This window comes from Peromyscus californicus, unplaced genomic scaffold (genome assembly GCF_007827085.1).
Source record: "Peromyscus californicus insignis strain IS unplaced genomic scaffold, ASM782708v3 Scaffold_13__1_contigs__length_99412109, whole genome shotgun sequence".
Lineage (NCBI taxonomy): Eukaryota > Metazoa > Chordata > Mammalia > Rodentia > Cricetidae > Peromyscus > Peromyscus californicus.
In genome coordinates this window covers 23,872,432-23,933,379 of record NW_026294424.1, presented here as the reverse complement: position 1 = coordinate 23,933,379, position 60,948 = coordinate 23,872,432, and the positions used below count along the sequence as shown (strand labels likewise).

At 44.1% G+C, this 60,948-nt stretch overlaps 1 protein-coding gene across 1 annotated transcript; it reads left to right on the top strand.

Annotated features, from left to right (window-relative positions):
- The first annotated feature begins 13,559 nt into the window (after positions 1-13,559).
- On the top strand, positions 13,560-42,788 carry LOC128109022 (uncharacterized). Its single transcript, XM_052736026.1, has 3 exons — positions 13,560-13,628; positions 40,121-41,092; positions 42,513-42,788. Exons 1-2 carry the CDS (start codon positions 13,560-13,562, stop codon positions 40,841-40,843), a joined length of 792 nt encoding a protein of 263 aa, XP_052591986.1. The 3' UTR covers positions 40,844-41,092; positions 42,513-42,788.
- The last annotated feature ends 18,160 nt before the right edge of the window (positions 42,789-60,948 follow it).

Here is a 60,948-nt window from a genome sequence, read left to right as displayed (position 1 = left end):
ATGCCATGGTCTGGAAAACAATATGTAAACAGGACTCAACATCACCACAATAACAGCTAACCCCTATAAATGACATAAAATTGCTTTATTTTTCACTTTTGATTTTGAGAAATTTCATACCTACACATTTGAAAGAGCACATTCATGTGCTTCACCCTGAGTTGTTAGTTATTGGCCAGTTATTCAGCATTTTGCCAAGTTTGCACTCTGTACACACACACACACACACACACACACACCCACACACACACCCCAACCATATACTTCTCACCTTGAGTGAGAGCTTTATTTATGCTAGGCAAAAGTTGCTGTACCTCTCAGATGTACATCCCCGGCCCCCACACCCATTCTTTCTTCTCCTGAATCATTTGACAGCAATTTGCTTAATCATAACATTTTTATCCCTAAATATTTCTGTTGTCTTCTATAAACCTAACATACCAAGAATATATATACTCTTTTTTTGGTACTGAAGAGTGGACCCCTATCAGTGAGCTACATCCATGGCCTAAAAAAAAAAAAAATCTAATATTGATGCAATACTTCTCTCTCAAATACAGTCCATCTTCAGTTTACTCAGTTGTCCCAAATAATGTCTTACTTAATTTTCTCCCAGTTCTGGACTCATCTTGGGCGACAATAATGTATTGATAATGTATGCACTTGCGATGACATTTCGTGAGGAGGCACAGATGGTCCGTTTCTACCATTTTTATCGGTACTAAATTTGATCACAGTGTCACTGTCACATATTTGTGCTGTAAAGTCTTCCCTGTCTCTTTATCTGCCCTCCAACAGATTTTTCATCCAGTAATTTTAATATACCTGAGAATATTCCCTGAATGTGTTGGGACACTGGGGCCTGTAAAATGGCCATTTTCTAATTGTTTATCTGTTCTGTTTTGGAAGGCAGTCTCTGAAGGGCTCCCTGCTTCTTTTATGTGAAATGTCACCATGATTGATGAATTCATTTATTCAGTGTGTTATAATTATTACCATCATTAAATTTTTAGAATTATGCTCCAATTGTCCTGAATTTGGCCAGTGTGAAGCCCCATAAGCTGGCTCCCCCTCAATTGGCCCACTTCCTTACCTTCAGGCACAACAGCGGCTTCAAGGACCAACTTATATTTCCCTGCCCAGATCTGGAATCACTCATTTCTTTACAAAGCCTTTTATAGACAATTGCGTTTCTCCATAATGTAATGATACCACTACTGTGCCTGGCTTACAGATAATAATGTGATCAACAGACCTAAAAAGTTCAAGTAGGACACAGATTTTTGAGACTTTAGAGTAAATCCTGTTAAATGTGTACAGTAACTCTTATATTTAAAACCTTTGACATCTATATGCTTAAAAAATAAGCCGGGCGGTGGTGGCGCACGCCTTTAATCCCAGCACTCGGGAGGCAGAGCCAGGCGGATCTCTGTGAGTTCGAGGCCAGCCTGGGCTACCAAGTGAGTTCCAGGAGAGGCACAAAGCTACACAGAGAAACCCTGTCTCGAAAAACCAAAAAAAAAAAATAAATAAATAAAAAAAATAAACAGCAAAAGTCCAGGCCACCACTGGATATGGTGGCCAATCTCAGTACATGGGAGGAGGACACAGGAGGATGGGGAGCTCAGACTAGCTTTGGCGATGCAGCAAGTTTGAGGCCAGCCTGGGTTACTAAGCCCTTGACTAAGAATGTATGGCCCAGGGATGTGGCTCAGGTGATAGACGTGCCCAGCATGCATGATGCTCCGGGTTTGATCTGTAGCCCTGCATGAGACTGGGCACTATGATGCAGACCTGTAGATGCTCCGGGTTTGATCTGTAGCCCTGCATGAGACTGGGCACTATGATGCAGACCTGTAATACCAGCACCTGGGAGGTAGATGTTCAAGGTCACCAGCTATACTGGATGTTCAAGGCCAGACTTGACTATGTCAGACCCTATCTTGAAATAAAAACAAAGACCTCAGATGCAGTGTATAGTTGAGAAAAATGCTACAGTCCTGATATGAAAGTCACCAGGAGAAACCAATAAAAAGTTCTCATTTTACAAGCATCCTCTATGCTCACGTTTAGAACTCTAAGTAGTATAGGAAGACCTGAATACTGTTTTATTTTATATGTATGGGTGTTGGGTGTTTTGCTTGTGTCTGTAAACCGCTTGCATGCCTGCTGCCTATGGAGGCCAGAAGAGAGCATCAGATCATCTGGAACTGGAGTTACAGGTGGTTGTGAGTCACTGTGTGGGTACTGGGAAGGGGACCCAGGTCTTCTGGAAGAGCAGCCAGTGCTCTTAACCCCTCAGCCATCTCACCAACTCCAGAATTTTTAAAGATCTAAGTGTGTATTCTTCCTTCACTGGGTGATATATCAAGATGTAGCCCAGGTGTAAAGCCCACAGACACAAGTCCCTGGGTTCAATCCCAGCACTGCAGGATGAATGAAAAGCAATTATATGTGTGTAATACTCGTAATATTACAAAGTGTGTAAAATCCATACTTATAGAATCTACAGGTCTATACTTATGTCCTATAAATTATACCATCGATTTCATGTTCCTGCCGCCATCTCCTTTGTTCTATGAGTTGTTACCCATTAGCAGGCCACCTGCCATCCTTTGACTTCTAGACTTTGGGCCCTCAAACACTTCCTTCTACCTCAGCTGGAGAGTCCCCAACTCACTTTTTAACAAATGTTTATGTGCGTGTATGGGTGTCTCGGTGCTTGTTCATGTGCATGCCGGTGCCCATGGAGTCCAGAAGAGGGTGTCAGATCCCCTGGAGCTGGAGTTACAGGTGGTTATAAGCCACCCTACATGGGTGCTGGGAACCAAACCCTGGTTCTCTGCAAGAGCATCCAGTGCTCTTAACCACTGGGTCATCTCTCCAGCCCCTCACGCATTAAAAAATTATACTTGCTTGCTTATTTGTATATGTGTATTGTGAGGGCACACCTATGCCATGGTGCTAAAGGAGGTCAGTGGAAAACTCAGGAGGGTTGGTTTTCTCCTTCCACCATGTGGATTTCAGGGATCAAACTCAGGTTATTAGACTTGGCGGCAAGCATCTTTGCTCACTGAGTCATCTCACTGGCCCCTGTATTGCTCATTTGAACTCTGACTGCACCTGCTACTGGTTCCGGCTGCTACTGATTCCCACTTACATCTAATTCTGGGAGACTCTAGACTTGTCTCCAGCAAGCTTTGTTTCTCTTCTTGCTCACTTTGGATTTATTGCTGTTTTGGTTGATCTTCATACGGTCAGAGCAACCTTCTTCCCATGGTGTTTTCTCCTTTTCTGGGTATCTTCCTGGTTTTCCGCCTTTGCCCCCCAAGTGCTTCTAGAGTGCCAGCCTGCTCTTCTCTCTGTAGGAGATGCCACTCTTCACTCAGAGCATCTACCACTGAAATGCTCAGTCTGACTTCCAAGTCTTTACCTCTTAAATACAAACACATCTCACATGCAATGCATCCCAAACATCATTCTTCCCACTTCCTAAGTGACGCTGCTCTCTCCTGTAGTCAGACTTTCCTTTGGGCCACCAGCTCACACAAAAAAAATCAAAACAGAGACTTATTAATTATAAAAGCTCGACCTTAGTTTAGGCTTGTTCCTAACTAGTTCTCATAACTTTAACTTGTATTTTTATGTCTGTGTTCTGTCATGTGGCTCGGTCACCTTTACTCTGAATCCCCATCCTGCTTCCTCTGTGTCTGGCGGGCAACTCCACCTTTCTTCTTCTCTGAGTCCTCTCTGTCCCCAGTAGTCCTGTCTAACCTCTTCCTGCCTAGCTATTGGCCATTCAGCTCTTAATTAAACCAATCACAGTGACATATCTTCACACAGTGTAAAGGAATATTCCGCAACACTCTCCCAAGTAGCTCAAGGCAGATACCTGCCAGTATCATGTTTGGTTCCTGCTTCTCTCTTCTCTCCCGTATCCAAGTCGCCAGCAAGACTACTGTAAATCCCTTGACAATACATCCGTGACTAACTTCTGTTTTCTCTTTCCACAGTTCCACTCCAGTGTGGTCACTGTCCCTTCTTTCCCAGGTCAATGTAATCTTCCTTTTTATGATTGTGAAGTTTGAGCATTCCCAATATTATTGTTTTATTATTGTTTGTCTTATATGTTTGTTTGTTTCTAGATAGAATCTCACTATGTGGACCTAGTTGGTCTAGAACTATGTAGACCAGGCTGGCATTGAACTTATAGAGATCTGCCTGCTTCTGTCTCCTCAGTGCTGATCCTCCTATAGGCATGCACCCCACACCTGGCACTTCGACCTTGTTTTTTTTTTTTTTATTTTGCAATACAATTCAGTTCTACATATCAGCCACGGATTCCCTTGTTCTCCCCCCCCTCCAGCCCCTCTCACCTCTCCCCCAGCCCACCCCCCATTCCCACCTCCTCCAGGGCAAAGCCTCCCCCGAGGACTGAGATCAACCTGGTAGACTCAGTCCAGGTAGGCCCAGTCCCCTCCTCCCAGGCCCAGCCAAGCGACCCTGCATAGGCCCCAGGTTTCAAACAGCCAACTCATGCAATGCAATGAGCACAGGATTCGGTCCCACTGCCTGGATGCCTCCCAAACAGATCAAGCCAATCAACTGTCTCACCCATTCAGAGGGCCTGATCCAGTTGGGGACCCCTCAGCCATTGGTTCATAGTTCATGTGTTTCCATTCGTTTGGCTATTTGTCCCTGTGCTTTATCCAACCTTGGTGTCAACAATTCTCACTCATATAAACCCTCCTCATTCTCGATAATTGGACTCCCAGAGATCCACCCGGGGCCTAGCCATGGATCTCTGCATCCAGATTCCTCAGTAGTTGGATGAGGTTTCTAGCACAACAATTAGGGTGTTTGGCCATCCCATCACCAGAGTAGATCAGTTTGGGCTGTCTCTTGACCATTGCCAGCAGTCTGTTGTGGGGGTATCTTTGTGGATTTCTGTGGGCCTCTCTAGCACTTTGCTTCTTCCTATTCTCATGTGGTCTTCATTTACCATGGTCTCCTATTCCTTGTTCTCCCTCTCTGTTCTGGATCCAGCTGGGATCTCCCGCTCCCCCAAGCTCTCTTTCCCTCAACCCTCGCCCTTCATTATCCCCACTCATGTCCAGGTTGTTCATGTAGATCTCTTCCATTTCTCTGTCATTGGGCGATCCCTGTGTCTTTCTTGGGGTCCTGTTTTCCAGGTAGCCTCCCTGGTGATGTGAGTAGCAGTCCAGTCATCCTTGTTCCACATCTAGTATCCTGCTATGAGTGAGTACATACCATGTTTGTCTTTCTGAGTCTGGGTTACCTCACTCAGGATGATTTTTTCTAGATCCATCCATTTGCCTGCAAACCTCATGATGTCATTGTTTTTCTCTGCTGAGTAGTATTCCATTGTGTATATGTACCACATTTTGTTTATCCATTCTTCAGTTGAAGGGCATCTAGGTTGTTTCCATGTTCTGGCTATTACAAACAATGCTGATATGAACATAGCTGAACAAGTGCTCTTGTGGTGTGGTTGAGCATTCCTTGGGTATATGCCCAAGAGTGGTATAGCTGGATCTTGGGGGAGATGGATTCCCAATTTTCTAAGAAAGCGCCATATTGATTTCCAAAGTGGTTGTACAAGCTTGCATTCCCACCAGCAGTGGAGGAGAGTTCCCCTAGCTCCACATCCTCTCCAGCATAAGGTGTCTTCAGTGTTTTTGATCTTAGCCATTCTGACAGGCATAAGGTGGTATCTCAGAGTTATTTTGATTTGCATTTCCCTGATGATTAGGGATGTTGAGCAATTCCTTAAATGTCTTTCAGCCAGCCGGGTGGTGGTGGCGCACGCCTTTAATCCCAGCACTCGGGAGGCAGAGACAGGCGGATCTCTGTGAGTTCGAGGCCAGCCTGGGCTACCAAGTGAGTCCCAGGAAAGGCGCAAAGCTACACAGAGAAACCCTGTCTCGAAAAACAAACAAACAAAAAAAATGTCTTTCAGCCATTTGAGTTTCCTCTGTTGAGAATTCTCTGTTTAGTTCTATAGGCCATTTCTTAATTGGACTGTTGGGCATTTTGATGTCTAATTTCTTGAGTTCCTTATATATTCTGGATATCAGTCCTCTGTCAGATGTGGGGTTGGTGAAGATCTTTTCCCATTCTGTAGGCTGTCGCTTTGCCTTGTTGACCGTATCCTTTGCTCTACAAAAGCTTCTCAGTTTCAAAAGGTCCCATTGATTGATTGTTTCTCTCAGTGTCTGTGCTACTGGTGTTCTATTTAGGAAGTGATCTCCTATGCCAATGCGTTCAAGACTACTTCCTACTTTCTCTTCTAGCAGGTTCAGAGTAGCTGGATTTATGTTGAGGTCCTTGATCCACTTGGACTTAAGTTTTGTGCACGGTGATAGATATGGATCTATTTGCAGCCTTCTACATGTTGATATCCAGTTATGCCAGCACCATTTGTTGAAGATGCTTTCTTTTTTCCATTGTGCACTTTTGGCTTCTTTGTTAAAAATTATATGTTCATAGGTGTGCGGATTAATGTCAGGGTCATCAATTCGATTCCATTGGTCCACATTCGACCTTGTTTTTGAGACACAGTTTCTCTTATCATTTCTGCCTGAGCTATTATACACACCAGCTTCCTGCCCACTCTCCTGACTGTGCCTTCCAGCTCCTTGTGGTAGTGCTGAGACCAGGATTACAGACATGAGCCACGTCTGACTTTTTCATGTGAGTTTAGGTTTTGAACTTAGGGCATTAGAGTTGTGTAGCAAATGCTGACCCGGTGAGCCATGTTCTCAGCTTCTTCTATACTATTCTGAGTGACTGAGTGAGACAGGCAGTCCTGGAAGGAGAAACCTGGAGACCCGTGGATTCTGAGTGATCACTCTTGGCTATTACCTAAAGAGACAGGTAGAATTATCCAAGTGAGAGGTGATAGTGGTGGGAACTGTAATGGGGAGACAGCAAGACATACTTGGATTCTAGGTCCATTTTAAAGGTAACATTAAAAGGCTTTGAATGAGGCTTGTCAGAGAAATGAATGCCTTGAAGGACAGACAAACACAATCCAACTTTCTGGTCTAAGCAAACTGGAGGATGGAGTGTCAATTATTGACTGGGGGAAGATATGGAAAGTGATGGGTCTGGGGAAATTAGTAACAGGGGCTATTGCTGGCCTTGGCCTTGGCCTCCTGCGTGGACTTGCAGCCGAAGGGAACAGTTCCCAGACACCGACTGCTCTGTCTCAAGCCCTGCTTGCTTCCTCTAAAACCCTGCCTGGGGATTCCCTGCAGCCCAGGGACTCAGTCAGCAGGGTTGTACTGGGACCTGGCTCCTCCCCGTCCCCGGGAGCCCTCCCCCAGTGAGGGATGGCATGGGAGCTCCTGGGTAAGTAGCCTAGCTGCCCTTTTATGGGCGATTCTGAGAGGCCTACAAGATTCCTCAGAGGATACCACCAGACTTAGCTGCAATGTTCCCCGGGGTTACCTACTTTCTAAAACTCCTTTTCTTCCTTTGCATTTTATTCCCTTTATTTCTTCACAAGTGAGTGAAGACATGATAACCTCCCAGAGAAGCTACATTGTTTGCTTGTTTGTTTGTTTGTTTTGTTATTTTGACACAGGGTTTCTCAGTGTAGCCCTGGCTGTCCTGGAACTCACTCTACACCAGGCTGACCTCAAACTCAGAGATCTGCCTGCCTCTGCTTGTAGATGTAATTCTAAACGGTCTTACTAAATAAGAAACACAGAGCCAAATAAAGAGTTATAAAAGCCCAGAGATCAGAGCAGTAGCCAAGAGCTAAGACCACCTTATCTTACCACTCGATGCCATCCTTCCCCTGAGAGAGAGACCTTCTTCCTGTGTCCTGTCTTTTTATTGCCTTTCTGTTCTGCCTTCTCATTGGCTCTAAACCCAACCACAGGATTTCCTTGTCACTGCCTGTCTATACAGACCTCCAGGTCTCTATGGTTTGTACTGAGATTAAAGGTTCAGGTCACTGCTGGCTGTGTCCTTGAACACACAGAGACTTTGCCTGACGTGTGATCGGATTAAGGGCGTGTGCCACCACCGCCAGGACTTCTGCTAAATGGCTTTCTCTTAGCTCTGACCCCCAGGCAACTTTATTTATTAACATACAAATAAAATCACACTTCAGCACAAATAAAATATCACCATATCTGCTTCCTGAGTGTTGGGATTAAAGGGTACCACGGCCTGGCCAGCACATACTCTTAATCACTACTCAAGCTTGTTTTTGTTTTTTTGAGACAGAAATTGACTCTATAGCCCAGGCTGTCTTGGAACTCACAAAGGAATTTAGGCTCAACTCAATTGGATGATTCTACTGAAGCCTTGCCTGGGCTGACTCGGTGGCTACAAGAACCTGGCTGCTTGATTCTGATGGATGGTTTAAGATGACCCCTGATAGTAGATAGAGACTATGATCTCAGCTGGCCGCTTTAAGAGCCCTCAGATGAGATGCTCATCTACTCCCACAACCTCTTCCTCTTTCTGGGATTCTGCACACACATCAGGGTGGCAATCCAAGGAGTTTCATGAGGCCTAAAGTCAAGTTCCACGGAGCCACTTTTCACCAAAGTCAGGGGGCTAGACCAGATTCAAAGGGTGACACAGAGATCCCACTACTTCGTGGGAGGAAGGCCAGTGTCTCATTGCCAAGGTGTGGGCACACACAAAGGGAAGAACACTGAAGCCATCTTTGCAAAGAATCCAACGAATCTCTTCCATGTCCCCAGACTGCCACTGCTCTCTTTGAGTCACTGCTTTGGGGGATCCAGAGCTGGGGTGGACGAGAACCAAACCAGCACAAACAAGTTGAGTTTGCGATGCTTAGTGGAGAAGTCGAGGTGGAGGGTTTTGTTTTGTTCTGTTTTATGAGACAGTTTCCTGACACCCAGGCTGGCCTTGAATTGCTGATCCTCCTGCTTCTGCCTCCCCAGTGCTGGGGTTTCGGGCACGCACCACCATTCCTAGTAAAGTGGAGATCCTGAATCGGCAGGTAGATACACTAGTCTGAAATAAAGAACAGTGGTCTGGGCTGTAAAGTCGCTTAGTGTGTGTACTGAAGTGATGGGTCTGTGTGAGCAGGGAAGGAATGTGTGCAGTGAGAGAAGATGCTAGAAGACGTAGTCGTGAGCCACCAGGTCCATGTCAAGAGGAAGTAGGCCAGAAAAGGACACAGACGAGGCCACCAATAATGTTCTAGGGTGACAGAGGACCAAGGAATGAATATTTCCAAGAAGGGTGACAAGCTGTGACAGAGAGGAACGGTCCACATTCTCTCCATGCAAAGGACCCACGTCACTGTTGCCAGTATGCCAACACTGTATTTTCACTTCTTTTTTTCCATCCTTCCTTTCTTTCTTTTCTTCTTCTGGTTTTTGTTTGTTTGTTTTTGTTTTTGTTTTTTTTTCCAAAACAGGGATTTGCTGTTTATCCCCAGCTGTCCTGAAACTCACTCACCCCAGCTGGCCTCGAACTCAGAAATCTGGCTTCCTCTGCCTCCAAAGTACTGGCATTAAAGGTGTGTACCAGCACACCCAGCTAGATTAAACCTTGTTAATATTTGCATTTAAAGGGAATAAGGGCTGGAGAGATAGCTTAATAGGTAACAGTATCCATGTAACTTGCTCACAACCACCTGTAACTCTGGACACACAAGTGGCATGTACACATAAATATAAAGAAGTAAAATGAGACAGGATCTCCCTATGTAGACCAGGCTGACCTGGAATTCACTCTGTAGACCAGGCTGGCCTCGAATTCACAGAGATCCACCTGCCTCTTCCTCCTGAATGCTGGGATTAAAGGTGTGTGCCACCATGCCTGGTCAAAGAATAGTGTGGGGGTGGGGAGGGCCTGGAGGTGGTGGTGCATGCCTTTAATCCCAGCACTTAGAAGACAGAGGCAGTCAGATCTCTGTGAGTTCAAGGCCAGCCTGGTCTACAGAGTGAGTTCCAGGACAGCCAGGGTCTCAAAAAACCAGAACAAACAAATAAAACAAAACAAAGCAAAAAAAAAGTGAGACAGTTTCCTGTCTTCCTGGCTCTTAGATATTGGCAGACAGCAGATGGACCATGTCCTGGCACCAATCCTTCACCAAAATGCCTGAATCACATCCCAAATAAATGCCAGTACTCAAGCCAACCTTGGGTCAGCTTTGGGAGAGTCCAGGTCAAGACAGGTTCTGAATCCAACTCGAAGGTTTAGCTGTACGGGGCTCACAGTTAGCAGCGGGTTCTTCACAGCCACCCTCCCCGCGCTTTGCACAGGGTCAGTGTCTGAGTGTGTAATCCTGCCCATATAAGATGCCCACATTCCTGTTCCCAGTTTCAAGTAGTGAGAGAAGAGGCACACAGACAGAAACATCTCACCACGTCCAGACGTTGTGTGACGTATGCGACACACATGACCGACAAGCCGTGCAATCGACCCGAAGCCCATTTACTGTGCAGCTTTCTCTTTCCTACTTACATTCTCAAGTTGAGATTCCAACATTGTCAAGAGTGGGCTTGCTTAATTTTGTCTCTCTGGGCCTTCGTGGTTTCATTAGCTTGCGTACCTTCAGGAGGACCGCTAATGCTTCTACTTCAGTCAGCAAGCTCCCCTGAAGAGAGGACACTGCCTCCTCGTCTAGATTAATCCCACAACTTTACAAAATTGGACTTCCACAAAGGATGCGACAATCATCGGAGATAATTTGGGCAGCAATTACATCTGACAGATGGGAGATTCGATTCTTTCAAATAGTCATGGAAAGCAAAATTGCTTTCATGTGAAAAAAAACAACACACACATAACTTGAGCTTTTAGTATCAGTTACTCATAACACCTTCCATTCCCTAGACTCACTTCTAAATAAGAAAGGTCACTCTGCATGAAAACTGATCGCTCAGAATTAGTCTAAAACTTTCAGGCCCGTGAATTCTTTATTTGATTTGGAAGCAGCGCTAAGCCCGCCTCCCTCGATGTTTAAAGAGCATTGACCAGGACAGTGACAGAAGAGCGGGGTCCCTTCTGCTGCTGTCACAGCTGATGACTGCTTATTGCAAAGTAACTCCAGATCCTTAGGCTAAAGCTAAAAATACGAGAGTCTGTGGTGACTGAGTAGTGATGGCTCTAGAAAGAATGGTCGCAACATCTGCACCCTGAGGGAGGCTTGGTACCCTGTGATTTCTCACTCCTGAGCCTGTTTTCTCGGAGTGTCTCCACAGTGCTGAATACTTCTTTCTTGAGAACATATCAATTTTAGAAAACTGACTGAGTAATTTGATAAAGAGTCTAGTGAATAGTGATGTAAACAAACTAGTGGCATTGATTGGAAATGACACCTAGAGATAAAACAATGACATTGGGGTTCTGACATTACTCCCAAACGGCCTCCATGGCGAATCTATACATCCAAGTGTTCAGGGGCCACAGCAGCATCCCTGGCAGCTTTAACACCACATGGGATGGACTGCTACTGGGCACCATACACAGTGATTGTCCAGTAAACACTGGTGAAATGAAACCAATAAATGTGTGCATTCACAATGCAACTTATTGAAAGTGCCTGCTGAAGGGAGACTGGCCCCCCCGAGCATGCACCTGCTGAGGGACACTGGCCCCCCGAGCATGCACCTGCTGAGGGACACTGGCCACCCGAGCATGCGCCTGCTGAGGGGCACTGGCCCCCCGAGCATGCACCTGCTGAGGGACACTGGCCACCCGAGCATGCGCCTGCTGAGGGGCACTGGCCCCCCGAGCATGCACCTGCTGAGGGACACTGGCCACCTGAGCATGCGGCTGTGGCAGGCCTTGCCCTTCTCCCCATTCCCTCTGTCTTGCTAAAAAGTGTTAGATGACATTCCTAAAGCTAGCCACCAAGGTCTATTCCCTTATTTGGCCAATCTCTCCTCCTAAAGTCGACTGGAGCTCATGGAGGGACTGGTCCTGTGGAATGACAGCTGCAGGATCTCCATGACTTGGAGCAATGGCAGGATATCCGTGAGGAGTTTCCATGAGGGTCCAGAGGTGATGGAGTGCCAGAGGCCTCGAACCAGACCAATGACTCACTGCAATGAACATTTTGTGGGTGGGGCTGATTGGACAAAAGAGTGTACTGTGTGACACACCTCAGCACTCAATGCCACTAGGGTGAATGAAGAGGTGCTGGAGAGATGGAGGAGTGAGGTGGGCTTTTTGTTTTTAATTTTTTTTTTGAGGGAGAGGAGGGAGAGATGAACCCCTTTTAATGACATGCACCAAGAGTGACTGGGAAGGATGAAAAGAAAATGCTGGGCCGACCCTTGAGTGGTCCCATGAACTTAGGAACGTTTGGAGTCCCACGACAACTGAAGGGTTTCTGAGCAAGGTCACTGGAGCTGTGAGTGCGTGAGGTTGATGGAGGTTGGCAAGCTGGAGGTGGAGAGAGTCTGAGGATGAGGAGAGAGTTACAGGCAGACAGCATGCTTACCTGCTCTAGAGCTTAGGGGAGCAGGAACCGGCAAAGAAAGAAATCCCCCTGTATCGTTCTCCTAATACAATTGGGTACTTCTCTGGGAGCCATAGCAGCGACCTGGGGTGAAGGAGTTTTCAAATTGCCTGTTTATATACCCCTCACCCTGCGCCTCGAGTCATAAGCCTAACCCGTCCACACGGGATATAGCCATGTCAAAGGCCTTTGCCTGGGCTGTCACTGGAAGCGGATTCTAGAGCAGAGGCTCGCTCGGTTTCCGCCCCCACCCCGCCCACCTCCATCCCCAGTCTGATAGGTGCAGACTGCAAGATATATCACAGCTTCCGCAAGGTCACAAAACCCACTTCTCCCCAGTCCACATGGCACCGCATTCGTCAGCCCTCGGCAGCAGGAGGGGAGTCGCCTCCAAGCCCGAAATATGATTTCCATGGTTGCAGAACAGGTTTGACTCCTTAGCGAAGTGTTCACCTGCACTTGTTTTTACCTCCAGCAGGTGGCGGTAAATAAGTACCCAAAATGGCAGAGAACACCTCTCCTCCAGAAGCTTTAGAAGGGAAAGAATATTTAACGATTTTAATTAAATGCCAACCTTTAAAAATTTAAATTTTGTTTAAATCATCATAAAATGAGAGTCATAAAAAAGCTCCTAAAGCTTCAAACAATTAAGACAGAAGTAGATATCCTAATTTTTAAAATAAAAATAAAATCCTTAATTGAGCCGGGTGTTTGATTTTTTTTTTTTTTTATATTAGAAGTTGATGCCACTGATAGGGCCAATGGTGAAACAGACCAAATAGTCTTCAGAGGGTCCCAGGAGACAAGTGCAGGGCACCAGGACAGCGACCCATCTGAAACCAAGGGTCTTCCCATTTCTCCCAAAGCCAGCTTGTCATAGCCCAGGTGGGTTCTCCCAGGCAGTAGGAGAGGCTGTGCCATACGAGGAGGCCAGCACAGGCAACTGGTTCTCTTGGTACCTAAGCCCAGACACCCGGACACAGCAGTGTGTGTGGACACCATGGACAGGGATGGTTAAGCCCTGGTCTTGAGTCTTTGTTTCCTAATAAAAGTGCAAGGAAGATTTTGTGCTGGAATGCTCACGTATGATGTGTCCATCGATGCCAGCATGTCTCCGGTGCCTTCTCTTGCAGACCCTCGGCTTGTATGTTTGAGCAGTCTGTCCTCATATGGCACTGGGTATCTGCCTGAGCCCACGGCAGAAAAATAGGTTTAGAGTTTGCTCAAGACTAGTGTCAGGCATTTACACTGTAGCCTCTCTTGGAGTGAAAACTGTATGGATAAAACAAACATCCTCCAGCAGCAGGAGTACAAAGAAAACCATGGTCCGTTTTCTTGTGGAACGTCATTGGATTTGATGCAAGAGCTAAGACATCTACAACTTTCACTTTCCTGGGTTTGCTCTTAGATGAGGTTGTCCCTACATTATCTGAGCTGGCCTTGAACTTGTGGCTCAAGCAATCTTGCCTAAATCTGAGTAGCTGGGACTGCAGGCTTAGCCCCTATTCCTGGTCTGATTTCTCTGTTTTACCTATGGCACCATCAGTAGTTTAGATGGTTTGTAAAACTGACTCCAGCTTTTTCCTCCCTACACGTCTACGGAAAAATGCAGGTTTGCTTAATGCATGCGTGTGTGTGTGTGTGTGTGTGTGTGTGTGTGTGTGTGTGTGTGTGCTGCATGCATGTGAGCATGTGGGGCAGAGCCAGAGAAGTAGGCTGTCTTTCTATCACCAGTCACCTTATTGCCCAAGACAGGGTCTTACTGGACTGGAAGCTCAGTGTTTTGGCTGGGCTGGCTGGCCAGTGAACTCCTTAGGCCTGGTCAGGCACATGTATCCTTGACTAGCTTTTTATGTGGATGCTAGAGATTTACACTCAGGTCCCCATGCTTGAACAGAAAGCACTCTTAATCACTAAGCCACTCCCCAACCCCAAGTTCTTATCATTTATACAAAACAACAATGTACCACGATTTCATAACACCTTCTGTTTGTAAGAAAAATCTTCTATTTTTGGTTTACATAACTGAAAATTTGAGGAAATCTGTCTCTCGCTCTCCTTCTCCCTCCCTTTCCTCCCCCAGTGTCTTTGCGTTTCTTACCAATAATCAAGAGGGTGCAGATACAGTTCAGTGGCAGGCAGCCTTTCTGCCCTGTACAAGCTTTGACTTTAAGCCAGAAATGATAACAAGAATTATGATGATGACGATGATGATGATAACGTTAAGTCAAGGAAATGAATAGTAAGGCAATTTTACCGATTCACAGTGTTCATGCACCTGGTATGAGATGGGCTTACAGTGTTTGGGTAACTGAACTAGAAAAGACGCAGAAACCGAGGAAGGGATTACTTGTTATCATTTGTTATCGCCTGTATCTCAGATAACCCCAGCAAGCGCTAGAGAACAGAGAGAGTAACAAACACCCAAGTGTCTTCAGACACACACCAGTGCCTCCTGAAACCGTCCACCTCCACGGTGAAAGAGCTGAGCAGCCTGTCAGCAGATCCTCCCTTGAGTGTGGCTACGGTTGGGTTTGTTAGGAACTATGAGGACTCAGCTTATCCTTTAGTCACCCAAGGGGCTAAATTTCATAAGTTTTCACTGATAATCCTAGCATCTAAAAATAATACAAAATCTTTATTTTTTGTTTGTTTCTTTAGAGACAAAGTCTTACTATGTAGCTTTGGCAGGCCTGAATAAACTATGGAGACTAGGCTGGCCTTGAACTCACAGACTAAATTATTAATATTTTTGTATTAAAAAATCTAAAATATAGCTGGGTGGTGGTGGCAGTGCACTCCTTTAATTCTAGCACTTGGGAGGCAGAGGCAGGTGGATCTTTGAGTTCAAGGCCAGCCTGGTCTACATAGTAAGTTCCAGGACAGCCAGGGCTACTAAAGAAACCCTGTTTCCCAACAAACAAACAAAAACCAAAAAAAAAACCCAACATAAATATAATATACAATGTGACACTTTAGAAAGATCATGTCATGTAAACTAAAACAATCCTATGATCTTTAATAAAAACGGAAAAGCCATAGCTGTCTATTTCCATATATTTCCTGGAATATTGTGTTGTGATTTTTGTCTCATTATGCAGCCATGACTGGCTTGGAACTCACCATGGCGATCAGGCTGGCCTCAAACCCACAGAAATCTGGCAGCCTCTGCCTCCCAGTGCTGGGATTAGAGGTGTGCATCACCACGCCCAGCTTGGCCTTCTTCATTAACTTGTAGACTTTGACTCACATATGGAATTCTATTATAACTTGATTTTTCCACTGAACAATTTATCCTAGGCATCTTTCCAGTCATTCTAGTGTTCACGCGTATACATAGATGCATGAGTGTGTTTACCTGTGTGTTGATTTCTAATTTTAATTATATTTTATTTTATGTGTGTGAGTCTTTTGCTTTGTATGTATGTTTATGCATTACATGTGTGCCTGGTGCCTGTGGAGGCTGGAAGAGGGCATTGGATCCCCTGGGACAGGTTACAGGTGGTTGTAAACCACCATGCTCAAATTCAGGTCCTCTGGAAGAGCAGCCAGTGCTCCTAACCACTGAGCCATCTTTCCAGCTCTGATTTTTGAAATGGGATTTCACTATGCACCCCAGGCTTGTTTGGAACTCATGATCCTTCTGCTACAGCTTCCCAAGTGCTGAGATTACTGGCATGTTCCTCCATGCCTGTCACCCACCTATTCTTTTAACAAATGCTATATTTATGGGTGTTTGCATTGTTTTCAATATTTTGCCATTATCAACAATGCCCTTGTTACAATCAGTCTATGTGAGTCTATTAAATGGATAACAGAATTTATTAAGATATAAACTGAGGAAATACTCTAACGAATACAGAACGGAGTAGACAGCTGGAAGTTGTCCTCTGATCTGACCCGAGCGAATCCACCTCTAAGGCAGGAGCAGGGAACAGGGGCATGTGACCCTTCCCCCTTCTCTTATAAGAAGTCACCTACAAGGGCAGGAAGCACCGCCTCCTTCGGGGCCCTACAGCCTAAGGTCATGGGTGGAGCAAATACCACTACATGCCGTACTAAACATACTATACATATGTCTTTGTACCCTTGAGTGGTTATTTCATATTGATTATTTGAACAGTAAAAGTAGAAGTAAAAATTGGTGGATCAAATAGTATGCTTAGATTTTAAAAAATTATTTATTTATTTTTATTTTATGTGCATTGGTGTTTTGTCTATACGTATGACTGTGTGAGGGTGTCAGATCTTAGAGTTACAAACAGCTGTGAATTGCCATGTGGGTGTTGGGAATTGAACCTCGGTTCTCTGGAAGAGCAGCCAATATTCTTAACCTCTGAGCCATCTCTCCAGCCCCTGAGTGCTTACATTTTGACAAGCATTGCCAAGTAGTCCCCTGAGGAGGTCAGACCACTCTCTGCTCTTATATAAACACTCTTGAGGGTAAGAACGTTTTTTAGACTTCTGTCAAGTTGGCACCCTTTTCTAAATGAAGTCCTCTTCAGAATATAAATGTAAAGCAAAAAGGAGCTTTGTTGTAGTGGAATCTGGTACAGGGTGGGACACCATTAACTTGGCCCATGTGGCACTTCCCTTAACCCCTGCGGCATCTTCAGTGTGGCTTCCTGGAGCACAATTCAATATAGGCAGTTCCCTTTTTTTCCTAACATAATGTACTCTTAAGTATATTTGACTGGTAGGGCAGTGGTGGCAAACATCTTTGATCCCAGCACTTTGGAGGCAGAGACAGGCAGTTCTGTGAGTTTGAGGCCAGCCTGGTCTACAGAGTGAGTTCCAGGACAGCCAGAGCTACACAAAAAACAAAAAAAAACCAAACAAACAAACCAAATCAAACCAAAAATTATTGTGAAATTTCCAAGTACATCTCTATTTCAGTCACAGTTTTCAGGAATTTAGTCCTAGCATTTTATTTTTAAAATTTAATTAACTGATTTATGTTTATGCATATGTGCATTTGCCTGCATGTATGTTTGTGTGCCATATGTGTGCCTGGTGTGAGAAGAGGGCCTTGGATCCTGTAATTGGTCTTTCTTTGGACTGCCAGTTTCCAAATAATGACAGGGAGACTTCTTATTAAGTATGAAAGCTTGGCCTTAGCTTACATTCGTTCCCAACTAAGTCTTTTTTAAAATTTATCTATTTTTATTTTATGCACATTGGTAGTTTGCATATGCATCTGTGTGAGGATGTCAGATCATCTGGAACTGGAGTTACAGACAGTTATGAGCTGCCATGTGGATGCTGGGAATTGAACCTGGGTCCTCCGGAAGAGCAGCCAGTGGTCCTAACCACTGATTCATCTCTCCAGCCCTCCTCCAACTATTATAACTTACACTAACCTGTTTACATTGATCTAGATTCTGCCACATAGATTGTTTCCCCTTCTCCATACTGTCTGTCCAACTTGCTCCACGTCTCCCTTGCTTAAATCCCGCATGCCTCAGATTCTTCCAGAGTTCCTCTCCCCGGAATCCTGCCTAGTCTCTTCTGCCTAGCTGTTGGCCATTCTGCTCTGTATTAAACCAATCAGAAGGAGCCTTAGGCAGAGACACACCTTCATAGTGTACAAAAAAATTATCCCACAACAGATTCCCTGGAAATGAATTGGAAATACAGAGGGTTGTGAGCTGCCACCTGGGTGCTGGGAATTGAACCCAGGTCCCCTGGAAGGGCAGCCAGTGCTCCTAACTGCTGAGCCGTCTCTCCAGCCTTGTCAAGCACTCCAGATGTGCTGTTTCATTGGTTTCTTTTCGCTTCTAGTAAAGCTGGCTGTGGCTGGATTCTGCCCCTCTTGGGCAGCTGACTGCAGAAAGAGGAAATCTGTATCAATAGTGCCAGAACCCTCACTTCGTCCCCCTCACTGTTATAAGAAAGGGGCAAATACAACAAAACATTTAAACCATCCACAAAAATAGTGAATGACACACCAAATGCCGCCAAAGAACAGAACCTCAGAGCTTCGCTCTATCACCATCCTGTGGTTTAAAAACATTTCCTTAGCATGTATATGTGTGTCTGAGTGTGAGAGTGTGGTATCAAGTGTGTGAAATGCCCGGGGAGGTCAGAAGAGGGCATCAGATCCCCTAAAAGTGGAGTTAAAGGTGGTTGTAGGCCACCATGTGGGAGCTGGGAACGGAACCCGGGTTTTCTGCAAGAGCAGTAAGTGCTCTTAGTCACTGAGCCATGACTCTAACCACCACACTTTAAACCATTAATGCATTAGCTAATATAAGCCTGAACGGGATGAGAGGAGGCTGATATGTGACTATGTAAATAAATACAAGGGCACATAGTCCATGGTGACACATTCCTTTAATCTCAAGAACTTGGCCTGCAGGTGCAGGAGGAGTTCAAGACTGGCCTGGGCTGCACAGCAAGACCAGTCTGAAAAAGAGGTGTGTGAAAGTAGACAAAATTAGAAGCCTACCTATATACAGCACTGCAGTTGACGACTCCGTCCAGTGGTTTACTGGTGTCTTCTCTTTTTTCTCCTTAGTCATTTATCAGACGTTAACAGGTCTTTCTCCACCCTCCAAGGTAAACAATGAAAGCAGAATGCACGAGTTAAAAAATACATAAGCCGGGCGGTAGTGGCGCACGCCTTTAATCCCAGCACTTGGGAGGCAGAGGCAGGCAGATCTCCAAGTTTGATGCCAGCCTGGGCTACAGATCCAATTCCAGGACAGCCAGGGATACAGAGAGGAACTCTGTCTCGAAAAACAAACAACCAACCAACCCCCAAACAGAAATAATAATTTGGACTAATAAATCTCAGAATCCAGATACTCTTCACAGGGTCTCATCTATGTAAGCTACATTAAGATTTCTCTGGATGGAGGCCTCTGAGTACCAGTGCTCCTGGAGACAGTGAGTCTCACTCTCTCTCCACCTTTATCCTGTTTTTGGGTTTTTTTGTTGTTTTGTTTTCCCACTGAAATCAATCAAGGCTGATTTCAAGGTTGCATCACGTAGGCATAATTAGGCTTATTGTTTTGAGCCAATAGGCATATTCCCTCTTTGTATAATAGTGTACCGCTTCTTAGAAGCACCCAGAGACCCTGGTTCTTAGAGACAAGGGCGGAACACGGACAACGACCGAGAGGAGCAGACCTTTGGCCTCAATCAGAAGCTCATTGTGAAGGAGGAAAACTGGAATAGGAAAACACACAAAAGAGACTAGAATGTTTTATGCACTGATCCAACAAATGCACAATGTCCCACGAAGCTGAATGCTAGCTGCTACAGGGGTAAAAATGCACCAGCCACCGTGAGTACCCCAAGTTTATCAGCTCACTGGGGAAGCAAGGCCTACCCACCAAAAAACTTCCTGACAATATAAACATGACTAAAATGTGACATGCGTTACCCGGATTACAATTGCTTCAGAAGTTCAATCCCTCGGCTCAACCTGTCTTGTGCCCGACTGTCTGGTCTAGGCCTCTCACGCAGTCAGTCACGTGCCCCGCTGTCCCGGGGTCTCACGCAGGCAGTCACGTGCCCCGCTGTCCCGGGGTCTCACGCAGGCAGTCACGTGCCCCGCTGTCCCGGGGTCTCACGCAGGCAGTCACGTGCCCCGCTGTCCTGGGGTCTCACGCAGGCAGTCACGTGCCCCGCTGTCCGGGCCTCACCAGGCCAAGGCCTTCTCACCTTCTCACTTGCCAACCCCGTTCCAATCCAGAACCCCTTGGTTTTCCCTCCTCTCTCTGGCTCACTCCAGAGCGCAGCGGCCGTCGGCTTTAATGTTGCAGGCTGCTTTTCATCGTGGTCCTGGCGTACATCTCTATATTCCTTTCTACATCCCAACAGACTAAGTCCTTAATCTTTTTTGACTAAATAAATTTACCTAAATGATTAAAATTTAATTTTGCTTTCATCAAAAGGCAAATTAAAGTCCCTGTAATCTCCAATTCTATTAAATTAATACATTGAGCTAAGGGGAATTGCAGAATGGTCTTTGCTTTAGGAGAATACAGATTTCTTTTCTATTATTTGAACAATTTTAATGGAATGATTAAAATTAAATCATGGTTATTCACCAAAAGGGTTTGCTTCTGAGATATGTGTGCATATAATAAGTATTCTTGCAATTCCTGGTCAACATGAAATTTCCATGGAAACAGATCTCACACTGGAGAAGAAAGGAATTGGATTGTGTTTGAACTGCATTTTGTCATCTCCATGGAGCTACTAGCGAGTTCAGGGAAACTGTAATTTAATACCACCTGAATAAGGACATAGTATCTAATGCGTTTTAAAATGGCAGAATCTGCTATTAATTTAAAATTTATAATAATGTGGTGGCAATATAAGGGAACTTTTAATATTTCTTGGCTCACGTTCTAATTTCAGCAAGTACAATGCCTTTTGTCTCTTTGCCAGTGCAGAAAAAGAAAAGAAATGAAAAGTTCAGTGCAGAAAGGATGATATTGCTATATTTAGCTACAGGTAAAGTAATTTGTTCTGGATGTCAATCAACTTTTTTTTTTTAATTTTTACTTATTTTTTTAGATGAAGTCTTACTATGCAGCCCTGGCTAGCCTGGAACTCACTATGTAGACTATGTTCATGGCTAGCCATGAACTCAAAGCGATCCACCAGCCTCTGGCTCCAGAGTGCTGGGATTAAAGGAATGTGCCACCATGCCTAGCCAATATTTATTTTAAAAAATATCTCCAGTCTACATACATTTGTCTTGCAATGAGATGCCAAATAATTTTGATTCCTGATATTATTAACCAAACAAAGACCATTTAAAAAGCATGTCTAGAAAATCTTTTTCACTGACTAACAGTACAGTGAATCTTTTTGTGAGCGCTGTAAAATATACCCAGGTTCTGAAAATCATTAGAAAACCTGTAGGCAGCCGGGTGGTGGTGGTGGCATACGCCTTTAATCCCAGCACTCGGGAGGCAGAGGCAGGCAGATCTCTGTGAGTTTGAGGCCAGCCTGGGCTACAGAGTGAGTTCCAGGACAGGCTCCAAAGCTACACAGAGAAGCCCTGTCTCGAAAAACCAAAAAAAAAAAGAAAGAAAGAAAGAAAACCTGTATGCTGAGAATTCTCCTCTCTATTTGTCTTTGGAATATTAATTTACCTTTGTAGAGAAATGTTCAAGAGCCATCATAAGTACCACTGGATTTTCTTAAGATTTTCATGTATTACATATCAATTGTGGACTTTCATTTTTACATATCAAGGCTGGTCATGATGGCACATGACTTAGCATTCAGAAGGAAGAGGCAGGTAAATCTCTGAGTTCCAGACCAGCCTGGTCTACATAGAAAATCCAATGCCAGCCAGGGCTACATGGTGAGGAATCCCCAAATCCTGTCTCAAAACAACAACAACAACAAAAACCAAATAAATAAAAACAAGCCAACATATCAGACAAAAGGAAAATAATTATAAAATACACACACACACACACACACACACACACACACACTTTTCACTAAAAGGCGCACAAAAACTGCTAAGTACCAAGAGGGCACGTCTCACACTGCTTGCTTCACAATCATAATCAGTACTTGATTATAGTCTTTTTTTGTTTGGTTTTGTTTTTTCAAGACAAGGTTTCTCTGTGTAAGAGCTCTGGCTGTCCAGAAACTCAATTTGTAGACCAGGCTGGCCAAGAACTGACAGAGATCTGCCTGCCTCTCCCTCCCAAGAGCTGGAATTAAAGGTGTGGGATACCACCACCCAGTGGTGGCAGTGGTGGGGGCTGCTGCTTCTTCTTCTTTCTCCCTCTCCCACTCCCACTGCCTCTCCCTCTTTTAGTAAAGCTGAGACCTTTATGCTGAGATCAGTGGCTTCAGAAAGCTGCCCTCAGGCGCCCTCTCCCCATGTACACCTCTCTGCCCACCACGTGCAGCAAATAGACCCTCACTAGAGATCAGCATCTTCATGGTGGACTTCTCAGAACCTTTGTCTGTAAGAAACACATCTCTGAACTTCATAAATTACCCACTTTGTGGTATTCGTTTTTTAGAAACAAAAAATGGACTAAGAAACATTTATTAGCAGGAAATAAATGAATCAGGAGTATACCACCTCCTCTATAAGTCAGTTCTCTATGCCAAAACTCACTTTTCACAAAAGAATCACACCCCTTACTCTGCCAGTGGCAAAAACTGTTAAAAAGTAAAAGGTGACAGACAGCTGCCAATGGAGTATCTTTCATTTAGACGAATTTTAGTCATTTTCTGGAAGTCACACAGCAATGGAAATTTGAATTAGGCTAGGCAGAATGCAGTCGGCTGATAACTCCTTCATCTAGTGTCAGTCTACCAGAATAGCAGAGACTAATTCATAATAAATCATCACAGGTTGATTTATAATATCCAGAAAATCATTTGACTCATGTTCTAGAGCAGTGGTTCTCGACTTTCCTAATGCTGCAACCCTTCAATACTGTTCCTCATGCTGTGGTGACCCCAACCATAAAATCATTTCATTGCTACTTCATAACTAATTTTGCTACTGTTATGAATCATAATGTAAATATCTGATATGCGACCCCCCACAGGTTGAGAACAACAGTTCTAGAGACTGAAAAGGGTTTTCTTGCTCTGCCATACATGACAAAAGACATCCCATGAGACAGCCACAGGGGACTGAACTTTTATAACCAACTCACTGTCTTGATAATGAGTCCACCCCGCCCCGAATGACCAATCTACAATCTAATCACTTAAAAATGTTTGTTCTTGTGCTGCAGGCTGTACCTGGCACCTTCATGCACTACCATTGAGCTACCTCCCTAGCCCTCAAATCACCTAAAAATCCTCATCTCTCAGTATTTTGGCACTGATTTCTAATAGATGAAGTGTGAGGAACACATTCAGACACCAGCCACAGGCTTGCCTTCATGCTCCGCCACTTTCTCTAGTGAGGGAAGAGCTGCCTCCAGGACTCTGATTCTATTTGCACTTGGGATGTTTTGGGCTCCGTATGTATTCAGCTGTTTACCTGGCAGCTATCCCTACAGGAATAAGAGCCCCGCGGGTGGACTTTGTCCCGTCCACTCCCTTCTCAGCTGCCTTGGCTGGCTCTGGTTGGAGTAGCAAGCAGCTCAGAAGCTTGGGATGCTTAAGCACTGACCTTCTCAAGGGCTGTGGGATTTGGTGGGGGGTGGAGGGTGTGTTCCAGGAGCTAGGGACTGGATAGAGAGGTGCACTTCTCTGCTCCTCCCTGTGTCACTCAGCTGATCATTCATATACATTGATTCTCCTAGAACTTCTATAAGGAGAACTAGCCCTTCGTGGAATGGTCTGCCTAGGGACCACGAGAGCTTGTGCATGCTGAATACACACTCTAACACTGAGCAGTATGTAAAACTCTGTGTGTGTGATTCAATAGACAATAGACCCAAGGTCCAAAAGAAGAGTGAGCCTAAAATCCAAAACGTGACAGAGGTAAAAATGAGTAAAAAATACTCAGGCCTGTGCATGCTCTTTAATTAAGCCAATGAGCCTCTTACATCCCTAAAGAATCCGTTACTTTTGGACTCACCCTCCAGCCTTCTCCGTCCTCCTCTGTCCTTAGGCGGGTCCACAGGGACTGTAAGTGCCCACCTGCACACTATCTTTTTTTTCTTTTCTTGCAAGTGCAGTCCTGGAAAGAAATTGGTAAGGAAATGAGGAAGGAGTATTTATTTCTCTGGCTCTCTCTTTGCCACACAGCCATAAGCTGGTTCTTTCCCTGCCAAAAGCTATTGTCCACTTAGTGGCTTCCAGAACTCAGTTCTCTTCAGTGTTTAGCTGCCCCCCCCCCTTTCTTGTGCCTTTGGAAGTTAAAGGTTGAGAATAACTCCGCCCCTCTTCATGTTGTATGAACTACTTCTTTAAATAAACAGCCCCTCCACTGGACTTTCCTTATGTACCAACTTTGAGGGGAGGGTTTCCTGGATGCTGGCAGACACAGATGGTATTGACTTTCTATAAGAAATCCTAGAAACATGTTTCTTGTGTTTGTGTGTCACAATTCAGCTATACAGTAGAGTCATACCACGGAGGCGGGATTTCTTTACAATCAACCTTCTCAATCTCCCAGCACCCCGTACACCTCAAACTCATCATGGAGGCAAACTGCCTTCTCCCTGCCCTTCCTCTCATCCTGGAGATGACCGGAGACTGCAGGCATACTCAGGACCAGTGTGTCTGACTACCAGAAGTTCCAGTGGCTGTATTTTCAACCCCACCTCCCTGCTGTCCACGCCTCTTCCATGGGCTCTTGCAGTGGGATTCCAGACTTTTACAGCCAAGGTTACACTCATGGTCGGTACACAGAAAGGGATGGAGAACGCAGAGTTAACATGGATGGTGCATCTAAGTAACCAGCACAAGTCATTTGCCGAGGCTTTTAATCACCCCGCATAAACTTGAACACAGTGTTTTCAGAACTAAAAGCCTCAGGGTTAATCCTGAAAACAAAAAAGAATATCATTTGATAATCTTCAGACTCTAGCAAAGACTCTGTCAAGAGATTATTTTAATTGTTCAAAATTAAGAATTAAAATCATGGAGTTAATAAATATACGTTGTGAGCATACACTGTCTACCAGTCATTTAAAATATTTAATTCTAAAAACCCTGAATATTTGGTCTTTTACTGATGGCCGAGACTGAGCAAGGCTTACTGCCTCAGGACACACTGTGGAACTGGAATTTGAACGCAGGCTTGTTTTAAAAGCTCACATTATACTGATGTATCTGTATGATGGAATATTGGGAAGCTCTTTGGACAACAAATTTGATGAGTATCAATAAAGAGTAAAATGATCATTAAAATGTAAATGCAGTATAATATTAAACGTACTATTTGGATAAGAAGACAGAGAAAAACTACCTGTAGTCAAAAGATTTCCTGTGTCAGGACAAATCTCTCTCACCCGAAGCCTCTTATAAAATAATCACTCAGAGGCTTAATATTAATTACAAATGGTATGGCCTATGGCTAAGAATTCTTGCTAGCTGTCTCTTTCATCTTAAATTAACCCAGTTTTATTAATCTATATATTGCCACATGGCCGTGGCATTACCTGTCTGCTGGCACGCTGCTCCTTGGGTGGCAGGCTGGCATCTCCTCTGCCTCTGCTTTTCTTCTTCCTGTCTCTTTCTTAGATTTCCTGCCTGGCTATAACCTGACTTGCCGTAGGCCAGAGCAGCTTTATTTATTAATAAAGCAGAGCTTCTTTATTAACCAATCATAGCAACACATATTCACAGTGCACAGAAAGATATCCCACAGTTCTTCCCCTTTTCTGTCTAATCAAAAAGGAAGGTTTTAACTTTAGCATAGTAAAATTACATATAACAAAACAGTTATCAAGCAAGATTACAGCTATATTTTATCATCTATCCTATATTTGTGAGTCTAAAGTTTCATATCTAATTTATCTTTTATCATAACCGAGGAAGCTTCTCCTTGTGTCCTGTAGAATGTCTGGCACTTTCTTTTGTGAAGCAGGAAACTGAAGGACCATTTCACCTTGCAAAGTTCAGTTAATCTTACGGGGATCCTGAGAGAATTCAAGATAATGGTCAAGTCCTGGGAAGACTGTCTATAACCTTTGTTGATAGATACCATCTGACAAGGTTCAGGAGGTCTTGCTTTATCATATCTGATCCATTGTAACCTGGAGCAAATCCATAGCCTCTTGCTTCCTGTGGAAACAAAAGCAGAGCCTCCTTTCCAAAGCAACATATCCTCAGTCCCAAATTTTGAAGTCAAGATACCTTAAAAATAAAATATATATATACATATATATATATGTATATATATATATATATATACATATATATATACATATATATTAGTTTAACTCAGCAGCCTTTACAATCAATGTCTCTCTGCAGTTAAAAATCCCAAAGACGGGCCGGGCGGTGGTGGCGCACGCCTTTAATCCCAGCACTCGGGAGGCAGAGCCAGGCGGATCTCTGTGAGTTCGAGGCCAGCCTGGGCTACCAAGTGAGTCCCAGGAAAGGCGCAAAGCTACACAGAGAAACCCTGTCTCGAAAAACCAAAAAAAAAAAAAAAAAAAAAAAATCCCAAAGACAATATGATAATCTGCAGTATCCAGATTCTTTGTGTAATTTCCATCCTTCTGTGGCTTAACTTTTATATTATTCTTATTGTCTCTTTAAAGACTTTATTTTTAAAACTATTTATTTCTTTATATAACTGTCTATATTCATTTTTCTCTCTCTTCCAAGCCTATATATATTTTTACACACACTGTAAACCATTTAAAGTTTTATTCCATCTGAATCTGCCTTATTGTGACTCTATAATCCTTTTCTGACCAGGCTAAACTGTGTGGCTAGGACCAACATGGCAGCCTTGGCTGCTAACTCTGCCCCTTTCGGCTTCCCAACGTGGCAGAGGTACTCAAGAGAGTCACGCTTACCCCACCAACTCTGCAGTCCATGCTGCCACCAGGTAGTGTGCGGCTGGCCCACAAACCCTTTTTGTCTGTATGAGTAAAAGCTAAATCTGCCATGCAGCATGCTGTGCAGCTTGGAGACACCTCTGTGTGCTGAGGTGGGAATCTGCCATGCTGTGCTCAAGCCCGAATGCTGCGGCGTCTCTGTTCCATGGTCCGCATGAGAGACACAAGAAGGAAGCTGGTTTTTGCTTCATTGTTGCATGTTTAGAAGCCCTTTTTAAACTCTTTTAGGCCTTATGGAAATTTGAGAGCCTCAAGTTGGTCCACCAAATGTAGTGAAAGATTTCCTGTGTCCCACTCGGCCCGTGGTCGGGACAAATCTCTCTCACCCACATTCCCACAGCCACTTATAAAATAATCACCCAGAGGCTTATATTAATTACAAACTGTGTGGTCTATGGCAGCCTCTTGCTAGCTAGCGCTTTCATCTTAAATTAATCTATGTATCACCACGTGTTCTGTGGCTTTACCTGCCTCCCATTACACGTTGCTCCTTGGACGGTGGTTTGGCGTCTCCCCCACCCTCCTTTCTCCTCTCACTATCTCACTTGGATTTTCCCACCTGGCTCCATCCTGCCCTGCCATAGACCAATGCAGCTTTATTTATCAACCGGTCAGAGCAACACATATTCACAGTGTACAGAAAGACATCTCACAACATAACACTTCAGAACAATAAGCTTTTGTAGATAGTTTTTTTTCCTAAATAGTTAGCTTTTGGGGGAGCTATTGAAAATATTTTACATTTTAGTTTTCAAGTCACTATTAGTATATAAAGTATTTGTGTGTTTATGTGGTGTATACATGTTTATGTGTCTACAAGGTGCATGTGCCTGTATGTGGAGGTCAGAGGTCTTCCTCTATCATTCCCACTATCTATCTATCTATCTATCTATTTGGAGGTAGGGTCTTGTTATGTAGGCTTGGCTGGTCTGGAACTCTCTATGTAGGCCAGGTAGGTCTTGAGCTCACAGAGATCTGCTTGCTTCTGTCTCCAGTGTGCTGGGATTAAAAGTATGTCCCACCGCCGGGCGGTGGTGGCGCACGCCTTTAATCCCAGCACTCGGGAGGCAGAGCCAGGCGGATCTCTGTACGTTCGAGGCCAGCCTGGACTACAGAGCGAGATCCAGGAAAGGCGCAAAGCTACACAGAGAAACCCTGTCTCGAAAAACCAAAAAAAAAAAAAAAAAAAGTATGTCCCACCACACTGGGCTTCACCTTTTATTAACAAGAATTCTTTGGCTTTATTTTGTGTATTGTGCACCACATGTGTACCTGGTTCCTGTAGAGGTCAGAGGAGAGCATCAGATCCCCAGTAACTAGAATCAGGTAGTTGTGAGCTGCCATGTGGGAATTGAACCCAGGTCCTCTGTAAGAGCATCAATATTCTTAACTGTTGAACCAACACTCATCCACCTTGTTTTTTTGAGACAGGGTCTATCAGTGAATCTGGGGCTGAGCTCTAGGGGTCCTGCTGTCTCCATCTCTCCAGCTCTGGGATGCATGCCACCATGTTTAGCATTTTACGTACGTGCTGGCAATCAAACTTAGGTGATCACACCTGCATGGCAGTGACTTTATCAATAGAGTCACCTCCCAAGAACAGCTGATATCTTGTGTTGGGAGTTATGTTCTTTAACTGACCAGTTCTAGATTTGTTCTAACAGATTCCTTGGATTTTCTGTACGGGCAGAAAGTATCGTTTCCACATATGCGAGAGTTTTTATGCTTGGGTTTTGTTCTCTTCTTCCTTTCCAATCTATATTACTCCTTCCCTCCCCACTTTTCCTGCCTCCACTGGCTAAGACTTCCTGTACTGTATTGAACAGGTATAGTGAGAGTGCACAGTCTGCCCTTAGTCACAGTCTTAAGGGAGGTACAGTCTTGGGGAAGCATTCAGCCTTTGATCACTCATGACTTTAGCTATAGGTTTTGACTAGGTCCTTTATCTTGTTGACAAAACACCCTTTAACTCCTAGTTTGCTGAAATTTATTTTTAATGGACATTTGATTTTTAGAAATGTTCTACATCACCCAATTGTGTTGGTTTGAAAGAAAATGGGAGTGACATTATTAGGAGGTGTAGCTGGCTTTGTGGAGGAAGCGTGTCACTGTGGGGGTGGGCTTTGAGGTCTCTTTTGTTAAGCTTTGTTCAGTGTGATACTCAGACTACTTCCTGTTGCCTGCCAGATGTTGGAATCTCAACTACTTCTCCAGCACCATGTTGGCCTGCATGTCACCATGTCCCACCATGGTGATAATGGACTAAACCTCTGAACTTTTTTTTTTTTTTTTTTTTTTGGTTTTTCGAGACAGGGTTTCTCTGTGTAGTTTTGCGCCTTTCCTGGAACTCACTCTGTAGCCCAGGCTGGCCTCGAACTCACAGAGATCCGCCTGCCTCTGCCTCCCGAGTGCTGGGATTAAAGGCGTGCACCACCACCGCCCGGCTGGACTAAACCTCTGAACTGTAAGTGAGCCACCCCAATTAAATGTTTCCCTTTATAAGAGTTGTTGTGGTCGCCGGGCAGTGGTGGCGCACGCCTTTAATCCCAGCACTCAGGAGGCAGAGCCAGGCGGATCTCTGTGAGTTCGAGGCCAGCCTGGGCTACCAAGTGAGTTCCAGGAAAGGCACAAAGCTACACAGAGAAACCCTGTCTCGAAAAACCAAAAAAAAAAAAAAAAAAGAGTTGTTGTGGTCATGCTGTCTCTTCACAGCAATAGAAACCCTAAGACAGCCAACATATTCATGTGGTCTTCCTTCTTTAGGCTGTTAAAATAACAGATTATATTGACTTTCAAATATTAAGCCAGTCTTATACTTTCTGAAGTAAACGTTGCTTGGCCATGATGTATCGTATGTGTGCAAGTGTGTATATGTTATATATACACACATATATACACATATGCACATCTGAATGAATATTCAACTTCTTAATAGTGTGTTGGAGGTTTTGCTTGTCTTATAAAGGACAACAGCCTGTAGTGTTCCTGTAATGCCTTTGCTTTGGGTATCATGGTAACAATGACCTAAAATGAGATGACACCTGAACCTTCTTCATCCCTATTCAGTCCTCTTTACTTTAGTTTGGAATTTGCAGGGAACTGGCCCCTTCTGTCTAAGTTGTTGACTTCATTCAGTTCTGGTCATATTATATTATCTCATAAAATTATAAATTTATGTAATTTATATATTATGTTCTTGTATTCTTCTACTGTTTGTGGAGTATGTGACAGAGGACAGAAATGTCCTGCTTTCCAGTCTGGATGCTGATAACTTGTGTCATCAATCTTTTGTTTTGTCAGTCTTGCTAAAAGTTTACCAATTTTATTGTTACAAAGAGGTGTTTTTGGATATTTTCTCCATTTTTCTATTTTACTCATTTTTGTATTCTTTATCCCGCCCCCACCCCTCCCGTCTGCTTTCTTTGAAAGTATGTTGCTTATGCATCCTAGATCTCACGTAACCCTGGCAGAACCAGGCTGGCCTCCACCTCCCAAGCGCTGGAGTTACATATGCGTTCCACCACATGCAGCCCTTTAGGTTCCTTAAAGTGAAAGCTGAAGTTCTGTTGTTAAATGTATAAACAATCATAATTTAAAATTTTAAATTACATTTATTGTTTGTTTGTTCGTGTATGGGTGTGGGTGTGTGCCACAGCACACAAATGGAGATCGGAGGAGAACTTTCAGGAATTGGTTCCCTTTCCACTCTGCAGGTCCTGGGAATTGAACTCAGGATGTCAGGCTTGGCAGCAGGGGCCTTCAGCCCCTTGAGCCATCTTGCCTACACAAAAACAGAATTCTTTTTTTTTCTTTCCTTGTTTTGGTTTTTTGAGATAAGGTCTGTCTATTATGTAGCTCTGGCTGCCCTGGAAGTTGCTATGTAGACCAGGCTGGCCTCAAATTCACAGAGATTTTGCCTGTCCCTACCTCCCGAGTGCTGGGATTAATGGCATGAGACACAATACTCAGCTAACAATCATAATTCTTAACGAACAAATTCCTTTGTCCTTCTGAACTTGCCCTCACACACACACACAACGTGAGCCTTGCCACGAGCTACACCTGCAGGCCTGGACTCTCTCCCCCGTCACTTTCTCTGAAGTCTACTTTGTCTGACATTCTTTTCATATGAGTTTGCATATTACATCTTTTCCTATTTAATTTCTATGTCATATTTGAAGTATGTTTTTTATTAGACAGCACATATGGTCATGGGTTATTTAATTGGTACACTGAAGTCCGTTATATGTTACTGGGGTCAGTTACATGGTAATTTAATATTATTGCTATATATTTGGGCTAAGGCCAATAATTTTACCATTTGTTTTTGGTTTGAGTCCACTCATTCCTGTTTCTCTTATCTTGCCTTTATCTGAGCTCCTTAGTGTTCACTGTATCTCTTGAGATTTTACTACACCTCTGTCCAGTTCTAGTGGTTCCTGGAGGATCCACTAGGGTAACTTTTCACTATCTACTGAGAAGCATGTATTACCACTGTTAAGCTGAGCATGAAGACCTCATCCCCTATATATCCTTCTGAGCATATAACGTCTCTAAGCATCAAAGCCCCATCAGACACTGTTGAGTTTTGCTTTTGAGAGGACTGTCTGAATTATCATACACTCACCATTGCTGTGGCTTACCCCCACCCCCACCTTAGTTTATGCCCTCACAGCGGTGTTTCTCCTTTGTTTAAAACTTTCTTCAGCGATTTACAGAGCATGTCTTAGCAACAGTCTCTTTCCATTCTCAACGGATGTTCACTTCACCTCAATCCTACAGGATTTTTGTGCTGCGTGTAGAAATCTGGAGTGAGCTGGAGTTTTTGTTTCTTTCAGCACTTTAAAAGATATTTTGCTACCTTCAAGGTTTCTTAAGAAAAAAAACAACCCACCACTGGGGAGACGGCTTAGTGGGTCACCTCTCCCACTCTCTTATATCTTATTGGCTCAAACTTGGCCTACTGGCCTTGGGCCAGGGAAGCCCCAGGCAGTGATCTGTTTAGAATGGTACCTCTTGTGACAAGAGGAATGGAATGTCCCATCAGGTGAGCAGATTAGAAATGATCTCTGATACATACAACGCAGTCTCTAGAACTCTAACTAGATGGCTGCTACATAGCTGGAAGACACACACACACACACACACACTCACACACTCACACACACACATGTCCACAAGATTCAACTAACATAGCAGCAAAAATATTCAGACTTAAAAGGCTGAAGTTCCCAGATGAAATGAGGTAACTCTGTACCCGAAAATAAGAAACAAAATTCTAGGGCTGGCCATGCAGCTCAATGGCAGAGCACTTATGCATTCAACCCCAGGATCACCACTCTTCCTCACAAATAAATGAAATACAGAAAAACTCTATTAAGAGTAAGCTCTTGGGGGCTGGAGGGATGGCTCAGAGGTTAAGAGCAGTGACCGTTCTTCCAGAGGTCCTGAGTTCAATTCCCAGTAACCACATGGTGGCTCACAGCCATCTGTAATTAGATCTGGTGCCCTCTTCTGGCCTGCAGGGATGCAGGTAGACCACTGTATATGCAATAAATAAATAAACAAATGTTTAAAACAAAAAAAAAAAAAAAGAGTAAGCTCTTCTAACTAAAGTGTGTTCATAGACATTTCTGCTGAGATAATAGAGGTTTATTGATGCTCATAATCTAATCAATGCCTAATGCCTATACTTCCCTTTAATATCCTAATATAACCTTTGAGATATTAGAATAGGCTGGCACAAAGCCATACTCTGTGATCACAGTACTATTTACTATTATTTCTTTTTATGTGCTCACTCTGCTGAAGGTGGGCAGTAAATAATTTAGTCAAAGTAATTTAAAATATTGCTCTCTGAGACTATGGTCTTTATGCATTGCACTGACTCATTGTTGTCTTTGTGTCTCCTACATAGGGCTATATATCCCATTATTATGGTTGGTTTTAAAGTCAACCTGCCACAAATTACACATTACTCCCTTGAGTAGGGAGCCTCACCTGAAGAACTATCCTAATTGATAAGGTAAGGCCCACCCGCCCAGACTGTGGGTGGCACCCTCAGGTAGCAGCCTGGATAAACAAAGGGAGAACCAGCATTTCCAAGCTTTCATCGTGGAATAGGAACCAGTGGCTATTCCAGAACCATCATGCTCCTGGTACCAGACTGAGATTACTGAGACTGACCCCCGGCCATCGGGCACCCTCCCCAGTGAGAGACAGTCGGCACTACTCTGACTGTTGAAGCACCCAGCCTCAATCATGCTACACTGAGACACTCAGCTGCCACAGCAGAGAAACTCATAGTAAAGCCACTCAGAACTGGAAGACGTTGTTTAACTTCGCTAGATTTCAGCACGATGATTGTTTAGGCATGTTCTCCAGAGGAACAGAACCGAGGGGTAGATATCAGAGTTGCTCAGGTGAGCTTTAAAATAGGAGCCATGGCAGATCGTACCTAGACACTGAGAACTCAGGATTTGGTCCATGAGGCTGAGTGCTTCAATACTCAGAGATCCTCCTGCTCTGCCTCCTGAGCACAGGGTACAGGAACAGGCCACCGAGCTTGGTGAAACAATTGCACTCTTCCTGATTCTGGAAACTTGAACAGAAAACTGTGACGAAAACTTAGCTGCTAGTGACAGAATTGAGGGAAGAGGCCCAGAGAAGTCACGACCAGAACAGCCCAGTGCGCTAATGGTGGAATGACGTGACCGGAGGATTACCCAAATGATCTGGCTTTAGAGACCGCTCCTGTGACTTTTTTCTCCAGGAGACATGGCAGTGCTTTAATTCCTGGGATCTAGGTGGTGGCCTTCCTCTCTTGCTGACTCATGATACCTATAATAAAGCATCACTGCCGGGGACAATCTGGACAAGCCTCCACTGCTGGCACTTCTGGTCAGCACCCATCTGGGGGCAGGGATCTATTTGCCTCCCTCACTGATGCCTGAGTACCAGACCACAAGTACTATGTTTTTCCTACCAGACACACCTATGATAAAGAGCATACATTAGGCACAGTAAGATTAGCAATAATAAAATAAAGCAAGTTCAACTCCATGCAACCCCACAAAAGTTATGCAATTATGATCTCTCTGTCCAAGTGCTAACCAGGCCTGGCCCTGCTTAGCTTCTGGGATCAGACAAGATCAGGTACATTCAGGGTGGTATGGCCACTGACTGGTCTCTCAAAAAATAATGTAATGTACTGTACTCACCTGTCTTGTGATCTGAGGTGATACAACACTGATATGACAAGATCAATGAGGGGTGACTTAGCACTTGTCACGAACTGTGGCAATCACTTGGTAGTTCAAGGTGACTACAAGTTCAACTCAAAGCGAATTCAAGTTCAATTTTGTTGCACAAAACTCTATTTCCTTCTTTACAATTTGTTTGTTTTTCTGAGACAGGACCTAACACAGTCCAGGCTGAAACTTACTGGGCAGGGAAGATGACCTTGAACTCCTGATCCTCCTGCCTCCACTTACCAAGTACTGTGCTGTCCTGCATGAAACATCATGCCTAGCCTTTAGAATTTCAGATAAGCCGGGCGGTGGTGGCGCACGCCTTTAATCCCAGCACTCGGGAGGCAGAGCCAGGCGGATCTCTGTGAGTTCGAGGCCAGCCTGGACTACCAAGTGAGTTCCAGGAAAGGTGCAAAGCTACACAGAGAAACCCTGTCTCGAAAAACCAAAAAAAAAAAAAAAAAAAAAAAAGAATTTCAGATAAAAGATTTGTACTTTAGTAACTTGGGCACACAGTGTTTTTCTTTCCTTACAAAGTCAAGAGTTTTTATCTTATCACTTCAAGAAAGCACACCATATTCAAATTGTCAGAATCACTACTGATGAACGCTGGGGCCGCTGCTAAGGAGCAGATCTTAAATACAGGCACTTACGGTACCCTAACAGCAGACAGTGAGGTGGAGGCAAACCTGAAGAAGCCCTCCCTTCACTCTCTTTTAGTCACTTGCTCTAGATTGACTTTAAGGTCTGGAATGAAGGCACAAGGCACCTGCCAGCACTCAGGAGGCAGAGACAAGTGAATTGCAAGTTCTAGGATAGCCTCGGCTATCCTTGTCTCAAGAAGATCACTAATTTTAAGATGGCAAACATTGTAGCTCCCATAATTGGGAGACTGGGAGGTAGGCAATGGCTAGTTGAGTAACACGGCTCACTAAGGGAAAACAGCATCTGGATCGTGGACTGCAGGATGACGGGATGAGTCACAACCTGTGGAGGATGGGGCAGAAGGCAGGAGATTCTGCCATGCTATGCAGAATGGTGCATAATTTACAACTTACAAATCATTTACTTCTGGAACTTTCAATTTAACATTCCAGACTGAGTTGAGCGTGGGAAATGAAACCACATATAGTGAAATGTAGATGAAAGGGTCTGACTATATGCAGCAGAGTGAACATTTAGTCTTCCCAGAAAAGGGAAGAGAGACTCTGAAAGAATTTAGTAATCTCCGAGGCTGTCATTTCTGAGCACTGGGACAAGGAGGCTTCGTCTAATTTTCAGAAGGCAGAGTCTGCAGGGGCTGTGAGGCCTGTGAAAGGACCAAGCAGATGCCATAACAGGCTGCTCAGTCTTCTCTCAGAGATCAGGCCTCAATTTCAGTTTCCTGAGACTTGAGCAAGCAGTTTCTGGGAGGGCCATGAACAAAAGACATAGTCCTTGCAGTAGCTCCCTTTCTGCATGTACTCTGACTGCTCAAAGTTCAGCCAGATGTTTACTCTCTGGGGCCCCTCACCAACTTAGAGTTATGTGCAGTACGTGCTTGGCCAGCCAGCCCCCCTGGTGGCTCAAGGACAAAGCCTGGGACTTGTGCTGGACTGCCCCCAAAGTAATAAATTGTAACCACCAACCAGTAAATTCAAAGGTTACATACCCTCACCCAATTAAAAGAGAACAGAGATAAAAATAAACCAATCCGAGTTGCACCCGTGCAAAACTCCCCCAACCCCCCTGAAGGGCTTGTGGATTTTGCCTTTAAAAAGCTAGCCACACAAAGAAAAAGCAAGTTCCTCCTGGCCTCATGGTTACTACGAGTGAGTGCTTTGGATCGAGCTTCCCTGCCCGCGGCTTGTAAACAGAAATAAACCATGCTATTGCATTCTGTACCTAAGGTCTCTGGTGGAATCTTTGGGGTCACAATCTGGCATAACAGCCTGCAGAGGGTTGTGAGGCCTGCAGGGGCTGTGAGGTCTGCAGAGGGTTGTGAGGCCTGCAGAGGGTTGTGAGGCCTGCTGAGGGTTGTGAGGCCTGCAGGGGCTGTGAGTGTTAGTTTTTCGGCTGCGTTGTGTTCTTACCCTGCAAGGAAATGCCACGAAACACGACAGAATCCGCTAACAAGAGTTTTATTAAAGGTAAAGGGACAGAGAGTGAACAGGCCTGCAGGAAACACGTGTGTGGAGAAGAAGGAGGAAGAAGAAGAAGAAGGAACCGGGAACATGGCGCCGGATTTTAAAGGCTGGGCGTGGACAGATCAGCGTCACTACTACACGCAAGCGCGTAGATCACATGGCCACGTTGCGCGCCTACGTAGCCAATGGAACGTCACGGATCTTGGTCATGCGAGATGTCCTGACCCGGAAATGGCTATCCTGACCTGGAACTGGCTAGGTGGAAGTGTCTGTTGGGCATATGCGAACACGCCCGACCGTGGGGGCATGTTGTAAACCTTTCAGTGAGGCCTGCAGAGGGTTGTGAGGCCTGCAGAGGGTTGTGAGGCCTGCAGGGGCTGTGAGGCCTGCAGAGGGTTGTGAGGCCTGCAGGGGCTGTGAGGCCTGCAGAGGGTTGTGAGGCCTGCAGAGGGTTGTGAGGCCTGCAGAGGGTTGTGAGGCCTGCAGGGGCTGTGAGGCCTGCAGAAGGCTGTGAGGCCTGCAGAGGGTTGTGAGGCCTGCAGGGGCTGTGAGGCCTGCAGAGGGCTGTGAGGCCTGCAGGGGCTGTGAGGCCTGCAGAGGGCTGTGAGGCCTGCAGAGGGTTGTGAGGCCTGCAGGGGCTGTGAGGCCTGCAGAGGGCTGTGAGGCCTACGCAGGGGCTGTGAGGCCTACGCAGGGGCTGTGAGGCCTGCAGGGGCTGTGAGGCCTGCAGAGGGCTGTGAGGCCTGCAGGGGCTGTGAGGCCTGCAGAGGGCTGTGAGGCCTGCAGAGGGTTGTGAGGCCTGCAGAGGGTTGTGAGACCTGCAGAGGGCTGTGAGGCCTGCAGAGGGTTGTGAGACCTGCAGAGGGCTGTGAGGCCTGCAGGGGCTGTGAGGCCTGCAGAGGGCTGTGAGGCCTGCAGAGGGTTGTGAGGCCTACGCAGGGGTCTGCATGAGCTGGCTATCTGTTTACTGCTTAACTTCACTACTCAAAGACAGTGCAAAATGGATGATGCAGGGACCAGGTCACGTTGTTAAAGTACTCGAAAATGTCACCTTGAGGTGTGGAATCTGAGGCCTCTGTGTAGAGGAAATTCTTCTCTGGCTGTGTTTGGGGTGGTTATTGAGTGTTCCTAAGAGTAATAAGTAGGAAAAGGGTTGGTTTCACCAGTCAGTATACTGACTTCCATTTGATCAGCTTTTGTTTCGGTTTTAAAACCTAGGCCTTCTAATTTAAATCCCCACCAAATGTACCTTCTTTCTCACAGAACTGGGGGTGTCTTGAAACCAGAAACCTAAGTACAGACTTTCAATCAAACCCCTGGTCTTCCCTTTATACCATTCCCTGATGTGGTACCTCCAATTTATGAGCCTTTCTGGAGTTGTAAAGTATAAACTGTTACCCTCACCCGACTCTGAAGTACTGGGAAATTAACACGTGGTCCTGTACATAATAGTTAAGCGCTCTGCTAATGGCCCTTTAAGATTTTATTTTTACACAGGATCTAAGTTGCCCAACTGGTCTTGAATTTGTCATTCTTTTGCTCAGCCTCCAAAGTAGTTTGGGAACACAGGCCTATACCACCATACCCAGCCTAAATTCTTTACTTCTGACAGCCCCTTGTATTGGGGGGTATTTGTACACTGTGTGAAAATGTATTGCTGTGATTGGTATAATAAAAAGCTGACCGGCCAGTTGCTAGGCAGGAGGTATAAGCAGGGCTTCCGGGCAGAGAGAGAACTCTGGGAAGAAGGTGGAGTCACCAGCCAGACACAGAGGATGCAGTATGGGAAGTGCAGAGAGATGAGGTAACAAGCCATACAACAGAGCATAGATTAAAATAAGTGGGTTAATTTGTTATAAGAGCTAGTGGGACAAGCCTAAGCTAAGGCTGAGCTTTCATAATTAATAATAAGTCTCCATGTCATTATTTGTGAGCTGGTAGCCCAAAGAAAAATCTGTCTACACCTTTGCACTCTGCTTAGATCCCCTTTCTTTTTTTCCAGTAAGACTATTTTAATGTCTCTCATCTACTGCTGTCTCTTCCCCACTCTTGGGGCTTGAGGGCTTTGTACTTTCTCAGTTTAGACAGCTTTCACAGGAAACAAACCCATGTTTAAGTGTCTCAAGCCGATTCATTTTTTAAATTGAGAATTTTGGCTGGTGAGATGGCTCAGCAGGTCAGGTGTCTGCCACCAAGCTTGACAAGTGACCCAAATCCAATATCCAGAATGTGCATGGTGGAAGGACAGAATCAAATCCTCAAAGCTGTCCTCTGATGAACACACACATGTGCCTAGAAACAAGTGTCAAAGGACTATTTTAAATCAATGACATAACTACAGAGTATTTAATATGAACAATGTTCATAATATATTCCTTTCTTTTCATTATCTTTGGTTTTCCTGGTTGAAAAGGAAAAAAATATATTTTAGGGCTTATTTTTTTTTTTTTTTTTTTTTTTTACCAAAAAGTAAAGCATGTTCATTTGATGATAATCCAAATGATAATCAAGTGAGGCCCTCATAAACCTTAACCTCCAAACAGGCTGGCTTCTGCTCCTCTATCAAATATGTCATTTACTGATTCCATATCAATAAAAATATGATAGAAAAAAACCAGGATAACACTAAGATATTAATAGATGTTAACTCTGGACAGAGGGATTCATGATTTCTCCTTACAAGTACTTTCTTATATTTCTATTTTTCCCCACTACTTTCTACTTATTGTGTATGAGGGTGTGGACAGCAGGGGACAAACTTCAGGAGCTGCTTCTCTTACTCCACCACGCGGAACCTGGGCATTGAACTCAGGTGGTCAGGCCCAGCAGCAAGGCCTCTTCCCACTGGGCAATTTCACTCATCCCTTTCAAACATTTCTAACTAAACATACTACTATTGTTCGTTTTTTTTTTTTTTTTTTTTTTTAACAATTTTAGAAAAGTAGCCCTCATAATCTAAAACAATTGTGTCTGAGCCAGAGAGTGACTGCCCTGGGACTAGTGTCACAGTGGTTTGGAGCTGCCCTACGTGGGGGCCAGGAACCAAACTGGTTCTAAGAGTAAGAAGCACTCCTAACCACTGAGCCGTCTCTCCACTCCGAAAAACCTCATAGTCTGAAATGAAAAGGCTTGGGCTTAAAATGCACACTAGCTGGTCGAACTTGTTTTTTGCATTTTCTCATTAAAAAAATTTAAGAATGATGGAGTTAAAGGTTCTGATGTCTTAAAATTCTCATTATTGCTAAATGGGTAAATTCTCATTATTGGTAAATATAATTTAAGTATAAAGTTTTCATCAGTTATATAATTTATGTTAAACCAGACGAGGACATAAGCTTTAAGCATTTCATAAATGAGCATCCTCTAGATATGTTTTTTTTTCTTCCTTTGCTTGTTATTTAACTAGTTGGTCTGGAAATGTCTGACCTGAAGTCTTATGTGGCTTCCAGGTATCCGGTTTTATTCTTCCCAAACTTTGTGATTCTTATCTGCTGTCTGAAATTATAAACAATATAGTTTTATGTCAAACTTACTAATTAATCCCTATGAAGTTTTTTTAGTCAAAGAAAACAATGTATTTTCGTTGCTTTACTTCAATTTTTTTTTTTTTTTTTTTTTTTTTTCCTGTTGGGGACTGAACGCCGAGCCTTTAACCTGGATACAGACAGCTCTGTCACTGAGCTAACGCCGCATTCTGCATTCGCAAACCAAGCTTCCATCATATCTCACTTCAGCCGGGCGTGGCCGCACAAAGCTGTAATTGTGCACTCAGGAAACCCGGGTTGACAGCAGGCCAAGTTCCAGGCCAACCTGGGGTACAGGGTAAGCCCTGTCTCAAAAATAAATTATCAGCATTGCTACTCAAACGTTGGACTCACGCCTCAAAGCCAAAACCCATCATCCGTTTTGAACAGTCATCATTCCAGAACTGGTCATCAACCTTCATCCCAAACAGAGCGTGGCCGGGCCCTATGTGGTTTTCCAGCAGTGACTGCTGCGGAGAGAGGGGTCGTCCGGCAGTCTGGGGGCTACCTGAGCCGCCTGCAGGACCTGCGCCCGCCCCCCTCCGCCTGCCTGGCCCTGGGGCCCCCCAGCGCGGGGACCACGGACGCGTTCGCATCACTCACTGCCCGCGCCAAGCGCGCCGGGCCGGGCCGCCTCTGCGCACGCGCACAGCCTGAAGCGGCCGCTCTAGGCACGCAGTGTCGTCCCGCCTCGTTGGCAGGGGCGCTCACGCCGCCCGCCCGGTACGCTGGAGCGGGAGGGCTGTTCCCGGTGTGTCCCCACGCTCTTCTCACACGTCTCCGCGCAAACACGGCGCAGGATGCGCTCATTCGAACGGGAAGCGGGACCGCTCTTCCCCAGAAGGCTAACCCCCTCCCTCGGCGGTCACGGCCTCCGCCCATGGCCCACAATCCCCCGGCGCGGGGGCTGTTTCCGGTGGCGGGGCTCGGAGCCCTTCACCTTTCCTGTGCCGGGAACGGTCCAGGCAACGCTCCTCCCTCTGCAGATTAGTAGTTCTTCCATCGCCTCCTCCTAAGAATAATGCACTCAGAAAATTCCGGTTTGTTATGCTAGCAGCCTTCCAAAAGCACACAATTATATCCAAAATATTTAAGCAATAAAAAAAAAAGTCGGGAGTGGTTGAGGCAGGAGGATTGCAGTGAAGTCGAATCCAGCCTGGGCTACGTAGCGAGACTGTCTCAAAAACCATGGAGGGGGAAAACAATGAAATGGAGTAATCTCTACATTAGGGAGGCTGAGGTAGGATCAGTGTTAGCTTGAGGCGGGCCTGGGCTACCTAGGGTGGTCTGTCCACTTGGGTGGGGCAAGAAACTCAACCCAGGGCATGAGAGTATTGCCTCCCTGCTATCTATGTAAATGCAGAGCTTTCAGATATGCACAAAGAGGTATTTGGTGCATGTTTCTCTAGGTCTTATAAACATTTAAAATGGTTGTTTGTCTCTTTTAATTGTTTGAAGAATCCCTAGTTAGTGGACATTGAAGATATTTACAGGTTTTCATTTCTACAAGCTGTGATAGGTTGCTAGGTCAAAGGGAGCACACATTTGTGAGATTCTGAATGTTAACAGTCACCCTGGAAGTGTTTTTATTAAAGTGCATTTTCCAAGAAGAATATGAGAATGCTGTGTGCGTACCTCATTCCATTACTAATTAGTCTTTTAAAAGGCTCTTGGGTAAATTCGTATTTTGTTACCTACGTATAAACTGAATGTTTTCCATATGTTTACTGGTTCTTTGTGAATTGCTCGCTTAGAATTTCTGTTTTTTAAATTTGAAGTATTCACATTTTAAAAATCTATAGTGCTTCTGTATATTGGCAGCATTAACTTTTATTTAAATGTTGCAAAAATTGCTTGGTTATGAAATTAATCTTCTAAGATAGCCAGTAAGGTTTGGTTTGTGAAGGACAGCGTTAACTTTTGTGTATTTCTGTCAGCCTTCTATTTCCACCTTAACTTCCTGCTTAACTTGTTGCATTTCCTTGTACAGTTGCAGGGGTTTTAATATACATGTGCACACACACTATTTACTCCATCTGAAATGTGCTTAAAAGGAGCAAGATTAACCTGGTGGTGGTGGTGGTGGTGGTGGCACATGCGTTTAATCCCAGCACTTGGGAGGGAGAGGCAGTCAGATCTCTGAGTTTGAGGCCAGCCTGGGCTACAGAGCGAATTCTAAGACAGACAGACAAGGCTACACAGAGAAAACGGTCTCGAAAAACCAAAATTAAAGAAAAAGAAAAGAAAAACAAACTGTCTCGCTGGCCCTGTTTAATGTAGCTCCATTTTTAAGGTTTTAGTGGTGTGCATCCCTGGGTAACAGGTGTAGTGGCCGCACTTCCCAGCACTTGGGAAGCAGAGGTAGGTGGATCTTTTTGAGTTCGAGGCCAGCCTGGTCTAGGAAGTTCCAGGACAGCCAGGGCTATGAGTGGGACCCAAGAGTTACAATTTTGATTGGCATTTGTATTAGTTACTTTTCTCGTTGCTGTGATCCTGAGGGAAGGCAATTTACAGGAAGAAAGGCTTATTTCAGGTTGTATTGTTTGGATTATTTTGAAACTATCATTATTTTGTTTTTATTTTTATTATTGTTTGTATTTACTTATTATTTGTATAATTTATTTAATTTTATATTTATTTTATTATTTTAAATATTGTAGTGGGTAGCCATTCCAGCTTTGATCTGGAAGTTCCAACCCCATTAAGGCTTTGGTAACTGTCACACCTACAAGGCGGGGGCCAAGAGAGGACCCTGAAGACCCGAGATCTGGATGTGTCACCTCTCTTGGTTCCTGGACCCTGAATGCTGGAGGTAGACAGAGCAGAGTTCTCCAGAGAACACCACTGGACTGCACTACACCTTTCCCAGAACCTGCAACCTACCTATCCCTTCATTTGTAAGTTACGCCACTAAATAAACCTCCCTTTTAACTACATGGAGTGGCCTTAATAATTTCACCAATAGCCGGGCGGTGGTGGCGCACGCCTTTAATCCCAGCACTCGGGAGGCAGAGCCAGGCGGATCTCTGTGAGTTCGAGGCCAGCCTGGACTACCAAGTGAGTTCCAGGAAAGACGCAAAGCTACACAGAGAAACCCTGTCTCGAAAAACAAAAACAAAAACAAACAAAAAAAAAATTTCACCAATATAATATAAACGTTAATTTAATTTTTATAATTATATAAATAATGACAATTATTTAATTGTTATTAAAATTATTATTTTGAAGGGATACAGTCCATAAAGGTGGGGAAGGCATGTAGTAGGAATAGGAGGCAGCTGCTCACATGACACATGCAACCAGGAAGCCGAGACGTGAATGCTGGTCTCAGCTTCCTTTCTTTTTGTTCAGTCTGGGCCCTCAGCCACCATATTTCAGGTGGGTCCTCCTCCTTCAGCAACTCAATCTAGAAAATCCCTCACTGCTGACATGCCCAGAGCTTGTCTCTTTCAAGTTGACAATATTCACTATCACAAGTTGATCCCTTATCAACTTGACAGCCATATAACTTTAAAAAAACTTTTATTTGTGTGCGTTGGTGTTTTGCCTGCATGTATATCTGTATGAGGGTGTTGGGGTTACAGACAGTTGTGAGCTGTGTGTGGGTTCTGGGAATTGAACCCGGTTCCTCCAGAAGAAGAACCAGTGCTCTTAACTGCTGAGTCGTCTCTCCAGCCCCCAAACTTTTTATGTCATGGCTTTTCAACCCCTGCGGCCACTGGCTCTTTGCTGTCTCATAATGCTAAAGGCATTCAGTCCAGCTTTGCCTTCCACAAGGTGGAATCCTCCATGACTGCCCCCAAGACACCTTTCCTGCTGTCCCAGTGAAGAGCTCCAGGTTTCTCTTTAATTGCACTAATCTCTTTAACAATTATGGGGCTTTCAGACATAGCGTGTGTGTAATTTTAAACTTGCTCACACTTGCTCCGGATTTTGCTGTATATGAAGATCCAGACGAGCAGCAAACAGTGCCCGTGACACAGCATAAATACAAGCTTGTTTTGAGATTTCTTCCACCAAAACATTGGCCAGTTGCTTTTGAGTTTGTGTCAATCAAGTTCTCAGGATGTGGGCAGAATGTAGTCCTTATCCCCAGAAACCTCCACTGTCAGATTTCTCTTGGCAGTCTGGTCTTCCAGAGTCCATGAAAATGCCCCGATAGGTTCTGCATACAGGATTCTAGAGATCTTCTAGGCCGAAGTTCTAAATCCGTCTACACTCCTCCTACAAACCATTTGCATTGGCCTAAGAACTACATAATCATGGTTACTCCAGCAACAGCTTCACTTGTAAGTACCTGCATGTCAGAACAGGGTCCAGGAATGGAGCTGTGGGAGAATTCTGGGTGTTTGTGAGAAAACGTCAAGAAAACAAGAGTCTTGTCACCTTAGTTCTTCAAACCATGGAACTGTTCTTGGAATGTGTTTTCATGCCCCTCCCAGGTGTAGCAGACAGGAGTGCGTTTACTTCAGATTATTCATTGTTGTTATTTGTATATATGCCCCTATGGAAAAACATGTTTTTGCTACGTGCAGCTTGTGTTTGTACACTTTACTCATGTGATTCTTCTAACCCTCAGAGTATAAACTGTCTGAGGCTCTGAATGAAGTTGGCCAGTGCATGAGACGTTAGTCTGCCTCATTTATTGGCTCCACTCTCCCAGTCCCCCCCCCCCCCCCGCCCCCCGGTGACACCAGCTTTCTGTCTAGTGTTCTCTTCATTGCCGTGATGAGACACCTGGCAAAGGCTAAAGGATTTACTTGTAGTTTTAGTGCACAGTCCATCATGGAGGTGAAGTCACGCGCTAAAGGATTTACGTATAGTTTTAGTACACATAGCCCACTGTGGAGGTGTGTAGTTGGAGTTTTCCTGCCTGGCCCACAGTCAGGACAAATCTCTCTCACCCACCAGTCCCAAGCCGCTCAAACCCGATCAAGTAAACACAGAGACTTATATTGATTACAAACTGTGTGGCCGTGGCAGGCTTCTTGTTAACTGTTCTTACAGCTTAAATTAATCCATTTCTATTAATCTATACCTTGCCACGTGACTTGTGGCTTACCGGTACTTTACATCTTCCTTGTCCTGATGGCGGCTGGCAGTGTCTCCCTCACCCAGCTTCCTGTTCTCTCAATTCTCCTCTCTGTTAGTCCCGCCTATACTTCCTGCCTGGCCACTGCCAATCAGTGATTTATTCATTGACCAATCAGCAACACATTTGACATACAGACCATCCTGTGGTGGTATTTTACTTGTACTGAAATGTGATTTTAATTGTATGTTAATAAATAAAGTTGTCTGGGGGTCAGAGCTATTAGAGCCATAGCAAGTGCGTGGCAGTGGTGGCGCACGCCTTTAAGGACCTGGAGGGTGGTACATTCAGGCAGTGACGAGGCAGTCACATGTTTGGGTTTACAACCAATGAGAAGGCAGAACAGGAAGACTTTAAAGACAGACACACAGGAAGTAGGTCTTTTTCGGAGAGCTCTCTTGGCTAAAGAGGATCCCTGAATCAGGAAGGGTGAGGCTCTTAGCTCTGACCTCTTGGCTTTCTTCTCTGAATCGGCTCTGTGTTTCTTATTTAATAAGACCGTTGGTTACATCTACAGAGGTGAAGTCACGGGGTAAAGGATTTACGTGTAGTTTTAGTGCACAGTCCACCGTGGAGGTGAAGTCTTGGCGGTGGCAGCAGGAGGCCTCGTTGCATCTGTGTTCACAGCAGAGAGATATGAGTGGATGCTGGAGCTTAGCTTGTTTTCTTCTTTTTATTTCAGAAACCCAGCTTGAAATGATGCTGCCCATGTTTAGATAGGCTTGTTTCACCTCAATCACTCAGTATAGAAACTTCCTAACAGACATGCCCAGAGCCTGGCCTCCTGGGTATTTCAGAGTCTGTCAAGTTGACAATATTAAACATCACAGAATTGTATTAAAATTCCAGATTATGGAGAATAAATATCATGTAAATTCATTTTATTTTTGCAGTACTGATGATCGAACCCAGAGCCTTGCATGTGCTCGCTGAATGAAAAAAAGAAAAAGGAAGGACATGACTGCTCCTAGGTATGTGGAGGAGAAAGTTTATTGTAGATAGAAGGGAGAGCATGATGCGAGGCAGAGACATCGGCAGAGTCCAGAGTGGACACGACCCTGAGTCATGTGAGGAGAGGGGAGAGAGTTGAGGAGAGGGAGAGAGGGGAACCGGGTGTAGCAGACAAGAGGGTGAAAGGTAAAAAGGAGGCAAGTAACCAAAATGGCTGGATTATATAGGGAAGGGCAGCCCAATCCCTGGGCTGGAGAGTTCGTGGGTAGAGGGCAAGGTGCGCCAGCCATACCCCCCTGAAGCAGATAGGGACTGAGGGATGCAGGGAGAAAGAACCTGGGAGCCAGGTCCATTTTGCTGTTAGATAGGCACCTCAGCCATTTGTTGCAGGTTTGAGACTTAACACCGTCTGTAACATACAGGTGGGACACGGAAATCTTTGAGGGAGCTGTACAAACTTCCCCATGTCTCCAAATAGACAGTCTTTCAACTTAAGCCCACCTGAATGCCCTCTGTGGTTTAAAACCAAATATGCTGTTTGGTTTTACAAGTTCTGCAGTAGCAGTTTATTCACATGCAGCCAATACATTTCTTAGTTAATTCACTCAGAAATGTTTTGGGTTTTTCCTCTTTACAATCATAGCCCCCCTTACATCTTCATCTGGAAAAATTTTTCTTTCATGAGTGAGGCAGCCAGACGTCAGTGGCTTGTAAATGTGACATCAGTTTCTGAAACGCATTCCGGAACAAGTTTCCCATTAGATCTTTCTGTTCTCTAACTTAGTTCCTGTGATGATTCATGTGAGGATGACAGTGACTCATCTGATTTCAGTGAGCCACAGGGTCCCAGAGAAGTATAGCATGTCCTATAACCCGATTTAAAAAGAAAGTCTCACATATGAGTAAGAGCACTTAGATTCCAATACATCAAACTGAGCCAGGCATGGTGATTCATGCCTGTAACCCCAGCACCCCAATGGAGAGGCAGGAGGGTTGAGAGTTCAAGGCCAGCCTGAACTACAAAGACAGGCTCTGTCTCAAAAACAACAAGCAAATAGGCAACAAAAAAACCTAACAGCAGAATGAAGAAAGTCATTTTCAAGGGGACTGTTCTACGGTTGTAAGATGATAGACAGGAGCACAGTTGCCTAAGGATCTGGAAAGAATAGACATAAAGTAGAAAGGAAATTGATAGTTCCTTCTTACTGTGAGCACATGATTCTCTCCAAATCCTGTTTTACCAGATGCATTTAAGAACACTGTTGCTGGGGGCTTAGACATCATATAATGCTTATACACTACAGCATGTCAGTGGAGATGGGCCATCATGTTCCATAAAAATATTAATGTCAAGCAGAGATTAGATAAACTAAAACTAGAATCAGTAAGAACTATAAACAGTCACACTCCTGTTTGGGTCAGATTTGGCTGCCAAGTGAGATTGTCATGAACTTAGGAAAATTTTTAGGTTTCTAGAGGTGAGGAGGTTTTCAGAATTTAGGAATGGCTGGTGGACCTAATCGAGCAGTGTATTGAAGTTTCAGCAGGCACTCGGTTTGCCTGGCCAGCTCTGGAGTCAGCGAAGAGTTTCTTTGAAGTCCTGCTTGTGTAGATAGCCCTGTGGTTTGGACTGTTTAGTCTGAAGGCAAAGAACACAGTTACAGAAAAAGAAAATATAGACTGTGGGGTAATTATCAAAAGGAACGGGTGAAGTTTCTTACCGTTTGCACCCCTGACCTTTGTGGGCCGTCATTATGTCAGCATTTTGATTTAAAGGAGTTGTGATTTTAAACAATAAAACTTCCCAGTGTGTCTTTAAAATTTTTTGCTATATGTTTTCTTTTAAACAGTTTTAAATTGTGTGTGCCTGTGTGAGTTTATATGCACTACGTGAGTGCAGGTGCCTGTAGAGGCCAGAGAGTGTCACATCCTCGGAAGCTCGAGTTATGTGCTGTTGTGAGCTGCCTAATGTGGACGCTGGAAACCGAACCTGGGTCCTCTGCAGGAGTGATAGGCACCATCTCTCTTGCTCTAATATATTTGTTTTAAAACCTGTCAATGAAGAAATCCTTCTCTATGCTCCTATCATTTATTTCTATGTAGAAGTATTTCCTTATATTCAGCCCATGACTGGTTGTACTTACGTTGTTTCACTGAATCTTTAAAAGTGTGAGGATTCATAAACTTATTCAATAAGGTAGACTGGGGCCTGTTTGTCGGACTCTATACTACATGGTAGATGAGAAACATGTATTAAGAGGACTGTGAAAGCAGTGAGGTGTCTCAGACGGTAAAGATGCTGCCCAAGCCTGGTGAGCCGAAGTCAGTGCCCCAACCCACCTGGAGCTCAGGGGAGACAACCTGCTCCACAGAGCTGTCCTCTGACATCTGCTGTGGGATGGTCTGTATGTCAAATGTGTTACTGATTGGTCAATAAATAAATCACTGATTGGTCAGTGGCCAGGCAGGAAGTATAGGCGGGACAAGGAGGAGAAAAAACTGGGAAGTGGAAGGCTGAGTCAGAGACACTGCCAGCCACCATGATGAGAAACAGCATGTAAAGATGCCAGTAAGCCACGAGCCACGTGGCAAGGTATAGATTAATGGAAATGGATTAATTTAAACTGTAAGAACAGTTAGCAAGAAGCCTGCCACGGCCATACAGTTTGTAATCAATTTAAGTCTCTGTGTTTACTTGGTCGGGTTTGAGTGGCTGTGGGACTGGCGGGTGTCAGAGATTTGTCCTGACTGTGGGCCAGTCAGGAAAACTCTAGCTACAGACATCTGTGTATACACAGTGCTGCAGGGCACTGTCTCTTGCACACACACTATCTCCCTTTCCTCCCTCCCTTCCCCTTCCTCCCCCTCGCCAATAATCAAAAGAACATCACAATACCTTGTTATAGGTGATGTAAGCGCCATGTGCACCATGAAACACCATGCTCTGGGATGAGAAGGGGATTGAAAGTTAAATACTCTAAGATGGTGTCTTAGTCAGTATTTTGTTGCTGTGAAGAGACACCATGACCATGGCAACTCTTATAAGGAAAACATTTAATTGGGGCTGTCTTACAGTTTCAGAGGTTCAGTCTATTATCATCACGGTGGGAAGCATGGAGGCATGCAGGCAGACATGGTGCTGGAGAAGTAGCCGAGAGTTCCACATCTGGATCTTCACTCAGCAGGAAGAGAGACACTGGGCTGGAGTTGGACTTTTGAAACCTCAAAGCCCACCCCCAATGACACACTTCCAACAAGGTCACACCTACTCCAACAAGGTCACACCTCCTAATCCTTCTCAAGTTGTGCCTTTCCCTGATGACTAAGCATTCAAATCTAGAGCCTGTGGGGGCTGTTCTTCTTCAAATCACCACAGATGGCAGAGATACAGACCCCTAGACCTACTAAATAAAAACCTGAGTGGAGCTCAGCAGCCTGTTCTGATAAGTGGAACCAAGTGAATATGATGCCTGCTGAGGTTGAAGACTGCTTCCGCAGCAAGTGTGGGAGAAATAGACAATCTTCTCTTTGTTTGTTTGAATTAGGGTCTCACTCTGTATCCCAGCTAGACTGGAACTCACTGTGTAGTCCAGGTTGGTCTCAAATGCACTGTGATCCTCCTGCATCAGCCGCCAGAGTAGGCAATTTTGCCATATTTGGCAAGACGGTTATTCTGAATGACAGAGTACAGGAACAGAGTAGGGTAATGGGTCGTAAACGTGAGAGATGAGATTGGAAAAGTGAGCATGGTCATATATAGTCTTACAGGTCATATTCAAGGCAGAGGGGTCCATGTCTCAGCTCTTGGGAGGTAGAGGCAAGTGGATCTCTTGAGTTCAAGGCCAACCTGTCCTGCATAGTGAGTTCCAGGTCAGCTAGGGTACAAAATAAGACCCCTGACTCAAAACAAAAAACAACACTAAGTATAAAAAAAACCTCATTGTACCTTGACTTATAGGTATAATGAACAAAACAGAATCCTTACCCACTGGGAACATAGCCCTAGACAAATGAATATATTATGTCTGGTGGCAGGAAATGATGTGATGCAATAACTTGGATGACAGCAAATGGAATTACACCCAGTCAGACGTGGGGAACCCGCTACTGTTGCTTTGCTAAATGGACATGGTGTCAGTCGGCTTTCTAAGCACTTAGGTTTGTACTCATTCATAAGTGCTGCTCTTAGCCTTGGGCAGAGACACTTCATTTTACAGTGGCTGGTAGCTAATACAGAGATTCGTTATTGGCCAAAGGGTGGAGACAAGTGACTATGTAGTGCTCAGCATGAAGTGGAACATTTCCGTTGCTTCCTCCAAAACTCAAAGCATGGTGAGCTGGAGGAGAGACTTAAGAGCTAGAGGATGGGAAGCAGTGCTGTGAAACACTGCTGCACCCAGAAGTTCTTAGCATCAGCGGTTACCTGCACAAGAAGCCTAGGCCATCAACATTCCACTGTTGGTGATGGAGGCCTTCCTGAGGTCCTACCTCCCCAAAGGGCTACAGACAGTGGACTAATGGCTGCAAGAGTGGGGGGAGATCTATTCTTTAGTGATGTATAACCCCATGCCTGTGCTTCTGCAGGAAAAGCTAATTAAATGCAGTAGAGAACTCACTCGCACACAGACACCCATGGCAAGAAAGTAGGGATGTAGACAGGGTTTCTCTGTGTCTTCGGCAGCTGCTCCCAAATAACCATCGGAGACTTACTATTAATTATAAATGATCAGCTGATAGCTCAGGCTGTTACTAGCTAACTCTTACATTTTAAATTAACCCATATTTCTTATCTACCCTCGGCCACATGGTGGTACCTTCTTTCAACATGGCATGTTCATCTTTCTACAGCTCTTGAGATTGCTCTGACTCAGCGCTCTTTCTTCCCAGCATTCTTTCTGCCCCCAAAAGCCTGCCTAGTCATCAGCCAATCAGCTTTTATTAATGAAGAGCAGTATATATTTACAGTGTACAAAGATTGTTCCACAGCAGGGAGGCATTGTTAGGAAGAGGGTTTTATCTGGAAGGGGCGAAAGAAGATAATGGGGTATGATCAAAGTATACATAGATATGAAATTAAAAAAAGGAACTAGAAGGTTGATTCTGTGTGATTATATAACATCCACAAAATAACAAAACTATAGGAATGGAGGCCAGGTGACAGGTCTTCAGAGGTTGAGGAGGAGGTGTTGGAGGGAAGTGAGTGTGGTCAGAAGAGCGTGGTTATAATGCCTAGTGTAGGAGTGCACACCTGTAATCCCAGCACTTGTGAGGCTGAGACAGAAAGACCACCAACTCCAAACCAGCCAGGCTGCAGAGTGAGAATGTGTCTCAAAAAGAAAACAAGAAAGGACAATGCTTTTGTCTAGGTCCGGGAAGTTTTCCAAATACCAGTGTGTTAAAGCCTTAGTCCCAGCACCACTGGATTGAGAAGTGAAGAAACGTTAAGGAGTATGGCCTGGTTGAAGGTCTCTTGTCATTAGAATAGGCTGTGGAAGGAGATCATAGGAACGTAGCTCAAAACTGTAAGATAATAAACCTTCTTACAAGTTAACTCTCAAGTATTTGTTAAAGTTGTGGAAAGCTAATTGACCCCAGTGGCGTGAAGGCCTGTGGAGATGCGAGGTAGAATTGTTCTGGGCCTTGGCTGTATTGACGTCAATGTCTTAGTTGTGACATTTACTATAGTTGTGCAAATGGTACCCAGGAACTCTCTATTATTTCTTACAATTTCAAATAAATATTATAATTTCAAAATAATGAATTTTAGAATAATGTTCTGAAGAATAGCCAGAGTAAGTAAGGGGAGAGAGATGAAAGTAATTATTTCATATAGGACAGTTTGGAAAGGTCCTCAATGGAAACATATGAATATTCATACTACCTATGACTATCTGGAGACTCCTAGGATGGCCTGGTATTGTGCAGATACCCAGAGCTGCTGTGAGCTTGTGTTTGAGAACAGCACTATTGAGGCAGGCAAACATGGAGAACAGTCTAGCAGCCTGGGTCTCTACTTTATTTGGATTATGCACATCCTCCTCTTCTAATAATGCACAGCTTCCTTTGTGCACACACACAACCTTCTCTGAGCAACAAATCAGCAACATCGGACCCCGTCTTCACCAGACTACCCACACATTCCTCTTGGAGCAGTATGATAGGCCCCTCCTCCCGCTGACGACTATAAACTTAGGCAGTTCTATAAACATATTCCCAATACAGTCTTGCCTGAGGGTAGGAGAGACATGCAGTCTGATTTGATTTTGGGTGTGTGCTCAGTAAGGCAAAGCTGTGTCCTTAAGTGAACTTTAGGGAGAACCCCCTATTTACCATCTTATGCCTAGATATAATTAAAATTGGGTGTACATGTTAAAACTCAGATGCTTCATGTAAGGGAACATTGGAGTAGAAAAAATGATTATATTAATGTATCAATCAAAATGGAGAACTATTCGAATTCCACATCCAGTAACCAAACTCCTTCTCTTGAACACTGTAAAGGAAAGGCCCAAAGTCACTTTGTTTCCTTGCGAATGTAATTTTATCTTCACCATTGTTTTGCTTTGAATAATATTTCCTCAGTGCTTTGCAATCTTCGTGGGCTTTTATCTCATCCCTGAACAAAATGCCAAGACACTGGAGGCACCAGCCACACAGTGACTGTTGACTGCTGGTAGCATCATTGGGAATAGAGTCGGGTGAGCAAGGGGAGGGCAACAGGAAATAAAATGATGGTTGGTGGAGATGGTGGTGGTAGAGACAAATCACAGGGCTTACAGGCTACAGTTAAGCATGTCTGACTTCATTCTTCGTAAAATGGGAAGCCAGGGAGGGTTTTTGATAGAAAACTGACAGGCTGTAACTTATACTTTAGAAGTATGACTTCATTCAGTTAAAAAGACAATTGAGGAGGGCATTATGGTGGTATTTTATTTGTGCTGAAATGTGATTTTAATTATATGTTAATAAATAAAGTTGCCCGGGGGTCAGAGCTATTAAAAAGCTGGGCGTTGGTGGTGTACGCCTTTAATCCCAGCACTTGGTAGGCAGAGCTATGTAGATTTCTATGTGTTCAAGGATACAGCCAGCAATGGAGACACATGCTCCAATGTGTGTCTGGAGGTCTGTACAGATAGGCTGTGACGAGGCAGTCACGTGGTTGGGTTTACAACCAATGAGAAGGCAGAACAGAAAGTCTATATAAAGACAAACAGACAGAAAGTAGGTCTCTTTCGGAGAGGTCTCTTGGCTCAAGAGGCTAGCTGCAGCAGGCGGGTAAGGCTCTTAGCTCTGATCTCTTGGCTTTCTTCTTTGCATTGGTTCTGTGTTTCTTATTTAATAAGACGGTTGGTTACATCTACAGGACATGGATACAAATAGTGTTTTAAATAATTAAATCAAGAGGTGACAGTTTGGAGTAGATGACAGAAAAAGAGGTAATGAGAAGCAGCCAGCTTGTAAGTTATATAGGTATGTCTACGTGTTCTGATGGATTCCATGTGGAATTTGAGAGAATAATTCCAAGATCTGAACCTAATCATGTGGGAAAATAGAAAAGAGGGAGGAGGAAGAATAAATGGGGCAGAAGGTCAAAAGTTTAGGTTTTTTTTCATTTGTTGTAAAATCTTTTAAAATATCTTTTATGCTAGGTGTGGTGGTGCATGCCTTTAATCCCAGCACTTTGGAAGCAGAGACAGGTGGATCTCTGAGTTTGATACCAGCCTGTTCTACAGAGTGAGTTCCAGGACAATCACAGCTATGTAAAGAGACCCTGTCTCAACAAACAAACAAACAAAACAACAACAACAACAATGCCCTTTTGTTTACTCTCAGTTTCACACGTGTATACACTGGCCATTCCCACCCCGATGGCCTCTCCCACTCTCCCTGCTAGCAGTTCCCAGCACATCCCCCTTCAACCTTCATGTCCTTTCTTTCTCACTCTTTCCTGCTCTCTTTGTAACCGGTTGAGTCCAGCCGATGCTGTTGCTGGGATGCTGCCTGATCTTACTGGTTTGACTTTGTGCAGAGGTTGTAAGTGACTTTTTGAGCACATGGTCATACCATGTCCAGAAGGAATGAACAGCATCCTTAGTTGTAGTTAACACACCCCACCACCTTCTCCCCCACATCCCTGATGACACCTGCTTAAACTTTTAGCCCCTCCCAGTATTTCCCCCTACTTTTATTTCACATGTATTCTACTCTCCCCTAAGCTCCTCCCATGGGCTCTTTCTAGCTTCCTGGGATCTACAGACACTCCTAATTAAACACAAATCTCAAAAAATTCAAAGTCAGGATCCGTACATGTGAGAGAACATGAAGCCACTGTCTTTCTGAACCTGAGTTATCTAAGTGTTATATTTTCTAGCTCAATCGTTTTACTGAAAATTTTTAAATTTAATTTTTCTTTATAACTGAATAAAATTTCACTTTGTGGTGCTTGAGAGATGGCTCAGTGGTTAAGAGCACTTGCTCTTGAAGAGGATCCAAATTTAATTTCCCGTACCCATGTGGTGACTCCAACTGCCTGTAACTCCAGTCCCAGGAGATTCAACACCCTCCTTTGACCTTGTTGGGTACCAGCCATGCACATTGTACACATACATACATGCAGGCAAAATACTCATATACACAAAATAATAAAATAAATAAATCTAAATTTAAAAAATTCAGTTGTATATATGTACCATCTTTTCATTATCCATCGGTTAATGGATATCTAATCAGTCTATGTAGCTAGAGTTTTCTTTCCAGGTCCCGCCAAACCCGGCAGTCCGACAGCCCACTTATAAAATAATCACACAGATGCTTATATTATTTAAACTGTTTGGCCTGATGGCTCAGGCTTCTTGCTATCTAGTTCTTCTATCTTAAATTAACCCATTTCTATTAATCTATACTTTGCCATGTGGCTTGTGGCTTACCAGTACCTTACATCTTCCTTGTCATGGCTTCGGCTGGCAGTGTCTCTCTGCCTCAGCCTTCCACTTCCCAGAATTCTCTTCTCTGCTTGTCCCGCCTATACTTCCTGCCTGGCTACTGGCCAATCAGTGTGTTATCTATTAACCAATCAGAGCAACACATTTGACATACCGAACATCCTACAGCAAATCTACATTTGTTTGGGTTTTGTGTGGTGATATTTTGTTTGTGCTCTAACAAATAAAGCTTGCCTGGAGATCAGAGTGTGGAGCTAGCTACTAGTTAGCCACAGAAGCCAGGCAGTGGAGGCTCCCGTCTTTAATCCCAGCACTAGGGAGGTGGAGACAGAAATATAAGGCAGGAGGAGATAGGTGCTCAGCCCCTTTCAGTCTGAGGATTCAGCAGAGGTAAGAAGCCTTCCTAGTGGCTGGCTCCTTCACTTCTCTGATATTTCAGCATTTACCCTGATATCTGACTCCAGGTTTTTATTATTACGACCAATTAGAATTCACACTACAGCTGATGTCCAACTTTGGGGCACAAATTCATGAAAAAGCTGCTTGCTTGTGCTTTGTAGCCACCGGCACACTCCAGCGCTGCATGGCGGCCTCCCGCGGTGACTCCGCCTGGCCTGCTAGGTTCTCTCTTTTTCCCCCAAGCCTCTGAGTGAGTTTGGGATATTTCTGTTACAGCCTCTCTGCAGCAAACTCCACAGGCATTTGGGCTCCAAATGTCCCAGGAGTTAGCTGCTTTTGCACATTGCCCCATGCAGATGGCTGGCTCTTTGGCTTCTTTTCTTCTGACTTTCTCTGGACCTCAGGCTGCCGCCACACTAGGTAGCTGCCTGGAAAACCTACTCAGGCTTCTACTCTTCTATGCAGAAGCAGTCAGCTTCACATCTGAATTGTCATCATTGGCAGATTTGGTGAGACAATTGGGAATTCTTAAAGGGAGGAATTAGTTAAAAGAGAAAATTTTTTCCCCACATTAAAAAACAGGAAACACGGGTTGGGGATTTAGCTCAGTGGTAGAGCGCTTGCCTAGCAAGTGCAAGGCCCTGGGTTTGGTCCTCAGCTCTGGAAAAAAAATGGGAAACACCATTACAATGGAGGGAGTTAGGTCTCTGTTTGATAATATGCTGGACAGCTTGAAAATGGAACAACTGAATGAGAGGATAATTAATTTAGATGGGATTTGTGTAATGTCAATTATAAACATTATTAGTTTTATCATTTGTGTTTTATCACTAGAAGTTAATATGAGTGCTAAGATACAAGTTTTAGCAAAACTTATTAAATATCATAGCGATATTCGGACCCAGACAGAGGCATTTAAAGGAGAACCAATCTCAGCACTGCGGTATAAGGTTAGAGAGGAACAGCCTGAGGTTTTCTTTTTCTTTTTTTAAATTTATTTTTATTTTATGTGCATTGGTGTTTTGCCTGCATGTCCATGTGAGGGTGTCAGATTTTTGGAGTTACAGACAGTTGGGAGCTGCCATGTGGGTTCTGGGAATTGAACCCAGGTCCTCTGGAAGAGCAGTCAGTGCTCTTAACCACTGAGCCATTTCTCCAGTCCCCAGCCTAAGGTTTTCAAACAACCAACCTTAATTTATCCAGTAACCTTACAGGAATTGCCGAATGATAGATATCCCCAAGGCTGTATAAGAGCTGAATGGACTCCTGTGGAAATGTTAGATTTGAGGAGATTCAAGGAAGTGATAATCTCATATGACATGCATTTACCTTTTGTGAAGCAGATGTTAAACTCATGGTCAACTTGTAATAGAATTATCCCTCAAGACTGGAGAGACTTGGTTACAGCAGCCTTGGAACCTGGTCTTCCATTACAGTGGAGGACCTGGTGCAAAGATGAGTCTAAGACCATTGAACAACAAGTAGGACTATAGGTATGGAAATCTCCTAAGACCAACTTCTTGGAGAGGGAGCTTATGCTAATGTAGAAAGGCAATCTCTAGATGATGACCACACCCTGGCTTTATGCCATGTAGCAGCCTTGAATGCTGGGGACAGAACTGAACAAATAGGAAAGAAAACTGAATCATTTACTAAAGTTATACAGGGCCCAAAAGAAACCTTCACTGATTTCTTACAAAGATTGACTTCAGCAATAAATAGAATGATACCAAATTCAGAAGCGAGACAAATAATAATTGAATCTCTGGCTTTTGAAAATGATAACTCACAATACAAAAGGGTAATTAGGCCATTAAAGGCAAGGTCAGCACTCTTGGAGGAATGGATCTGAGATACAGTCAATATTGAACTTCATAACCACGATGATGCTTGGATGTGGGGCACACATGGGCTGCAAAGAGGGTGCCGAGAGAAATTCAGATAAATAGAGCGTAAGCTTTCAGGTGTTTACGCAAAGAGTGGATACAAATGGTGAGAAAGAAAGTTAGCTCAAGTTATTTATGCTAAGATATATAGTGGTATTTTATTTGTACTAAAATGTGATTTGTATGTTAATAAATAAAATTGCCCGGGGTTCAGAGCTATTAGAGCCATAGCAAAAGCTGGGCAGTGGTGGTGCACGCCTTTAATCCCAGAACTTGGTAGGCAAAGCTAGGTAGATCTCTGTGTGTTCAAGGATACAGCCAGCATTGGAGACACACGCCTTTAATTTCAATACCAACCATAGAAGACCTGGAGGTCTGTACAGACAGGCAGTGACGGGGCAGTCATGTGGTTGAGTTTACAACCAATGAGAAGGCAGAACAGAAAGTCTATATAAAGACAAACACACAGGAAGTAGGTCTCTTTTGACTGAAGATGATCGCTGAAGCAGGAAGGGTAAGGCTCTTAGCTCTGATCTCTTGGCTTTCCTCTTTGCATTGGTTCTGTGTTTTTTATTTAATAAGACGGTTGGTTACATCTACATTTGGCGCCCAACGTGACAAGAATCCACTAAAAACTGCTTGGCTTGGCTTGGCGGCAGGTCCGGTTTCCGGCCTGGGCAGCCCGGCTCCCTAGCTCGGGCCCAGGTCTCTCAGGCCAGACTGACTGTAGCCCCAAGTGGTTACACACAGCTGGAGCTACTTGCTTAAAGCCGGTGCTACAAACAACTCCTGCCTGTAAAGCCAATGCACATGGTCGGAGCTTAAGGAAGCCAGAGCCCAGGCTTGACTCAACTCAAGCGGGAACACGTGGCTGGATTTAAGCTTTTAGCCATAACTTGTGGCTACGCTTTCTTGCGCTCTCTCTCTCTCTCTCTCTCTCTCTCTCTCTCTCTCTCTCTGGATTCACACCTCGGACACTAGGTGGCTGTTTTGAAATTCCCTCGGATTTCTACTGTTCTACGCAGACTTGGTAAGTCAATTAAGATATCAAATATTTCAAAGGAAACTAAAAGAGAATTTTTTCCACATTAAAAAAAATGGGTTTTATGTGTACATTGGAAGAAAATTGGGCTTTGTTTGAAATTTTAGGCAGTCGGACAATGGAACAACTATATGAGAAGATTAATATTGATTGAATTATGCAGTTTATTACTTTTCTTATCCTCATTTTACTATTTAAAAAGATAGTCAATTTAAGTGCCAGGATAACAGTTTTAGAAAAACCTGTTAAACCTGTAAAAATGAATTGTAGAGAAATTCAAATTCAGACAGAAGAAATTAACAGTGAAGTTGTTTCAAAATTGGATCATAAGGTTACAGAAAGAAAGCCTGTTTTCACACAATCACCCTTAATTTATCTGGTAGCCATACAGCAGCTACCTGGTGAAGAGAATGGACAAAATACTTGGATTCCGATTGAAATGTTAGACTTAGGAAGATTTAAGAAGGCAATAACATCTTATGGCATGCATTCCCCATATGTAAAGAAAAAGTTAAACACCCTGTCAACTTGTAATAGGATTCTACCACAGGACTGGCGGGAGCTGGCACAGGCTGTTCTTGAACCCGGACAAAAGCTCTAGTGGCAAATGTGGTTCAAAGAAGAGGTTAAAAATATAGAAAAACAATGGAGGGATAAAGGAATACAAGTCTGCCAGGATCAGCTTATTGGAGAAGGCCAATATGCTTCACTACAAACACAATGTTTATATGATGTCCAAACCCTAATTTTATGTCAAACAGCAGCCTTGAATGCATGGGACAGAGTTGAGGAACCAGGAAAAAAAACTGAGTCATTTACAAAGGTTGTACAAGGCGCAAAAGAATCTTTCACAGATTTCTTACAAAGATTGACTTCAGCAGTAAAGAGAGTGGTCCCCAATTCAGAAGCCAGTCAGATAATAATTGAATCTTTGGCTTTTGAGAATGCAAATGCAGAGTGCAAGAGAATAATCAGGCCATTAAAGGCAAGATCTGCACCTTTGGAAGATTGGATTAGAGACATGGTTAATGTTGAGGCTCATGACCATGATGATATGTGGGTAGGAGAAGCAATTTCAAAAGGTTTGAGGAATGTTAGATGTTTTGGATGTGGAAAGCAAGGACATTTGAAAAGGGACTGTAAACAGGTCATTCCTAGAAACAATGTTTCTTCAAGGAACACTGGCAACAGAATGCCCCTTCCTTCTGGAGTATGCAGAAGTTGTGGTAAGGGGAAACACTGGACCAACAAATGTAGATAAACAAGAGACAGGCAAGGTAATCCTTTGCCTCAGGCTTCAGGAAACTCCCAGAGGGGCCTCAGGCAGGCCCCCATAGCAAATCCAGTTCAAACCTTTCCTGCATTTGTAGAAGAAACCCCTATTCAGAACAATTAAATAACCAAATGCCTATTGGAATAAATCACGCTGGTCAGGATGATGAAATAGAGAGAATAGAAAATTCAGGAGAAAACATAAAGAAATTTTTTTGGCAAACTTCTATTAATGAACAAAGACCAAAATTAACAAAAATAAATGGTGTTTTGTTGTCTGGTCTGGTAGACACAGGTGCGGATGTTACCATAATTGCACCAGAATTTTGGCATCCAACTTGGCCTCTTCAGGAGGTAAACATTCAACTGTTAGGAATTGGGACATTATCTCAAGTGAAACAGAGTGCAAGATGGCTCAACTGTATAGGTCCAGAAGGACAGAGAGGAAAATTAAAACCATATGTGGCTAACATAACTATGAACCTGTGGAGTCGAGACTTATTGCAACAATGGAATACTCAGACTAACATCCCTCCAATATCAGAAACAAATCATAAACTAGCACATGTTTCTGAGAGAAATATTAGAAGGCATTATTCTGAGTGGTCACCAGCCATCCATATTATACAAGAACAGGGCACAACAACTGATGATCTCCCAAAGACACCAACAGCTCTACTTTTAAAATGGTTAACAGACAAGCCTGTATGGGTTCAGCAATGGCCTTTAACAACAGAGAAATTCCAGACTTTAGAAGAGCTGGTAGAAGAACAGTTAAATGCTCCTGAAAAGATACAAAGAGGAGATTCTATTAATTATTTAGGATATAAAATAGAGCTATAAAAAATTAGACCCAAAAAGGTGCAAATTAGGAGAGATAGACTACAGAATGGGAAAAGGTCTTCACCAACCCCACATCTGACAGAGGACTGATATCCAGAATATATAAGGAACTCAAGAAATTAGACATCAAAATGCCCAACAGTCCAATTAAGAAATGGGCTATAGAACTAAACAGAGAATTCTCAACAGAGGAAACTCAAATGGCTGAAAGACATTTAAGGAATTGCTCAACATCCCTAATCATCAGGGAAATGCAAATCAAAACAACTCGGAGATACCACCTTATGCCTGTCAGAATGGCTAAGATCAAAAACACTGAAGACACCTTATGCTGGAGAGGATGTGGAGCTAGGGGAACTCTCCTCCACTGCTGGTGGGAATGCAAGCTTGTACAACCACTTTGGAAATCAATATGGCACTTTCTTAGAAAATTGGGAATCCACCGGGCGGTGGTGGCGCACGCCTTTAATCCCAGCACTCGGGAGGCAGAGCCAGGCGGATCTCTGTGAGTTCGAGGCCACCAGGAAAGGCGCAAAGCTACACAGAGAAACCCTGTCTCGAAAAACCAAAAAAAAAAAAAAAAGAAAAAGAAAATTGGGAATCCATCTTCCCCAAGATCCAGCTATACCACTCTTGGGCATATACCCAAGGAATGCTCAATCATACCAC

Excerpts from the sequence above, each read along its gene's own strand:
- LOC128109022 (XM_052736026.1), top strand. The coding sequence starts at position 13,560 with ATGCTCACGTATGATGTGTCCATCGATGCCAGCATGTCTCCGGTGCCT. Across the intron at positions 13,629-40,120 it reads CTCTTGCAGACCCTCGGCTT|GCCAAGTTCCAGGCCAACCT; the intron begins GTATGTTTGAGC and ends GGTTGACAGCAG.